This window comes from Babylonia areolata, chromosome 7 (genome assembly GCF_041734735.1).
Source record: "Babylonia areolata isolate BAREFJ2019XMU chromosome 7, ASM4173473v1, whole genome shotgun sequence".
NCBI classification, from domain to species: Eukaryota; Metazoa; Mollusca; class Gastropoda; order Neogastropoda; family Buccinidae; genus Babylonia; species Babylonia areolata.
The window spans coordinates 43,890,327-43,948,618 of NC_134882.1; the positions used below are offsets into that span (position 1 = coordinate 43,890,327).

General features: G+C 39.4%; 5 protein-coding genes across 9 annotated transcripts in view; 3 read left to right on the top strand and 2 right to left on the bottom strand.

The window, feature by feature from the left end:
* The window catches only part of LOC143284059 (medium-chain acyl-CoA ligase ACSF2, mitochondrial-like), a 35,893-nt gene extending 34,636 nt beyond the window's left edge, over positions 1 to 1,257 (bottom strand). Inside the window, exon 1 of one of the 2 annotated variants that reach the window (XM_076590671.1) lies at positions 974 to 1,257. In XM_076590671.1, the coding sequence (XP_076446786.1) occupies positions 974 to 1,056 (83 nt within the window). In that variant the 5' untranslated portion in view covers positions 1,057 to 1,257. The remainder of the gene's footprint in view (positions 1 to 973) is intronic. The other variant, XM_076590670.1, reaches the window with a different exon arrangement.
* A 4,047-nt stretch (positions 1,258 to 5,304) lies between these two features.
* On the top strand, positions 5,305 to 11,047 carry LOC143284060 (small ubiquitin-related modifier 3-like). Its single transcript, XM_076590672.1, has 4 exons — positions 5,305 to 5,396; positions 7,276 to 7,407; positions 9,107 to 9,178; positions 10,182 to 11,047. Exons 1-4 carry the CDS (start codon positions 5,370 to 5,372, stop codon positions 10,248 to 10,250), a joined length of 300 nt encoding a protein of 99 aa, XP_076446787.1. The 5' UTR covers positions 5,305 to 5,369; the 3' UTR covers positions 10,251 to 11,047.
* A 2,890-nt stretch (positions 11,048 to 13,937) lies between these two features.
* On the bottom strand, positions 13,938 to 19,205 carry LOC143284062 (large ribosomal subunit protein eL21-like). 2 transcript variants are annotated; one of them, XM_076590674.1, is made up of 5 exons: positions 19,067 to 19,205; positions 17,092 to 17,228; positions 15,621 to 15,733; positions 14,848 to 14,998; positions 13,938 to 14,057 (listed from the first exon to the last, which is right to left on the bottom strand). In XM_076590674.1, exons 2-5 carry the CDS (start codon positions 17,218 to 17,220, stop codon positions 13,968 to 13,970), a joined length of 483 nt encoding a protein of 160 aa, XP_076446789.1. In that variant the 5' UTR covers positions 17,221 to 17,228; positions 19,067 to 19,205; the 3' UTR covers positions 13,938 to 13,967. The 2 variants fall into 2 exon arrangements, with proteins under 2 accessions (XP_076446789.1, XP_076446790.1); XM_076590675.1 differs by having other exon boundaries at positions 19,002 to 19,105.
* A 62-nt stretch (positions 19,206 to 19,267) lies between these two features.
* On the top strand, positions 19,268 to 40,574 carry LOC143284061 (ubiquitin carboxyl-terminal hydrolase 12-like). Its single transcript, XM_076590673.1, has 9 exons — positions 19,268 to 19,420; positions 21,298 to 21,378; positions 22,553 to 22,772; positions 26,491 to 26,571; positions 27,658 to 27,794; positions 30,683 to 30,843; positions 31,699 to 31,831; positions 32,413 to 32,556; positions 32,958 to 40,574. The coding sequence occupies exons 1-9, from the start codon at positions 19,418 to 19,420 to the stop codon at positions 33,057 to 33,059; spliced, it is 1,062 nt and encodes a 353-aa protein (XP_076446788.1). The 5' UTR covers positions 19,268 to 19,417; the 3' UTR covers positions 33,060 to 40,574.
* A 1,080-nt stretch (positions 40,575 to 41,654) lies between these two features.
* Positions 41,655 to 53,607, top strand: LOC143284277 (lysosomal Pro-X carboxypeptidase-like). 3 transcript variants are annotated; one of them, XM_076590968.1, is made up of 10 exons: positions 41,655 to 41,792; positions 41,938 to 42,133; positions 43,832 to 43,972; positions 45,752 to 45,853; positions 46,490 to 46,671; positions 48,361 to 48,512; positions 49,033 to 49,205; positions 49,857 to 50,018; positions 51,321 to 51,511; positions 52,351 to 53,607. In XM_076590968.1, exons 2-10 carry the CDS (start codon positions 41,945 to 41,947, stop codon positions 52,547 to 52,549), a joined length of 1,491 nt encoding a protein of 496 aa, XP_076447083.1. In that variant the 5' UTR covers positions 41,655 to 41,792; positions 41,938 to 41,944; the 3' UTR covers positions 52,550 to 53,607. The 3 variants fall into 3 exon arrangements, with proteins under 3 accessions (XP_076447083.1, XP_076447084.1, XP_076447085.1); XM_076590969.1 differs by lacking the exon at positions 41,655 to 41,792 and having other exon boundaries at positions 41,945 to 42,133; positions 43,832 to 43,976; XM_076590970.1 differs by lacking the exon at positions 41,655 to 41,792 and having other exon boundaries at positions 42,025 to 42,133; positions 43,761 to 43,976.
* The last annotated feature ends 4,685 nt before the right edge of the window (positions 53,608 to 58,292 follow it).

Below are 58,292 nucleotides of genomic sequence, written 5' to 3' on the forward strand. Positions count from 1 at the left end.
CCAAATGTAGTACTACATTTTACATTTTCAAGTGCCTGTTTTTTATGCATATTCTACTATCATCGTTCATTTGACTGGAGATTGACCCTCGCACTATCATTAAACAATATTATTATCCAAAGTCCTGTCACTCATACACGTTTTTCAATTTTGGAACAGTTACTTTGTTTGGGCTACCCGAGACAGAGAAAGAGAAGGGCTGGGTTTTATTCATCTTTATTTGGTAGTACAAGAACTATCAAAACGAAAACCTTATTAAAACTAGGCCAGGTTAAATTCAGGTATGATACATATTTTAAACAACCATTATCAATCAATCAATTTTATATACAACCCCAACCATGCCCTTTATTCTTTAGCAAATCACTTTTAAGCATGTGTAAGCAATGATTTTACAACTGGGGGTTCTCGGTCATGGTTGCCGGTTGAACTGTGATTAATCAACTGAAGCGACAAACGTAAACAAGGGTGCTCAAACATTGTTTCAGTTTCAGTTTGTTTCTCAAGGAGGCGTCACTATGTTCGGACAAAAACGTAGATCTAGTATCAGTTCCAGAATCAGTTCCTTTACCCAGTTCCTGAGCCCCTAAGCCCCCTACTCCTCCCTTGGAACACCAGATAGACCTCACCCGAACCAACATCCAGAACTCACCCTCTCGAACAACGAAATAGGTAGGAAGGTCAGTATAACCTGTACCGCCACGCATGCAGAAAGTAATTCAAATCCTTACCCTGAACATTAATTGTGCTGCAGATTCATCCACAAGTCTGTGTTGGCTACCCATCCAGAAGAAGAAGAGGCCTCAATTAATGCCTCGAGCACCACTAGTTAAGACACAAAACCAAAACCGAAGCCCTGAACAACTTGACTTTAATGAGGGCGCTTACCAATAGGTTGTTGGGGGAACTGTACCAGAGCACAGTGTAAGTGTGACCTGATAGTAAAAACTGAAAAACGGAGCGCTTCACTTGCCGTGTATGATCCCTCTGGAAACCCGTCCGTGTTCGGCTCCATGAAACAAGACTTGAGAATCGGGAATTCCGGAAACCCCACATTTCGAGTGCAGCTTACGTGTCTTCTTGAACTCTCCGACACAAGTCTGCAGACGACACACAAGTTGCGAATTACACAAGTGCCCAGCACTTGCTGTCCCCTTGCTATGCACTGTTGGCAGTATGTGTCCTTCTGCTCTGTTATGCGTATATGGGTCATGTGTTCTTTCCACTTCCAGTGTGAACGGAGATCTGCCTAAAATAAGACAAGGGAAGGGCGTTAACCAAGTTCGCTATGGCGTTAACCCATTGCCACTGTAGGTGAATAATAATCTGTAACCTTTGCTCTTTGCGCAAGACAAAAATTCATCGAAGTTGTGTGAAAGAGCAGAAGTCAGTTATACACGTGAACATACTGCGGCACGTTTGCTTTGGGCACTTGTGCGCTTTGAAAGCACAATCGATCGCACTCTCTTCTTCCAGTTAAGTAGCCGCAATCTGCTGATTTATATATATATACTTACTTTCGCTTGGAGGGATGTTGTAGTTTACCCTGGTGGTGAAATAAAATAAGATAAAACCTAGCCTACTTATAACTTATTTTCTCTAAGCTGTCAGGGGTAGATGAATGTGGAGCTGCCAGCAAGCTACCAGCAATGGTTGCCTGTTGTCCAGCTAAGCTTACTGCAGGACCAATCAGTGACACAGCATAATCAGTTCTGTCACAGGTTGACAAATCGCCACGCACAAAAAAGAAAAAATTAAGAAAAAAATATATATTATTGTGATATTTATGGGTATGCATGGATTTCGGGAGTCGAGATGTGTGGACTGAGGCCGGGACTGGGAGGTTTGGGATCGAGGGGGCAGAGGGAGGATCTGACAGTTACAGTAATCTCTCAGTACTCAACGCCTCGACTGAGTCACACTGTGACAATTTTTAAGATGCCGCGCTGTCAAGAGTGGTGTAGATGGAGGTTGCTTCATCCACGCTGAGGCCGGGGTAGTATGTCGGTCCCAGATGGTGAGCAGCCGAAAGACTGAGGAAAAGTGCGTCTGTCCTGCACTGGATCAGCCATGTCACCCTCTTCGCGGGCATCCAGATTCAGTTGTCAGTAGCAAGCTACATGATCTCAGTAGTCAGTTCTCAGTGATTTACCTGGATTTGACCATAGTGAATCTTCAGAAGCATCAGTTGTGAACCTAAGTTGCTTTCTTCCTTCGGGTTCTGGTCTGAGCGGTTCACCCAGCATAGCACACACACTCGGTCAGTGGTCAGTGTAAGTTGTGGTTGCGGCAATTTACTAGAGACCGTCGAAGCGCACGGCCGCGCACGTCGCTGTACTGCTTTGATTCAGTTACAGTTGTTGTTTTTTTATGTTTTCCTCTGTGTCATGGGTCCCAGATTAAGTTGATATATACTCAAGCAGAGGCCTGCGGCTGATGAAGACGAGCTATACCCTTTCCCGTTCAGTTCACGGCCGGTAAAGCTGGGACAGTGGATCTTGAGGCTCAACTAGTCAGTTCTGGAAAGACAGGGCCGGGTCTTGCTGGCTTGCAGATTGCGTCATCATGTGACTTCACTGAGTTCCTTTTGGAGCGTTACACCAAGGTACTCTGACGTGGTGAATGATTCCAGTGTGTGACTGTGGAAGTTGGGGAAGTTTTGGCTGGTGTGTCATCTCAGTGGTGATTCAGTGGTAGCACTGACAAGGAACACTTGCCTGGATGGAACCTCAGTCATGTACCCTGCAGCTGGCCTCCCATAGTGCAACAAGACGACTGATCAAGGTCCTGTTGAGCTGAGCTGGTTCCGGTCTTCCCGGCAAGTGGCTGTTTTGGCAGTGCTGTATCATCAGATCGGCATTTTTGACTCTGAGGCGTCAGGGAGGACGTTGATGAAAACCAGAAAATTTAATATGCAGGGCCCTATAACTGATCAGGGGGTCGCCAGATCTGACCGTGATTGCAAAGTGAAACTGGACATCTCAAGTCACGTTCAACAGCTACAGCTTTTGCCTGTCGGCGAAGAACTGAGCCCCTTATCCAGCGGTTGTCACTGAGTGGCCGCGACTCCTCCGGCTGATTTCATACCCCGGCTGGTGATGCTTATGAGAAACGGGTAGCTGGTATATACTCTCAAAGGCCGTTTAGCAAAGTCCCGATGATGAAAATGTCCATCTCAGTGGTGACCCAACTGAGTGCTTCAGTCAACTGATGCTGTCAATCCACAGCCGGCTCGTTAATTAACCAACCGAGAAGTTGTGCTGTCTCACATCAGTGACCGGCTGTGCTTCCCGGCCGAATCCGTACAAGTTGTTACTACTGCTGTTTATCTAGATGTGTTCCATTCATTTGTCGAGGATAATACGACTTATGTTGTCACGCTCCATCGGCAGACACAGGTGCCCAGATGGACTGAGACAGGTCTTTTCTCAAGTCCATGCTACTGAAACTGTATAATTTGCTGAGTACCATGCAGGGGTGACGCCGGTGACAACTGAAGGGCATTTCAATGTCCACTGAGTGGACTGGCTCCGTCTTCCCCTCGGCTGTGTTGACAGATGACTGGTCCTGAGATAGTGGTGAGGATGAAAAGATCACTGAGAAGTGCCACTTCACACACACACACACACACACACACACACACACACACACACACACTCGGGGTAGGCATGACAGGCCGCCGGGGTGTATCTATATAAACATTGCGAATGGCAGAACTCTCCTCAGTCTCTCTTCTCAACTGATCCTCCGTGTAGCGAGATCCCCACCCCCAACCCACCACCCCGAACTTTTCCCCCTACTCTCGGCCAATGACGCACCCTCGATCCGGCCAACATGCCATCGACTGCGCTTCCCGCTGGGCTCTTTTCACTTCCTTGGCTGCACCCTACGATGAATGTCATGAAGCACAATATAAAATGGGTGATCAGGGCAAGTTAGCGTCTAATGATCACGTCACTGACGATAATTTACTATGAGAGAGAGACTTACTAGTAGCCTCGGAGAGAGAGAGAGAGCGAGAGACTAGCCTGGAGAGAGAGAGAGAGAGAGAGAGAGAGAGAGAGAGATAGAGAGAGAGAATCACTGAATCATGATCAGTCCGGCTGTCAATCAACGTTCATGACTGATGCACTGATTTGGCCTCCTTGGGGACAGACACTGACCTAGGCCTATATCGAGAGTTGGGGGAGGGGTCAGTTCAAAAGCGATCAGCGAAAAATTATCCGAGCTGCACTGTTAATTGAGGTAACTAATAGAACTCTCAGGCCAATACAAGCGACATCGGACTGATTCACATGAACAGTATGAAACGCGTCAGTGCCAGTGTTCGGTCCAATATGAAAGCGGGACTTCAACAGTTGATAACCAGCAACTGATCACTGTCACTTTTTCACTGATCATCAGTATCACATGAAGGAACGATTTCAACGCTTCTGGGATTCGCCGTGGCAAACACGGCGGGGACACTGAGAAGAGACAAAGTGTCGAGGTCGCACATGTTTGCTTCTCAGTTTTGTCTATGTCTTCAGGGGTCTACTCTGCGGGTGACAAGCCACGGCAGGTGGCGGGAGTGGTGGTATGACATGGGACTCGTCCTAATACATCGCCTTCGTTGCTCGCAAAAGCGGAGAGCCAATCAACGTCGAGAGTACAGATCATGTGACGTGCCTCTATAAAGTCATGAAGGCACGGAACTCTCCAGAGGTCTATTAACAAACTTGAGAAAAGTACTACAATAGATTGAGATCCCTCACCCCCATCAAAGACTTATTATCATCAGTGTCAGTAATCCTGTCCCTAGCTCCTTCCCTCGGACAAAGTTCGTGCTCCTACCCAAATCAGTACATGCTGCTGCTGCCCCCCACGATCCTTCCCCCAAGTGCCAAAACCCTCAGAAATGAATACGATTCTCCAATCATTTTGGGGTGGTAAGTCCATATGGGCTCACCACGTGAGGTGGGTGTCGGCACCACTGAGCTGAAAAGCTCATAAATTATGCAGTGGTCGGCACCGATGTGAACATGCAACTGTGGTTTGGAAACTGTGCCTTTGTCTTTTTATGACTGATAACAGTTCACAGTTTAAGACTCCATCCAATCGCATAAGACCTAACATATTATACATACAACTGACTATGAGAGAAAAATAACAGCATAATCTAAAATACACAAGTAAATGCAACACACACAAAAACTGGCTCCTATTTTTGATAATTATATTAGCCTGTATGAATGATGCAAAACGACAAAAACAAACGTCACAATCGAAATATTAAGAGGCCAATCAAAATCATTTTATTCATAGACTGACAGCCATCCCATAATGCTCTCTGTTCGCCATTTGCTGCAGCTGATGATAGACACAGCAACATGGACGATTCACAAAGCCAGAAAAAGGTGGGATTTTCACCTCTCTTTGTTGATCTTTAATTTTCTTATATGTTATTGAAAAATATAGTAACTCATAACATAATTGAAATAGGAAGAGTGATTACCATTAAATGAGAAACGCTGAAATTGCATGTGCCTGTCGTATCATCGGTCAATATTTCGTCTGCTCTTCGACAGAATTGTCTGGCACATGTTCGATCTGTGTTTTGTCGTTTCAGACAGATATTCCTCAGATGTGGAATTTGTATTAATAGACAGAACTAGACCGACTGTGTAAGAAACCAGCTTCTGTCTATGTGGCCTATACGATATTTCCCCCGCATCTTAGTTGGTAGGCTTTGAGGCATGAACACAGTGAGATGAAGAGAGACCATAAAACGAAGCCGGATAAGAATGAGAGCATTTTGAACGGAAATGAATCAGTATGAACGGAACTTGTCAAAGCGTTCATTTTGAAACGAGGCTATGTCCGTGATGTTAAAAAAATAAAATGATAAAAAATTTTTAGAAAATAAAAAGAAGCAGCAGCTTATGCACGGTACACAGATCTACAGGTTGATCTGTAACGCAAGGATGGTCAGGCCATAAGGGATAGTCCAGCACACACACACAATTACACACACACACACACACACACACCACACACACACACTATACTTCCCATGACATGGTGAAAAATGAATAATCACTGTACATGAGGTTTGTTCAGACAGAACAGTTTTCTCATTGCTGTTTCTGTAATTTGAGTAAATGCAAAGGTCGAAAGTTAAAAACTTTAATATGATATAGAATATTTTTATATGCATTACATGTGTATAAAAGTGCATTTGTAGAATGAGTGGTTAGTTTGTTTGTCAAGGAGGCTTTACTGCATTTTGACAGATCCATACATAGCGCTACACCACATTGATTCGGTAGACTAGCATAAAAATCCATACATAAGGCTACACCACATTGACTCGGTAGACTAGCATAACATAATGTTCTTTATCAGACCTTGAGTGCATACATATATATATATATATATATATATATATATATATATATTTGTGTACCTATCAGAGAGTGGATATATTCTGCAGAATTTTGCCCTAGGACAACACTTATGATGCCATGGGTTCCTTTTCTGTGCTCAAAGTGTGTGCCGCTAACAGGATCTTGGTTTATTCAGTTTTTGCCTGTTCCAAATGACAAGACATTCAGTCAGTCAGTTTAATTTTCCAGTCAAACTTGGGAGAAAGGGTGAGATTAGAATTCAAACCAAGGTATTGGCATATAACTATAAGCGTATTAGTTTTATTCATAAAGCTATTGTTATGCATAGTTCACTTCATAAATGTTTTTGAGTGATTGCACTGTACACATGTGTTTTGCTTATTTTTCTTTTAGTGTCATTGATTTGGTTTTTCTTACCTTGTCAACATCAATTTTAGTACTTTAGTTAAATTTAACGTGTTGCATATTTTCATGAATTTTCATATTCTATAAGTATAAGTAATTGGGCTTTACATGTTTAATGTTATATTTAATCAAGTCAGCACATACATGTGCTGTGCATTTACAGACAGTAAAGTTGTATCTTATCTTGTCTAATGATTCTGCCACCTTCTTTGTGGGGTAAAACAAGGTCACATTATTGATAATGATAGACCATGCATTAGTTTTATGTTGTATTCAGTACATATGTGTAATTGACGGTTCTGTTGTTAATTGATTTTTTTTTAATTAATTTTTTTGTGCTGTTCATTTTTTGTAATCCTCATTACCCCAGAAGGGATGAGAGGAAATTAAACTTTGAATCTTTTATGTGTTGATTGTGTTAATATTGATCTGGAGTATTCCAGTACATTTATTTCCCTTTGCCTTTACTTTTGAATTGTTTCAGATTGAGGACTGTAAACCAGAGAGTGAACACATCAACTTAAAAGTGACAGGGCAAGATGGGAGCGTGGTACATTTTAAAATAAAGAAAAACACCCCTCTGAGAAAATTGATGGGAGCATACTGTAACAGAGCTGTAAGTAAAAATCATTTTTACAAAGAGTACTTAAATGTTGAAGTTGCAAGAAGTGAAGTTACATGTTGATCTAGTTATTAAAAACGAAAGAACTGAACTTCAGATGTGGATATAGCATATTGTGTTGGTGGATATTTGTGTGTGTGTGTCTGTGTGAATTTGTCAAAAGAGTAGTCTGTACTTAGAACCATTCTGTACACCAAACATCTGTCACTTTGTCACTACAGTGTCAGACTTGAATCAGATCTCATTTAAATGACATCTCATTCATTTGTTGAAGTCATTCAGCTGTATGTCATTGACACTTCAAGCATCTCATTATGAGTATTTTCCCGAGATGTATTCTTGCTGTTGAACCCTGGGGACTTTAAATCTAAAAGATGATGTTGGCAATCTTACATTCCTCGTCTGTGCAATTAACCCTCAAAGTGCTGGATATAATAAAACATACTTACAGAAATCATGCTTAAAACAAAGGGATAGTTTGCCTCCGCTACCTGTGCTCTGATTTGGGGCATTTGTATGCTTATCAGTAAGAATAAATAGGTAAACCTATACATTTTTGGAAAGTAGAGTGAATGAAGAATCAGATAAAAGTAAGAAAAAGGCTGTACCTTGTATGTAGTTGGAGATATTCCATAGGATATAATTAACAAATTTTGCACACTTGTTTTCCAAAAACGTCAACCACAATGTTTATAGGTATTTTCACATCTTTTACAGAGTCAAAATCTCAAAATTGGAATTAAACTGTACAAAAAATGTTCTGGCTGCAGAATCATGATATGAATATAACTGAAACAATAAAATTATAAGCATTGTATTATTTATTTGAGACACACCCACCGACGCCACGCACACGCACATCTACAATACTTTATGCAATCACAGGCAAAAACAGAAATAAATGTTTTCTTTTAGCTCATGTTGCTTTCAAAAGCAGCAAGAATGCTTTAAATCAAAATAATTTCCAGTTTTCTAGCTTGATTTGGTCAAGAAATCGCAATAGATCCATGCCTAACCCACTTTACCACCCCTCCCCCCCCCCCTCACCCCCCCCCCCCCCAGTTTTTGTGGCTGGAGACACAAAACTGAATGAACAACAAGCAAGCCAGCATGCCCAAGTGTCAAAATAACAAAGCCGTTTTCACCAGAATCCCTGTCAGCAAACGAATCATCACTAGTGACAAGGTCACTCATTTCCTGAGCTTTGTCAACTTCAGTGTCACTCATTGTTTACAAAAAATACGAAGATCTGGACTTATAAACTCGGTCAAAGTTTGTGCAAACACAAGCAGGGAGGCAGTAACACCAGAACGAGGCAGTTTTACGAAGGCTGCCGAGTATAGCCGTATGATGTCGGACCTTATGTAAACAGAGCCACGATCGTGGCCCATCGCACTTTACCGGGAAAGCCACGATCGTGGCTCATCGCGCTCTCCGGGTTAACTGCCATGAACTGATGAAGCCTTTTTTTTTCTTCATCATTTTTCCATCATTAATTCTGAATCCATGAACATACTTGGAGCTGTTGCTACTTTGCATACCAGAAAATGTGAATGAATGAATATGATCCATCTCTCTCTTCCGATTATCTTGCTTTTCATCATTTTACCAGTCTGTGACCTTTGTTAGTTGGAGAAATTGATTGATCAGTTGATCATATACACAAAGTTAATGAAACCATGTTGTATTGCAGGGTATCACAACAGGAGCAGTAAGATTTCGTTTTGATGGAAATCCTATCAATGATGAAGACACACCAGCTATGGTAAGTGGACATACCATTTTTAGATTAATCAAGTGGTTATTCTTGTTTGATATTTTATCTTTGCATCATTTTTGTGTAGATCCTGGGAGGCCAAAATAACATAATTTAAATTGTGTACATGTTGTTAACTGTTTGTGCAGTTCATAGACAAGGTATGAATTGGCATGTATGACATTCTTTACATTATTACGATAGTGAAATAAAAAATACTTTGGAGCCAGAATGTTTCTGAGTTTTTACAATATATACCATCTGCTGATCATGTTTAAGTGTTACTCATCTGATGATAAACAGCTTGGAAATGTTTGAACCCATCCATCAGGTGAAAGGGACTTATAAATTATATTAGAGATATAACTACATGTATCTAGGCTGACACAAGATCAGTCATAAAGGTCTAGCTTTGCTGAGTTTGTCCAAATTATTGTTTTAATAAGACCCATTTTCTGTGAATAAGGTCAATCAGAAATACTTTAATGTGAAAGTACTAAATTGGAAGCTTACTGCAATGAAATAAAAAATCAAATCAAATCCTGTTGAGGGACCATTTCAGGGCTATATACTAGTCAGTTCTTAAAACCATCAAAGGTAAACCAAATATGTTAAAAAGTCATTTTACCAGCATCTCCCTCAGTCCATGTAAAATGTATATCAAGTTAAAAGTATCAACAACAAAAAAAGAAATCTCTCACATCTGGTTAAGTCTATTTATCAGATGTGGGTGATTTTTTTTTTAATGATTTTTTAAAATTTAATGTCAGATGTTTGGATCTGAATAGAATGTATTATAAATTGTCTTTTCTTTTGCAGTGAGAGACAGAAAGATCAATGTCACTTGCTGGATCATCCATTTAGAGACAGACAATTTTTTTTTTTTTAATTTTGCAGCTGGACTTTTAAAAGAAAAAAAGGATTAAGTTCTGTACCTTACTTTTCTGGGTTGCCATTTTTGTTCTTTGAGACAGAAAGTAGAGAGATTAAAGATACTGATTGTATTTTGCAGCTGGAGATGGAAGATGGAGACTCAATAGATGTGTTCCAACAACAGACAGGAGGATGCCATCATTCGTGAAGAAGAAACCCCTTCTACTTCCACCGTCTGTATCTGCCCCTCACTCCTTGTACGCAGAATGGAAAATAAAGGTGTGATGCAGAAAAGACAACCAAAATGATCAGCACACTGCCAGTGCAGATTAAAAATGAAGACTTGACATTTGAAGGAATTTGATACAAGGAATTTTTGTCACAGTTTTGTAGGTTCGTCTGTGAAATCTTTTATTGTCTTATATTTATGAACCTGTGGCTTTTGATTAAAATGTTCCCTAACATTTTTTTTTCTTTCACACACATGCATACCATCACATGTGCACATTTTTGTTATCAGGAAAGCCACATAGTAAACATGGCAAGACAAGTGAGCACATTTTGTGCACTGATAGACTGAGCATACCAGTGTTAAATCATAGATAATAATATACACTTGTGGGATGGGCATTTGGGTCAAACTGAACAAAATTTTGTTTGCACTGAGCGGTACTTTTGTGTCTTTTTCTGTTTTTTCTCTTCAGTTTGAGTGTTTTCTTGTGGCTTTGTACAGGAGATTGAATGGTTTCTTTTCCGGTTTTTAGCAGGAAATGTAATCCTTATTGTATGTGTGTTCTTGAACTTTTTCATTGTTATTTTTGGTAAATCCAGTTTTGATGTTTTCAATCCTGTCCACAGAAACAGCTCTCATCAAAACCAGAGGGGAAACGGTATCACCATGTAGTACATGTGTGCAAGTATGTTCTGGCAGTTTTAGTTAATGCTCTTTCATTCCTTGTGATCTGAATGCTTTATTTTTAAATCATAGAGGTTTTAGTAGGATTTTTTTTAACCCCATGTCAACATTTACTTAATTTTCTCCCCTTCCACTTTGTCATCAGTGCTCTGTGGATGTTTGGTTTAATAGAACAAAAAAAAACCCTTTAAATTTCACTTCTGGAGAACATAAGCCTTGGCATAAGCAACTGAAGTCAGTGAAAAATGTATTCATGTTCTTTGCATGTATCATGTTATTTTAAAATTTTATTACAATCTTATTTTATTCATTTCATTTTTTAATTTTTATCTTGAGCCTTTGGACAAGGAACTGAAGCATAGTAGCTGTAATAGGACATTTCCATTTACCATTTTCATGTATCCCCCACCCCTTCCCATCAGTCATTGTCAAAAAGAATATTTAAGTTTCTTTCAGCCTTTGGGTAGGCCACTGACACCCTCACAGGCAGATTCAGGTCATCGTCATTCATCATTTTGTTGTATTGAATTGTCATTAAATAATGCATATGATCCAGCTCCAGTTGTTTTGTTTGCTTGTGTACACACTTAGGAGTGCCACGTGAGAACTGGCCAGGTGTTCAGACTTCTGATCCAGTGATCACAGTTTTGAGGTCCTGCATCGACATGGGTATTTGTGTCCTTGGCTTGGGTACTACAATTTTCTTCTATCCAGCCATGTGTGAATGGGTAGCGGGCTTCAGTCAGGGAAATTCCCGGAAAGGTTAACTGGTAGAAAGAGAGGATTTGGCTATGCTGTCCTCTGCCAAGCCTTTGACGCCGTGAATATGAATTTTTTGCCCCCTGGCTAGTTCCGAGTTGCAGAAGGCTTGCACATTCAAAATTTGATTGGGCCAAAGTGCAGTCACCTGTCCTACTCAGTAAGGAAAAACCAAATGAAACCTGGATCCATTTAATGTCACTCTATTTCTGAGTGACTTCCACCAGACAATAACAGGTGTGTCCATCTGTTCAAGCTCACTGTTCCACCACTTTGTAAACCGCTGCCAACAGACCGTACACATGCAAGTGCATCAAGTGTATGTTTTGCATAGAGCCTAGTTCCCTCTCTTTGGAATTCAATTCCTGAGAACATTAGTAAAACTGTCTTCCCTTCAAAAAAGCGTTAAAAACATATTTCCATTGTTAAAGTCATGCACTCTCTCCACTCCTTTCTAAGTTAGTTATTCCGTGTGTGTGTGTTCTATGCTGTACAGGCATTTATTTCTTGTGTGTCCGAGTGGCAATGTGAGCACACAAATTGGAAATTTATTTGCACCCAATACAAATAAAGTCCAAACATTGTTTTTCCTGGATCATAAGTGGCACAACCTCACAGTGATGTTCAATACTTTGGCTGACTGCACCCAGTTTTCAGCCTCTCCTGAGCTTATCACTGGATTTTGTTTGAACTTTCCATATGCCTTTGTTAATTATCAACTGGAAAGAAAATGGTTTCCATATGCCTGGGTTTGTTAAGACTGATTTTGATCCCATTTCCAGTGTTTGGTGGTGGTGGGTTGGGTTTTTTTAATAGTCATTCTGAATTATTGTATTTTGTTAAAAGTTATTCTACAAACTCTGAATTTGATATCAATTCCAGTGGATTTTTTTTTTTTTTTAAATTATTGTTTCCTTCTTGTCAGTCAATTCTAAATTATTTTATTTTTGTTAAAAATTGTTTTCCTGTTTTCAGCAGGATGGAATCCATGCTATAGACAATGTGTATGCTTACACAGGTCCATGTCCTCACAATAATGCACGCATTTTGGTTCACATTAATGAACACTTAAACGATTGTGACAGTCTGGTGTATTATGAACAATGATAGATTCATGCCTCTCCACCCAAAGAAAGAACACAAGTGTTTATTAGTGTAGAAACAGTAAACAATGTTGTAATATATCATGTTTCTCTTGTCTGAGGAGATTTTTCTGTTTTGAATGCTCTCCCTAGGGAGAGTGCGAAACTACCCCCACCCCTTTTATTTCATTTTCTGCAAGTGTGTTGGTTTTCCTATCAGCAGGTTTTTCTACAGAATTTTGCCAGGGACTGTCTTTCGTTGCCACGAGTTCTATAATGTGCGTAAAGTGCATGCCACACATGGGATCTCGGTAAATCGTCTCATCTGAATGACTTTGGAATGAGTCCAGAGCACCACTCAAAATCAATACAAGGGAATGTGATTCGATCCTCGATTCAGATTCTCTCGCTTTCAAGGTGGATGAAATCTAGCTACTAAGTATGACTCCAACGAATGCAAGGTCTGAAGAAGAATGATCTTGTTCCAGACAAATTCTTTTGGCTCCACCTTACACTGTCATCACAATACCTTCTTAACTTTTTCAAAACCCTGTACCTTTCACTGAATGCAAGATGTATTTTGTAGTGCTGCAAGCTCCTAATGCATCCATTAAAAAAAAAATATATATATATATTTTTTTTTTTTAATTGCACAAACAAATGGAAAAAATCCAAGCTGGCACACCATGCCCCTTGTATATATGGGGCAATTTGCATCCCTTTTCTAAATATTCTATTCAGCATGATCAGGAATTCCACATAGTGGACTACTTCCACTGTGCGGACTGCCCTTCTAATTACAGACTATCACCAGTGCTACATTGTCCAGGTGGCAACAACTATTCTGCAGCATATTAGAACTTTTTGGAAGTATGTGTAGTGAAATAGAACTTATATATATATATATATATATATATATATATATATATATATACTGTAGGCAAGGGGGCAAAAAACTTGTTCATGGAAGTGTAATGCCAGTACAAGTCCTTGCGCACTAGAACCATATAAGGTTTTTTTACCTCCGCAAAAAAAAAAAAAAAAGAAAGACTGATGGCCAGCTTACATCTTTTTTTCAGAATAGTGAACAGTTTCTTCAGCTGACTGACGCAACAATATCACACACACACACATATCAGACGATCAACAGCATTTATTGGCAGAAAACTCAAGCGATGATCTCATAGGGGATAGGCTGGATCCACTGAGGTTTGTTGTATTTTGTGGACACAAAGTGACCTTCTCTGGGCTGCTTGGGCTGAAACACATGAAAAGAAACATACACACACTTTGTCTACCATACCATCTACTGGTACCTTACATCATTACTTTTCCCAAATATTCAGATTCCCAGAGTTAAGTTCTGACCCAAACAAAAAACGAAGCCATTAAGCCCTAGAAGTACACTGTATCTTTAGACTCAGTAGTACTCTCCCACCTCCTCCTTGACCCACATCATAAACCAAATAACCAGAAAAGGAAATTTTTTTCCTGAAATTACGTTTGTCTAACATACTTAATGTGACCCACAAGTGCAGACACCGGCAGGGAGTCCGATTCCTGTCCTGTACAAACTACTACTCGCCTATGCAGAGAAAACTAAAGTAGCTACAGCCAATAACATCCCAGAAGTAGGTTACCTCCCCTCTGTATCCCTGACTAGCTTTCTCTTTTGACAAATGTTTATGCAAAGAACAAAAGAATGCTACTGACCAAGCACTTGTGCATTTGCGTACAGATGACATTTATTTTCACCAACAGTACATGCCAGTTAACCTTTAATATTCAGATTTAACAGAATCTTAAAAGCCATCAAAGCTGTGGCACAGGAATAGTAAGTTGATGGTCGAAAGCTAAATAAAAAGTCAGTGTGCTAGAGGCAAACAAGATAACAGTGTTTGTATTTCGCAATGAGTCTACTTCTTTTTCTTGCATTAATGGATTTTAACTGTTGAAACATAAAAACTTGTGAATAAAAGTGAAAGCAAGATAATGATGGTTCCTAGGTGTACAATTTCTGGAGTACATGAACATGCTTCAATACAAACCTCTCTCTTGCACTGAACTGCAACCCCCTGTTCTTTGGCAGCTCTCTTCTTTTCCTCGTTCAATTTGACACGGTTCAAGAAGTCCAGACGGCAGTTCGAGTGCTTCACATGCTCAATGCGCACGTTAATCTTCTTGGGGATAATCCGGTTGCTGTAAAACAAATGAATAAAAATATCTGCAAATCATCACTCCACCCAAATATATCAACTACAAACATACTGAAGACTTGCTTATGATTTTTAAAGCTAAGGAAGGATTGCGAAGTTTGTGCAGTCACAGATAAAGAAATCTTTAAAAAAAAAACTTTTAAAAATTTACAAAACTGGTGATCTAAGAATGGGGAAGCTTTGAGAAAAACCCATCTAAAATTTGTTTTAACACTTCAACTTCATAACATTCTGATAAGAATATTTATGTCATTCTGATATGAATATTGGAATGCCTGACCTTATCATCCAGACGTGGACATAAACAACATATCACTTAAAGGAATACAGCAACAAAGCTGTAAATGCTAGACCAGCTTGTTCCCTGGTAATCAGTTTTAACAAGACAAGGAAACAAGAATCCTGCACTGAACTGATCTTGTATGAATGGACTGAATCAGTCTGAATGATAAAGAGTATTAGTGAATATTATCAACATATCTGAAAATTAAATTAATAATCATCAATACAACAGAAGTTTACGACTTGTAGAACCGGTATAAAAAAAAAAAACTGGCCAAAAGACAGATTTGACAAGCATCCCCCAATAATCAAACCATACTTACCCCACTCGCTTGTTGACAACCACCCCAACGGCATGCCGTGTAACGTTGAAGATTCTGCCAGTCTTGCCATGGTAAAACTTGAATGGCATACCCTTCTGGATAGCACCATCACCCTGAACACCACACAAAGTTAATCAAATAAAATGGTTAGGATCTGATGAGACGAGCAGTCACCCATCAGCAGTAACCCTTCAACACTTTTATTTTCTCATTTCAGCAGTCAAGCAGCGGCTCAGAACAGCGCAAGATTTGCATGAAATGATGCCTGCTAAATATTCCAGGACAAGTGCGCAGGTACAGTTTCTTCTATTTTCTAACCCCGACAGAACATCATTCATAATGGGTGTGATGGTCAAATGCTGGTTTCTTTCCCCGAGTTCCATTCTGTCACACATGTTAGGTTAAGGGTAGAGGTATTTCCATTTTATTTTTCATTTCTCCCAGGTCAACATATGTGCAGACCTGCTAGTGCTATAACCCCTTTCATATGTACACCCATGCTGAAAACCATATAAGCACATTAAAGATCCTGTAATCCATGTCTCTGTTCAGCGGGTTATCGAAGCAACATACCCAGCATGCACATGCTGTAAACAAAGCTTGGCTGCCAACATGGTGTAGTAAATATGCAAAACAGTCATACATTAAAATATTACATGACTGAATGTGTCTGTGTCTGTGTGACTGAAAACTAATTGAATGATACAGTATAAAAAATAAAATAAAATAAAAGAGCGCCCCATGGCAGCTGTCAGTTGGCTCTACCCAGGTAGACAGCCTGTTGCGTAAATAACTGTAAAGCACTTAAAAACTTGGTCTCTAAGAATAGGTGCTATATTAAGCATCCATATATCATCACATCTGCTTGATTTATCAACAGTAAAAACTAAATGAAAACAAGCAAAAATAAGTACACAGTTAGTCATAATCATATACCGATGGCCCAAAACTAAAACAGGCAACCCACTGAGGCACTGAGGAAAAAATGGAAGGCTCAAAGCAAAGTCTACTGATGACAATCAGCTTTAATAACAATGAACGAAGTATCATCACTCAATATCAGTATGTTACATTAAAAACACTGCTGTACTTTGAAGGAACTTCACTGGATGTAAAGGAAAATAAAAACATGAAAATGAATAATTACTAAGTCTTAAATAATGAACATATAAACAAAGACTTTCTCAGTGTTTTCTTGTCTTCTATCCAAGTTCCCCACCCCCACAACTTCTCTCGGTCTCATTCTGTAATGAACTTACTCAGTGAAGAGGTACTTTCTGACTGGTTCTTTCTGTTGACTAGCATCTTATTCCCATTTAAAAACCTTTCAACAAAGAACTGAAATGTATTATTTACCATTTATCAACACTGGGGTATTGTGTGGAAGGAGAACGTCCATTCAATTTATATATGAAAACAAACACAATGTTCAATATATCTCCTTCAGCCATGTGATGAGGCAGACACCTACCTTGATGTCAACAATGTCACCCCGTTTGTACACTTTCATGTACGTAGACAAGTGGGTCACTCCCTTCTTCCTGAACTGGCGGGAGAACATGTACCGCGTACCGCGGCGGTATCCTTTAGGATTCGTCATTGTGATGGCTGTAACAATCAATGTTCAACAAACTGACATTTTACATGAACTCCAAAGCACTATCAGACTATTTAGAATACTGCATGGAGCATGACTATGCATGCCTGGAACAGTGGAAGTGGAACACCTTCAGTTTAGTTAAATTTTAAGCACAAAAGGTTTTCATTTAAATGCTCTCTTGTCAAGCTTTCCCAAGAAATAATTGTTTTAATTGTTTGATATGAGCACACACAAAAATATTTCAAGCTGTTGACAGCCTAAAGTAATGGAGATGTTCTGATCAATAACTCGTTTAAAAATTTGTCTTCCAAGTTTTCTTGTCAATGGCTGAAGTAACTTCAAGCCTTGACTACTCTATCGTCAAGAGTACGAGGTCTTTTAGTCAACCAGATGCAAATGCAACACCATCAACAAACATTTCTCATAAATATCAGCATGCAACTTTCTTCAAAATTTTAAGAGGAATATACTTTCCAGGCACAAGCCTAGAGATATTCTATCAAATCCCAGGCTTCTCTTCAACTTGCTGATCAGTAATGTTATCTAGAGGAGAGCACAGCAATATACTGGCAGTGAAACAGTTGTAGGAATGGTTACAGAATCAGTACTGACATATATTTGTCTGGGCTCCGCTTCGAATTTCCTGTCTGGGTTTACTCTAACACAGTAACAGCCTTCTTTTTTTTCTATCAGTGACAATCTGCTAATAATAGTTAATACACAAGACTACAATATTTGGAACAACAAAAACCTTCCATTAAGTACAAGAAAAAGTTTCATTCACACTACTTTTGAGTGCTTGACCAAACTTTAAAGCAATTATCAGTAATTCTGCTTTTCAATATTAATAATGTTAGAGAGATTTTTCAATTTAAAAGATGTGTAAGCTTTTTATGCAGCACAATTTTTGTCATTTTCACACTGATTCTAGAGGAGATTTTAGAAATGGAAACTTCAGTTCCTATGTTGTTTTCAATTTTGTAATATTTACAAAGAAAGATTTACAAAGTCATAAAGTATGACAGGCAAATGTATAAGAAGAAATATATAACTCAATAAGAAATACTGCAGTAAACATCTCCAGCCTGAATATATTTGTCTTTCAATGCTCAGTTTTAGCTTGGTCAGGTGTGTCAGATTATGAATGTAAGGCTAAACTTGATATGCTTACACTTGTGCTGCTCTACTACAACAGTACTAGCTCCGTTGTGCTACTGCACAAGTCGTATCACGAACAAAAACCGACTGCTCCAAAATTTTGTCAGTTTTTAACCTATTCTTCATCTTAAAAAAAAAAAAAAAAAAAAAAAAAAAAAAAAAGCTGAAAAAAGATTTTTCAATTTCATTATCCATAAAAATTCAAACAGTCATACTCGTAGATCTCAGCGATTATTCTAACATTACTAGTTGAACCCAATGAAATCTTCACCGACACAGCAAACTGCAAGCTACGGCTTGAGCTGCAGCAATTCATCATTCGAAGACATTCTATAATTAAAATACTTCACCAAAGGGCACTGACTCAGAATTAAACTCTTTATCTAAAGTAAAATATATTTACATTTCTACAAGCTTATTCCATTTGTTGGCTGATTCATGTGTCTAATTGCCGTGCTCTGTGTTCATCGCCAGCCATGACTGGCACGTGTCTGTCATCAGTGTATGTCCGTCATGTCCCTTTTTCATGTTAAATCATTTAAGTGCATTAAAAATAGACGATTGTTGACATTAGATTTTCAATGAAATATTACACTAACTAACAGTGACTTAATACAACTTACTGCAGACAGATAATTGAATATACTGCCTATAAAACGAGAAAGCCCCTTCGTCCACGCTCCCTTACCTTCGTCGAGATGGCCGGAAAGAGAACAACGTAGCTTCCGCAGCGAGACTTGATGAGATTAAAAACAAATTTATAGATACAGCTACAAATGAACAGATAATATATCTTTTAAATATTTACAAGTTTATTTAAGATGAATCACTTCTGTATTCAAGATTTTTAATCTTCTTTTTCAAACTGGTGTTTGATACCAATAGGCGTAGTTCCCATCATCCTTCACTTCAAAACAATATGGCTTACAGCTAGACGCAAACTCAAGCGGAACCGATTGTTTACCTTTGAGTAGCAACACATACTGCAAAAATAGCGACCATTACCCCGAAGTTTGGGGCGTGCTGTGTAGCTGGAGAGATGGTTCGTAAAATTTATGCTTATCGGTCTTATTGTAATAAAAGTATTGATCCAGCGAAATAGAATCGATTAAATTCTGGTCCCAGTTAAAACCTTACTTAATATCTTAGTCATTAGTCTGATTACAACATATATTCATATAAGATTATATAATTTCCATGTAAAAGGTTTCCCAACCCTCCTCTTGGGTAAGCATTGGATAAGCTATCAAGGCCTGACCATTGCGTTGAGTTTATTATGCGCAGATGAGACATCTGCCCTTTTTTTTCTCAGTGGGGAAGGAATTGGTAATAGCGAACGATCAACGTGTGTACTGAAAAGATAATATGTCGTATGACAGTGCAAGTCTAATTGCGAACGATGGCTTTGGGTACATGTAGACAATTAAAACAGAAGCCGGTCTTTAACTCATTAGATATAACATATTATTGGAACATCCCACTCGACTGTTGTTGGTTTTGATCACACATGCCCACAAACACACGAACAGACGTTTAAACACATACAGCCCACATACACACAAACCCACTCTTTTGAGAGTGCTCTGTAACTGTACAGCATCGTTTGCAAATAGACTTGCGTCAAAATATCCTATGGTCTAATTGCAAACGACAGTATTTTGCAGATTCCTGTTAAACTGATGTTCCAATCTGTCACTTGTATGCTTTCTTAAACTCCCTCCCAGCACTGGTAATGTGCATTCAACATATCTGATCAAATAAAACTATTTTATTAACCTGTGTCAAAGTTCAAGTCCTACATCTTGCTTCCCTTGATTTTAGGATTTTGAGAGAACGTTTGTAACCTTGGTTGGCAGTGGTGCGCAAAGAGAAGAAATAGCGTGGAAACAGCCAGAAATAGCTGATGTTTGACTGGTTCTTTGAATTGGATATCCATTAAGGTATTAGGAAAAGGTTGAAGCAGACGTTAAATTGTAAAATGCAACCGTTAAGAACACTTCGAATTGGGGCGGTATACGAATCATTCGCAATTTCACGCTGTTCGCAGTTCCCCATAATTACCCCATATGTATTAGTCCACATGGTTTTGTTTATAAATAGGGTTATTCACTGTTGTCACCAGACTCTATACATGACATCGTCAGTATTCGAATAGTTCTAATATACAAACATGTGTTATGGTGCATGTATACCCATATGAAATGATCGTCTAAAAGGAGAAAAAAATAAAGGAGGAAGAAAACACACACACACACACACACAGGATGAAGAAAACGGCATGCACGCACGCACACACGATCAACGATCTCTTGCACCACACTCGTGAGACTGTACAGTGTTTACTAATGACTGTTTTGCCATCAACAGTACAAGATCTCACAGGCTTATTATCCATCTTTCCTTGTGGTTTCAAGATCTCTGCCATTTTGTTGAATAAGAAAAGACTGGGAATATGGAGTTGCCCTTGGTTAGTCAGTGTCACCAGGTCACAGTCACCAAAACCCTAAGATATATGGATATGTGATTGATAGTGACAGTCATGAGCTGGACTTTTAGTCTCATGGTCTAGTATTCAAATTTTGTAAGATCTGGGTTAAGCTTTAACTAAGACTGACAGTTACTAAGAGTAGTTATTTTTCCAGTTTGTGCTTGAACAGATGTGTAGACTAACTCAGTTACTCACTTACTGGTGCCCAAACCCCCAGTGTTAATTTCATTCTGCAGACCAATTTTTTTTTAATTGCGGAAATCTTGCTTGAAAAACTTCCGTTCTCTTTTGCTGGTTAGTTTTGGAAACACATGAAGCTGCAATGCAACCGACAGTATTAGGTTTTTTGGTGTGTGTGTTTGTTTTTTTTTTAATGAAATAGAATTTAAAGAGTTAATGGAAATTATGTTTGAACTGTTGTTTGCTTCCAGGGAGCTAATGCCTCCCAGCTGGAGAAGGAAATTGGGTCAGAGCAATTTCCAGCTAATGAACACTACTTTGGACTTGTCAATGTAAGTTGCTTAATTGAACAATGTGCAGATATTTTGTGTGCCTGCATAGGTGCTTGTTTTTGTCATCCTGTCATTTCTGTTTGATGATCTGCATGTCTGTGTGCTTAGGGTTTGTTAACAGAACTGGTTGGCTTATACTGTAACAATTTGTATTGCTGCATATATGTATATATTAAGTATGCTATTATTGTATGGCACCATCCACATTCAGCCTGTTCACCATATTAATGATGAATAAAAAGAATTGTGAATGTTGCCCTATGTGCACAAGTATGTGTTTGTAAGTGTGTATATGCATGTGTGGTGTTTTTACTGTCATAGTAAGAATTATTTTGATTGAAGAGTAAATATTTTTGGGTTTGTGTCATATTAGTCTTTTTGACTCACTTGTGTAAACAAAGTGAGTCTATGTTTTAACCCGGTGTTCGGTTGTCTATGTGTGTGTGTGTGTCTGTGTGTCCATGGTAAACTTTAACATTGACATTTTCTCTGCAAATACTTTGTCAGTTGACACCAAATTAGGCGTAAAAATAGGAACAATTCAGTTCTTTCCAGTCATCTTGTTTAAAACAATATTGCACCTCTGGGATGCGCGCAAAAAAATTAAAAATGAAGCCTGATTATATGCAAACTGCATTTACTGTTATATTTTTTGTATTCTCTAAACTTGGCACTTTGATCTGATATTCTGACCCAAGAACAAGAGCAGTCATTATAATCATTTTTTGTTCAAACAGGAACTTCTTTTGCTAAGCATGGAAGTTTTTTTTATTTTGCAAACGTTTTGGTGCAGCTGGTTAAAAAAGGGAAATTACTCTGTAATTAATGCTAGGGGACTTAATTTGATTTAAACTGATCTTTCTCATCTTAAACATTACATTTTGAAATTATACTCAATACATGAAAAGCTTGGATTTTTTTTTTAAAGTGTATCACAAGTGAGTTTTGAAGTAGTTAAGGCCTTGCCTCTCTTGTTTTATTATATATTTTTATGTCATTTGTAATATCATGGTTAAGGATAAAACTCACACAAAGAGTTGCGAATAGATCTTGGTGTCATGCTTCCCAAACCAGCATTGCTATAATTTGCTATCTAATGTTTGAGCATAATGTTGGTTGTTTTTCCCCCGGTCTCTATTCAGTCTTCTTTTTTTTCTTCTTCTTTTGTTACAAGTTTGGCAACACTTGCTACTGCAATTCAGTACTGCAAGCACTGTATTTCTGCCGTGGATTTCGGGAGAAGGTGCTACAGTACAAGCAGCAGCAGAAGAACCAGAAGAAGGAATCCCTGCTCACCTGTCTGGCTGACCTGTTCTACAGCATCGCCACACAGAAAAAGAAAGTGGGCACCATAGCACCAAAGAAGTTTATCACCCGACTGAGGAAAGAAAATGGTTTGTGCATAAGAATTGTGCTTACATTTGGGTATCAGCATTTTACCTACTTTTATTATCAGTTTTTGGCTGTTGGCACTAAACTTTTATTTTAAACAGACATAAAAACTCCAGTGGCCTGGTTTCAGTGAGCACATAACGTGAAAAGGGAGAGTAACAAAATATCTGTACCCTAACTAGTAATAACCTGTTTCACACACGTTGAGTGATAACAACACTGCTGTGTACCTCACTCTGGTACTCAACTCTTGTGTGAATTATATACAAAATAATTGACCACTAAAATTTAAGACATTTCTGTTGTTGATGTCAGACACATGGACTTAAAAGCAAATAAGAAAAACACTTTGTCATTATGCAACACTAAAGAAGTCATTGAACAAATGTGTTTGAACTTGAAAATAAGATGTTTGCTTGTAATATTCTTTTTGTTGCTGGTGTTGTTGGCAGGCATGAGATATTTCCGACTAAAGTTGGATTTCTGACCAAAAATTGGCTCCAGAGGCCATTTTTGAGATTCGCGTAAATCCGTTGAGAAAATCAGGGGGGGGGTTGAGGTTTTTTTTCCCGACCCACAAAGGTTGCACGAACGTTGTCCAGCCGATCAACAAGACAGACCCACAGCGTTTGCTAAAATACCCCATGTTTGGATAAGCGAACCAATTGAGAATAAGTGTTCTGTTGCTCCTCTGTCATCATTCAGCTTATCCGTATTCGGTCGGGATTACGAAACTCGCTCGCGGGCTTCACGACTTGCAAAGATACCCGATTTCGTCGATCATCTTCAGTCATTGACAAAATGAGAAAACTCACAAAGGATTAGAGGATTTTTGCAGCAGAGATGGATAAAGGAGTGAATAATAAGTGGAACTGGGTCTGGCAAGATGAGATTGTGAAAACAGAAGTGAAGAATAAAAAAATAACTTTACAGGTAGGCGATGCCATTCACAAAATTGACAAGGCCAAGTGTGACTGGTGTCAGATTGTATGGGTGCAACTCTTCAGTCCAGGCACGGAAATCTGTTTTCACATTTGCATTAAAAACGGAACGTCCGTTTTCTAGAAGAAAAAAGAAAGAAAAAAAAAGCCGAAGGGCCGTTCTGTATTGTTTACCGATGATCTGTCAAAAATGAAAAAGGAATGCTCTTTCGAAAGCGTTGTTTGTTGACCCCTTGAGAGGCGATCCAGTGACTTGTCAGAGCACCAAAATCGAAGTCTGAAAGTTTCCTAAGGCACTGTGAAAAGCACGCGCTCACGCACATGCACACACATGCGGTCGATCACACACACACACACACACACACACGCACACGGACATGTGAGCGCGCACAATGACACACACACACACACACACACACACAAACTTGCGCGCATGCACAGATACACCAGTGCACGATCTCCGTCAAGCCACAAAATGGCCGTGGGTACATCTGCTTGACCCTCTGTTCATTCAGCAAAAGCTGCCAAGGTTTGCCACTGTATGCACAAGTAACATTGTTGCGATTGAAACAAACTTTGTAGCAACTTCTTGATGTCAGTGCCTTTAATGACACAGCCAGGCTTCTGTAGAAACAGTTCATGGCAAGAGTCAGTGTATTTAGATTTGAGACCTATAGCTGGCCAGATTACCAAAGCCCGTTATACACACACGCACAGACAGAGCTGAATTGAATGCGCGTGCGCGCGCGCGCGCACACACACACACACACACACACACACACACACACACACACACACACCCTCTCTCTCTCTCTCACTATGAAAAAAAAACAACATGAATGCATTCACATATATACATACTCAATTTTTTAAATTTATGTCTCCTTCACACTTGCGCATGTGCACACATAATATGAGCGCTCATACAGTCACACAGAGCTTAATAATGCGCACATGTGCCCGCACACTCACACACATTCTCTCTTTCAAGCACACACACACACCCCGAAAACGGAGTATGGCTGCGTACATGGCGGGGTAAAAATGGTCATACACGTAAAAGCCCACTCATGTGCATACGAGTGAATGTGGGAGTTGCAGCCCACGAATGCAGAAGAAGAAGCACATACACACACAGAGATTGAAAGCACACACACACACACGCGCACACGCACACACACACACACACACACACAGAATTGTATTTAAAGCAGTGCACATATATGCACACATACAAACTTGCACTTTTTCCTCCCACCTTCCCCCCTCTCTCTCTCTGTCTCTTTGTCCCTCTCTCCCTCTTTCTGTCTGTCTCTCTCTTTTCTTGCATATACACACAGAGTTGTATTGAAAACACACACACACACGCGCGCGCGCGAAGAGAGAGAGATCTATTGAATTTGAAAGCAGTGCATACACATGCACAAATACAACTTGCATTCTTTCCTCCTACCATCTCCCCTCTCTTTCTGTCTGCCTCCCTCTTTCTCTCTTGTTTACACACAGTTGAATTGAAACCACACACACACGTGTGTGCGCACTCACGCTCGCTTGCTGTCTCTCTCTCTCTCTTTCTTTTTCCCCTGAACACACACACTCACACACACACACACCACACAGAGTCCATGCTGGGGAACTCTCAGCAGATCTGCTGTTTTCAATGGAAGAGCAGTTGATTTCAGAGAGAAAAAAGTCACTCCCCAAACCCCCGCCCGCCTCCTGCAGACTTCACTTTCATGATTTGCTGAGGTACCCATCCCCTCTCTCTTGAGTCTCCTACCAGTGCTGATGGAAAGGGGGTGGGGTAGGGTATGAAACCACTGTCAATGACTGTGGCAGTTTTGCCACTGAGCCAAGACACTGACCACTAGCTCCAGCTGAGAATCCTTGACTGCTTGAAAGTGATATAACCAGTCACAGACCCACCCCCTTCTCCCTCTAGTCATTCCACTTCCCCCTTTCTTTCCTCAACCAACACGCATGCATGTCAGTGGAGCAGAGACTACAGCTGAAGAGACCAGATGGTTAGTTATATTGGTACATTGCAAACTTGTGTGCTAAGAACATTTTCCTTGAAAACACACACACACACACACACACACACACACACACACACACACACACACACACACACACACACACACACTCACTCACTCACTCACTCACTCACTCACTCGCACAAAGAGTAAGTTTTAACACACAGAGTTGTATTTAAAGTAGTGCACATACATGAACTTAACTCTTTCCTGCCATGTCCAGCCCGACCCCTATTCTCAATCTCTATGTCTGTCTGTCTGTCTCTCTTTCTCATATACACACAGAGAGTTGCATTGAAACCACACACACACACACACACACACACACACACACACACAAGACACGATTTTGAAAATCATGCCTCCAAGGCTGACTTTACAGGTCTGGAAGCAGAAACACTTCAGTTTAGGAAGAAATGGACTGATTTTTTGTCTTCTGTGGGTTGGAATACCTCAGCAGCATTGGTGGCCTGCAAGTGCAGATTTCATGGTTTGAAATTGAGAAAAACCCCATGGACCCCCACTGGGGGCCTTCTGCGGCCCCCATGCCCCCACCTTTCAGACAGTCACAATTTCCCAATCTCATGCCTGGTTGGATATGCATTTTTCCATGCATTGCATCCATTGACACATAAAACTAACAGTGAGAAAGGTATTGTGGCCCTTGTTTATACTTTAGTGTGGTTGTGTGTGACTTTGTGTGTGTGTTCAAATATTTCAGTAATGTTTTTGACTGATTTCAGAGTTGTTTGATAACTACATGCAACAGGATGCCCACGAGTTCCTCAATTACCTGTTAAACACAGTGGCAGACTTGCTACAGGGTAAGTGACAAGTATGACCATGTCTGTCTATTTTTTGTGTTGGGTACATTTCTACATTGGAGAGAAGGGGCATTTGGTTTCCTTTTGTATGGGTCTGTGTGGATGTGCTACTCAGTCCTCCATGCCCCGTGGTTGTCATCATTTTACTTTTTTTGTTCTGTTGTGGTCCCAGCTCAGCAGTCCAAAGGGAACTACCACTATCAGGTCAAATAAATGTCAGCCACAAGAGGAAACTGCATTACTGTTCAGTCAAATAGGTTTGTTCAGTAGATAATGTTTTTTAGACTGAATGTGTGTATCTGTTGAGCCCACTACTGAACACAGTGATTGATTGATTGGGAAACCAGATATAGTTTCCTACCAGAAAGGAATGACATCCTTCCAGCAGATCACAGTGAATTTTTTACACTAAATTGGTGTCAAGAGCTCTGGCAGAAATGGTGCACAACGGACAAACAAGCAACATGGTAAAGATAAACATTTGTAACTTCTGAACCAGTTGATGGATTTGCATGGAATTGGATATGTGGTGCAGTATGTGTTTTGAAACATAATAAAATCAGTGGACAAATGAATTCTTGGGATTTACATGCCTTGTTGAGCTAGATTATTAGGAAAATAAGAAATTTTGGAACTTTCAGATGGTGGCACTAAATATACGGAGGCATTGTAAAATATTCCATGAAATGAATGGCACTGATAGGTTGCATTATTTTTGTCTCTCCATTTCACCCCATAGCAGGTTGGAATGACTTGACTTGGAGTAACCACTGCACAATAGAAGCTGGTTTGCTGATTCACTTTTCTTTAAAAATCTGGTTGATGTATTTGGCCATAGAAATATTTCAGTTTAAGATAATTTATTGTCTTTCTTCGCAATTTATTTTGGCTTATGGTTTAGAATTAGCTTACAGAAGTACTAAAACTAAGTACCATTATGTAATGATACAAGAACCTGTGAAAGTATCTTTCTTCTCATCATGATATTTCAAACATTAGAAAAACAAACTCAAGTGTAGAAAAATACATTCAGTCAAGTAGAAAGACACAGGAATAACTATGCAAGTGTGCTGTTTCTGCTTGCAGCGGAGAAAAAGGCCAACAGCAAGCCAGCAGTGACACAGGGCCAGGACAACACCAACACTAAACCTGACCCCACCTGGGTTCATGAAATCTTCCAGGGTACCCTCACCAATGAGACACGATGCCTCAACTGTGAAACGGTCAGTGGTTCATGATTTGCTCCCACCACATTCTTTTGGTGATGCTTCAGTTTGATCCTCAGAGATCTTGGGTAACAAAAACCAACCCCAAACTAAAAGAAACCGAAAGATGTGAATCAAAATATATTTGTTTGAAGTTGTCTTGTCTATGACTTGTATACATTAAAAAAACAAACAAACAATTATTGATATACTAATGCAAATAAGAATTGCCCATCTGTGAATGGAACTCACTGAAATTTGAATATTAAATGACGTATTGATGATGAATGATTTCAGAAAAACAAACTTTTTTTTAAACCTTTTTCACACATGAGAGTAAAAGGTGGATGAAACAAAACAAACTAAAAATGAATGATGTCAAAACAGAACTCATGTTGACTGGTAATGAAAATAAGCTGAAGCAGATAAATACAATGTCTATCATTTGTTTCTTTCTCTAGTTCTGTCCGCAAAATCTTGGTTTTTACCTGGATTCATTCCTCACAATGGAAACACTTGTGAACCACCTGTGTAAAGTTCTTTACTTTCAGCTTCGTAACATTAGTAAAATCCGCCCCTTCCTGTCTGTTGATGCTGCCAACAAACTTGCTGTTGCCTTCATTTTATCCTGCCTAGATTATTGCAATTTTCTCTTAGCTGGCCTTCCCCATGATAAACTCTACAACCTCCAGAAAATACAGAATAGTGCAGCTTGACTTGTCCTTAAAAAGTTGAGGATAGAGAGTGCTACTGCTCTCCTGCGGACACTTCATTGGTTGCCTGTTCAAGCCAGAATTGAATGTAAAGTTGCCTGTCTATGCTTTCAGTGCCTGAATTGTGATACCACACACTCATATCTTTCTGAACTTGTTAACCTGTACTTGCCAAGCAGAACATTCAGATCTCTTGATTACTCCCAGCTAACTGTTCCCCAATACTTCCTTAACTCCTGTGGAAAGAGGTCATTTTCCGTCTTCAGCCCAACAACTTGGAATTCTCTGCCTATTGCTCTCAAACAACTCATCGATCTACCTTTAAAGCAAATCTTAAAACTTATCTCTGTAAAAAAATACTTGTCAAAACTCAAATAGTGCTGTTGTCCCATGCTCATGGCAATGTGAGTGTCAGAGAATGGGGGTGGGTAGATGGATGGTGGTGGTGTGGTTCAAAAGGGAGAATGACCGCTGATTTTTACCCCTTTTACCATTTCTATCCAAAACTTTATTTTACAATTTTTACGAAATCTATGGCATGCAAATTACAATTATGCTTCTTTTTATATGTATGTATAAGTGAAAATATTGCTGTTATCTCAGCCGTTTAATCATGTGTGTGTCTGTGTGTGTGTGTTTGTGTGAGTGTTGGAGTGTAACGGTTGTAGTAGTATTGAGAGTATGTTACTTTGTGAGTTTTATGCATCATGTTTTTATAATATTAATGATTCTGTTTTATGTTTCTACTACTTTTTATATGCTTTTTTGTTTCACTTTAGGTACTGGATTGTAAAGTGCTTGGAGCTTGCTTATGCTTGTATTTTAGCGCTATGTAAAAATAAAATATTATTATTATTGTTATTAATATTCTTGTTTAAAGTGCAGTAGATATCAGATCCATAAACTTAGTGAAAATGAAATCGAATCCTTCGAAGAATAAGCCAGACTCAGTAGGTTGATAAAAGTGCTCAGATAGAGAGAAGGAGCAGGAAGGTGTATTGCCATTTCCCTTCCATCATCATTATATCTTCCATGAAGATAAATGGCCATCACTCTCCATCTTCATTATAACATCTTCCATGAATATAAATGGCCATCACTCTCTATCTTCATTATAACATCTTCCATGAAGATAAATGGCCATCACTCTCCATCTTCATTATAACATCTTCCATGAAGATAATATGACCATCACTCTCATCTTCATTATAACATCTTCCATGAATATAATATGGCCATAACTCTCCATCTTCATTATAACATCCTCCATGAAGATAATGGCCATCACTCTCCATCTTCATTATAACATCTTCCATGAAGATAATATGGCCATCACTCTCCATTATAACATCTTCCATGAAGATAATATGACCATCACTCTCATCTTCATTATAACATCTTCCATGAATATAATATGGCCATAAATCTCCATCTTCATTATAACATCTCCCATGAAGATAATGGCCATCACTCTCCATCTTCATTATAACATCTTCCATGAAGATAATATGGCCATCACTCTCCATCTTCATTATAACATCTTCCATGAAGATAATATGGCCATCACTCTCCATTATAACATCTTCCATGAAGATAATATGACCATCACTCTCATCTTCATTATAACATCTTCCATGAATATAATATGGCCATAAATCTCCATCTTCATTATAACATCTCCCATGAAGATAATGGCCATCACTCTCCATCTTCATTATAACATCTTCCATGAAGATAATATGGCCATCACTCTCCATCTTCATAATAACATCTCCCATGAATATAATGGCCATCACTCTCCATCTTCATTATAACATCTTCCATGAAGATAATATGGCCATCACTCTCCATCTTCATTATAACATCTTCCATGAAGATAATGGCCATCACGCTCCATCATCATTATAACATCTTCCATGAAGATAATGGCCATCACGCTCCATCATCATTATAACATCTTCCATGAAGATAATATGACCATCACTCTCATCTTCATTATAACATCTTCCATGAAGATAATATGGCCATCACTCTCCATCTTCATTATAACATCTTCCATGAAGATGATATAGCTGTCACCTTCCATCACCAATATAGAATTCCCACAAAGTTAATGCAGCCATCACTCTCCATTGTCATTTCAACGTTTTCCACAAAGGTAACGATTCGTTCCTTTGCCTGCTATCTGTCCAGGTGAGCAGCAAGGATGAAGACTTTCTGGACTTGTCGGTGGATGTGGAGCAGAACACCTCCATCACCAGCTGTTTGCGGGGGTTCAGCAACACAGAGACTTTGTGTGCAGAACACAAGTACTACTGTGAGGTCTGCTGCTCCAAACAGGAGGCACAAAAAAGGTCAGTAGAATGCTACATAGAATTTGATCCTTGAGCCTTGCTTTCTGAAAAACAAAAAGCAGTAAATACGTATGACTTGCAGTGTTAGCCAAGTCATGCACTCCGTCCTCCCCACTCCCACCCCTTCTTTCTGAATCAGTTGCACTTTGTGTGTATGTGTGTGTGGTTGCTGTCTGATGTACAGGCATATGATTGTTTCTTGTTGTTTTTGTCTCTGTGTGTTTGTGTGTGGGTGGCATGTGAACACAACCTGTGTGGAAATTTTTACATGCTCTATACAAATTCATTCATATATACAGGAAATTAGACTGTGGTAACATTTTATTGGGGTCACATAGAACTGCAGAAGAAATAGCTATAGAATGTTAATCAGGTTTTGAGGTGGTAGTGTTGTGCATATTATGGAACCAGAATTGATTTTATAGAACTAGAAGACTCAATTATATTAACTGAATCAGAATAACTGTCATTGTCTGTTAAGTCAGAATTGAGATTATGAGTGGAAAAATATTTTACATCAAGGAAGAAAACCCATTTATTTTAAAAGAAAAAGAGATACAGTAACATATATGATAATTACTTATGGATTGCAATGTAAACCACATTGACTTTAAAAAAATCTTTTGCTTGTACCATTGCTACACTTATCTTACAAACAGAATATACCATTATAAATTTAAGGCAGAAATCTCTTTCCCTTTCTCTCTCACTCACACATGCATAAACATAATTTTACACACACACACACACACACACACACATACATACACATGTGCACACACATGCACACACACACGAGTACACATGCACTCATAGAACCCTATTGCTTATGTCAGTTTATGTGATCTATTGCAGAATGCGAGTGAAGAAGTTACCACAGATCCTGGCACTTCACCTAAAGCGCTTCAAATACATGGAGCATCTGAACCGTTACATCAAAGTCTCTTACCGAGTTGTCTTTCCACTGGAACTAAGGCTTTTCAATACAGTGAGTTGTCATTTTATTGCCTTGTGTTGTCTCTGTACAGTTTGTGTGATGGGTTTTCTTTGTACAGTTTGTTGACAAATTTTCTTTGTACAGTTTGTATAAAGAATTATTTTTGAACAGTAAGTGCGAAGAATTATACGGTATGAAGAGTCAGATTATTAGTATGCTTGTTTTCAATCCCAAGGATCAGTTGCCTGTTTTGATTTGAAAAAATGCTGTTGAATTTGTCAAAAGAGTGGATGGGGAGTGTGGGCCACTGTAAGGAAATTTCCACAGCAGATTAAAGGGTGGAGGTAGTTTGGAAATTTCTGTAAAATTTATGCAGGGACAAATTTTATATGTAGACTTAGCAGATGGACTCTCTCTTGTTGGTGTGTTTTTTTGTTGTTGTTTTTTTCCTTCCTTCTGAAAACTTGTACAATGATCAGAATATCTTGTTGAAGTGAAAGGTAAAAAGGAAACAAGCCTCTGGTTTTGTAGTTGATCACTTACCACTGGCCAAACAAATGGGATGGGTATGCAGTGTTGCAGGCAGTATGTTCTTATGTTCCAGGTTTGAATCTTTCATTTCTTTGTTGCAGTCTGACGATGCATTCAACCCAGAACGACTATATGATTTGGTGGCTGTTGTGGTGCATTGTGGGTCAGGCCCCAATCGAGGTCATTACATCAGCATTGTGAAGAGTCATGGTTTCTGGCTTCTTTTTGATGATGACATAGTTGATGTAAGTATGGTTGCCTGGCTTTTTTCTGTGAACAACATTTACAGTGTGAGGCATAGAAGTCTGTTACATTGTGGCACACATTTCGATTTGTGTGTTTTTTCATGCATTTATATGCCTGTGCACAGGTACATGCACTGCACACACACACACACACACACACACACACACACACACGTGCACACACACACACACACACACACACACGTGCACACACACACACGCATGCACACGCACACACACAGATATGCAAGCTTACTCTTTGAGCCCCATAGTAATAAGCACAATGTTAGATTCTTACTGAAATAATATCTGATTTTATATGCTGTTTGGTTGTTGTTCTTTCTAATGAAAAAATGTTAATTGTCTGCATTTCCTAATAATCAAACATTTATGGTTTTCAGAAAATTGATGCCAGCCAAATAGAAGAGTTCTATGGGATTCCTTCAGATATGCAGAAGAATTCAGAATCAGGCTACATTCTGTTTTACCAGTCCAGGGAGTGATTTGAGTGTTTACACATCTAAGGACAACCAGTGGATGTCTGACAGAGAGTGAATGAGCATGCTTGTGTGCATGTGTACATGTTTGTGAGTGAGTGTGTTGTGGGATGTATGCTCATTAACTCAAAAGGCTTGTACAGTGGTGCCATGGTGCGAAAGAAAGACACACTTGTGACAGATTGTGTCAACTTTCTGTAACCATTGGTACAGTGAATGGTATGATCTGATGTGAATGGTTCAGTGCGTGGAACAACAGAGTGTCAACCTCGTTCAGCGAGCTGTGACAGTGACGGTGTAGCAAAGAGCGACTGGACTGGAGTTATGTTTGCCCACAAGTCAGTTGCTCACAAGGACCCAGTGCAGTCAGTTTGTCATGAAGGGCTCCGTCCTCCTGGACTCTGATGGGGTTGTAGACATGTGTGTGCTTGAACCGAAACATATGTGATAACTTCCCAACTTGGCACTGCCTGCATTGATTGTTTTTTTATTGGGTTTGCTTCCCCCACTTCCCCCCCACTCTTGTAGTAAGGCTTGTGATCTTTGTAGGCTTACAGTTCGCACAACAATGGCCTTAAACAGAAATTGATGTAAACATAGTGTCTGTGGGCATTGTTTTTCTGTATGAACTTAGTAGGGTAGGATTACTAAAGCAGTCTGGAAGGTAAAAGTGAATTATAAGTTCTGAATATTGAAACACCTGTTTTCATCACCTGATCGTTTTCTCCATGGCTTTTGAGCTAATCTCTAGCTGCTTCTGTCTAGTTGTTTTGTTGTTGTTGTTGGGTTTTTTTTTTTTTTTGTTTTTTGTTTTTTTAACTTTGTCTTGTTTAGTGTGTTGTTCGTTTTAGCCTGATACACAGTCAAAGAATGTTGGGGTTATTTATGATGAAAAACGTTTGTCAGCTGAAACTATTGTTCTATGGGCCTTCATTTTATCTATATCAGTATTTGAATGAATGCTAGGGTAACTGTGTATGGAACTTCGCACTTTTGTGACATTAAGAGACTTCTGTGAGCTTGTTGTGTAAAAGAAAAAAAATGTCTTGAGTAGGGAGAACAGAATGGGATATCAGAGAAGATATTGAAAGTGAAACATCAAAAGTGTGGCCATGTACCATGTGTATGTAAACCAGGGAACGGGGAGTGCATTACTCATGTGACTTCTTGTTTAGAATTATAATAGTAGTAATTGAACTGCTCTGAACTTTGAGCATCTGTTATAAGTCATTGTTTAGCAGACTGACAATTTGAGTGAACAGTTTCTTTTGTGCTGTGGTTGTGAAACAAAACATGTCTAAGAAAGAAACAAAGGATACTTGCATCTGACTGATAAGCTGGTAATGTTCATATGATCAGAGAATGATTTTATTTTCCAGATGAGATAAATGTGCTTCCACCCTTCTTGATTGTAGTGTTGGCTTTTGCATCCCATTTTATTATTTAAAAAATATTGTTTTTATCATTGAAAATAGTTTGTGTCTTAACAGTTTCTTGGCCCTCATCATGAATTACGCTATTCTTAAATCTTGTTTGTGTCTGATTTTTTTTTTTTTTTTTTTTTTGGTCAGCTTTTAAGAAAAAGAATGTATTCTAACACCAGTTAACAAAGTCAGGGCCAGCTCAAGATATGCGAGAACAGACAACGCTGCACTGTGTACAGAAAGAGTTACAAAGAAGTTGGTCTTTCAACAGTCCTTGACTGCTGATCTTCATTGAAATTAAATCAGCGTGGCATCAGTTTTAACTGCATTTACAACTGGTTGTGCACATTTTAGTGATGTCATAGATTTTGCTGAACAAAGGTCATATAATCCCAAGAGGAAAAGTCCAGAATAAAGAATATTGGCTGATACACAGACAAATCATCTTTATCTTATTTTAGAGAGGTCACAGCCCTTTTCTGGCAGGCATACTTGTCAGCAACAGCCAAGGGTTTAAAGTGACATATCACAACCACAGTAGTGTGAAGCTGGGGTTGTACTAGGCAGTTTTTAGGCCTTTAAAGTGAAAAAGATGAAAGGTGACAGTATCCATCATTGTCAATAACTAGTTGTGGAACAAAGCCTGTCAAAATGCAGTCTAACTGCAGATAATCCACAACTTTATGTTCTTTTTCGGGTACTTTTTTTTTTATGTACAACTGAAAATTTCCAGCATCAAAATAGATAGACTCAAGGTGAGTTCATTGTATTGTCACAGATGGAAAATGTGAAAGGGGAAGATACTTGATTTTGTGTGTTTTCTGCTGTTATACAAGGCCATGTACTGTGTGAAATTGTACACCGGAAGACACTTGTTGTCCAGTGTAGTTAACTTCAGGAAGATGGTGACCACACTCATTCCTTTCCTCAGTTTGTGGGTTTGCCACTGACAAGGCATTAAACCCATCTGGACTGTCCACCTTCGTTGCATTCTGTCACTATATTTGTTGCCAAGATGTATATTCAGAAGGTTATGAAGGGGACTGTACCTGGTTGTCTCCTGTGTGTAGTCTTTAGTGTATGCTTTACTTCCAGGAATATTAGCTGTTCTGGTTTCAACAGCAAGAAGTTATTCTTATGATATGTTACGTGATTCAGTATTCCCTCACTCCCTGATCCAAGTCTCTCCAGTCCTGTCCCTCCCCCGCTTCCCTCTGTGGCTTGCTGCTCTGTCATTTTTCTCTTAAGTGCGCACATTAGAATTGGTTTTATCAACATAGAGTTTCAGTCTTTCAGTAAAACTGCTTCTGTTAATAATTCATGCAAAAAGATCTCTGTTGTAATGCATCTGAATTAAAAAAAAAATTTTCATTGTAATGTATTAGAATGTTTACAGAACAGTTTGTGCTTGTGTGACGTGGGACAAACAGCGACAAACAGTAAGTGCCTACAACACACACACACACGCACACACACACACACACACACACACACACAGAAGAAAATTATTTCCAGCAGAATTTTTTATGAGACTCGTTAAACAAGTAAAATCATTTATATCTGGAGTATTACAGTAACAGTTTATATGTGGACCCCTTGCAGTACAGTAACGATTTATATCTGGAACAGCATCGATAATGTCTGGCTGTATGTTTGAAGTTCACACTGTATCCTTATGACTTTTTTTTTCCTTGTACAAAGCATGAGACACATGCACATTTGATACAGCAAGTGAGGCTGTTTTTGTATGTGTTCGAGTGTATCTCTGAAGGAGAAGCTCTTTGGCCAGTGTCCTTTCCCCTAGACATGTGGCAGATGTGAAACAGGATGGAATCTAGTCTGAATAACAGTACTAGGCAGGTAATTCAAGTTCTGAGTTACTGTTAATATTCAGTATTGGTGCACAATGACTTTCAAGAGGAGATAGGCAGGATAAAGTTTGACTGTAAATTGTAAGAAGAATTAACATGATGGACTTGGGAGAAGATAAGTCTTAGGGCGTTCATGGGGTATTCATGCCTTGAGGGTTGTGTGGAGTATAAGTGCACAATAAAAGATGGATGATGTTAAAAGATTAGTATGTTCTCATTTTGTCTTTTTTTCTTTTTTAATTCCTCTTAACAGCTTTACATACACAGACCATAGGGCGTGGAGTGACCGAAAAAAAATTCCATTGCATATTAAGTGCAAGAATCTGTTTTGTTCTGCTGTCATTTTGACATACATGTCAGAATACAGGCTTTGATGTGTAGGGATATTGGTATTTCTTTGGTCGGTTGTATACACATGTATATTGCAGTCTCTGGGTGGTGGAGCTTCATGTTGTGCTTTTTTTTCACATTTTTCTTTTTTGGGAGACTGACACTGGTTTATCAGTGTGTGTTGGTTTGTGTAAGTGTGTTTTATGTTGGTACTGCTATTTGATGAATGTCTTCTGTGTGTAAATGCATGTTTTGTGTCATGTCAAGCTTTGCAATGTGTTGAATGTGCTTACGCGTGCACAGATACACACACCAGGTTCTTTCTCAATGCCTCATCTATAAGTTGAGTATCATGGGAAGTTTTAGTCACCTGCTGGCTGGCTGTCTCTCTCTCTCTCTCTCTCTCTCTCTCTCTCTCTCTCTCTCTCTCTCTCCTTACTCCCTTTCTTTTTTCTCATAAAACTTTTGAGAGGCGAATCACATGAGATTGGTGAGGGATATCTCGAGATGCTGTTAATGTTCATTTTTGTTGTGAAATGTACGTCAAAAGTTAGATATTATTTTTGTTGCAAAATGTTCATCAAAGTTGAATGTAAAGATAGTTTGTATGTTTTGTGCAATGGTATTAGTTTACAACGTGAAGCTCTCCAAATGTGCAATCATGACTAATTAGAACTGAACATTCAAATGTGTTGCAGGAAAGTGATTGATGCTGCATTTATGACTATGTGCGGACATGGTTTAGGTAAATTTAAAGGGGGAATGGGCAAGAGAACTATTATTGAGGTGCACACCTCAACTATTGTGCATTAAACATTTCACAGTAAATTGCTCGGAAACAGTACCATAAAAAGTGGTAACAAGTCAGTAGCTTTTCAGAGAGTATTAAACGTATGATGATGAACAACAAAGTGTAAGATTTTGATTCAAATGAAAGCAGTGACAATGACTTACTTCTTTTTTTTTTTTTTCTTTTTTTTATTCATGGTTATAATGTCAGACAAATAGAACCAAAAGTACAGTATTGATGGTATTGATTCAACATAGATATATAGCACATGCACATTATTTTACCGTTTTACCGTACGTCAAAAAAAGCTGTTGAGAAAATGTGTATTGTTGGATATATTTAGAAGTTAAATTTACTTGCTACACATGCGGACAAGATTGCATTATCATGTCTGCTTTTTTTTTTTTTATGTAAGTGACTTGTAAGTAAGAAGACAAGGTGGACAGACCTTTTTCTTTGTGTGTTTTGTTATTTCGCAGTTTTTCAGTGTTTTCAATTCCACTCATGCCAGTTTCTATTATCTTTCCTGTTATTTTGGATATGTGTAGTTTTGTGGTTGTTAATTTAATTGAAATAGATCTGGTTCAGGGGTGTTCTGTTCAGATCTGAACTACTGACAAGAGCATGACCCCAGCATATCTTGATTTTATTCATGTTCCAAAGTGATGTCCATAAATTTTGGAAAGAGATTTCATTTCATATTATTCAAACTGTTTTGGGAGGGTATTCGTTTCAGTCCAGGTCTTATATATTTGTATATTTATATTACATATTGTATGATATTCAGATAACGTTGTCCATAGCCCAGTCAGACATGGTGCCCAGGGACTAGTAATATATGAGAGTACCTGTGTTTTTTGTGTTTTTTAATAGCATTTGTTGTTTGTTGTCCAAATGTTTAAATGGGAAACTGTGATGCTTTTAACAGACGTGCAGAATTACATGTTTATGTGACAGTGTCAATGGAACTGCAGTTTGTAGTTGATGTATTGTATGAGGGAAACCATGTGTGTGTGTGTGAATGTTCTGACAAGGTTAGCTTCGCTCAAAACCACTTTTTTCCCCCTTTCTTTTCCTTTTTTTAAGGGTTTTTTTTTTTTTTTTTTTTTTTTTTTTTTTTTTACATTGTTGATCATGCATGCCTTCAAGATAATTATGTGTGATCGGATTTGAAAAAAACCCAAAAATACAGTGCCTATGGCTGCTTCCCCCTCTCCCCTCCGCCCTCTCAAACAAGATTTGATTTGGTGAGCTTGATCTTTGTTTTGAATATGATAGTAACAACAGAATTTATTTCAGACCGTGAGACACACATGAACATGCATGTGTACACAGACATACACACATGCACTAATACACAAACACACTCCGTTTTCAGTATAGACAATAGAGTATCCACTCTAAAACCATTGATCCCACACACTTACCTCCGTCTCAATCTCTCTCTCTCTCTCCACATAAAAACCACAATCAGCCTTGGGTATCACTTCCACACTTTCCTAAGGCCTGCTCTGATAGGCCTTATTGCAGAAAATCAAATGAATGGCTCAGATATCTGTTCTTAAAATAACTTACAAGAGTTCTGCCTGCTCTTTGGTTTTGCAGTATTTAAAATAAAATTTTAAGAATCAAAATGTTTGTCCCAACCCATACTTATTGGCAGCCTTGACATTTTTTTTTCACCCATTTTTCAGCAGATTTACTGGGTTTTACTGGTGACTAGGCCTGATCAGCATGTTCGGTTTTTGAGGTGATCAGGCTTACTTTTGGGTTATTTTTTTCAACAGCATATTCACTTCAATTCATTTCATTTGAGTATAAAACGCTTTATTTTCTTCTTCAATCAATTTAAACAGAAAATGGTGGTGTAGCGGATATGGATCAGTCCACATGCTTTGACATCTCCTTCTTCTTCTTCTTCTTCTTCTTCTGCGTTCGTGGGCTGCAACTCCCATGTTCACTCATATGCGCACGAGTGGGCTTTTACGTGTATGACCGTTTTTACCCCGCCATGTAGGCAGCCATACTCCGTTTTCGGGGGTGACATCTCCATCAAATTTAAACTGAACTGAAAGCTAGTGGCAAACGTATGTTAAGAAATGATAATAATAAAAAGGGGTTTTCTGCAGAAAATGCAGTCGGAACAGGTGTTCATGTATGTGTGGAAATAAGGCTGTGAGTTTCATTTCCTGTCCACACACACACACACACACACACACACACACACAGAGAAATTGTGTAAACAGATACAAACAAAATCGATTTTTCTTGTAGCCAACAACCAGGAAGGCCAACTAAGGGGAATATTATTTTAATATGAATTATTTTTTTATTATGAATGTCTTGAACATGGCTCAGTCTTCATTGAAAAAATAAGAAATGGGGGAAGGAAAAAAAAACATCCAACATTGCTTGACACTTTGCCCTAAAATCAGGTTCATTGGAGACTTTGTATTGATCTGGGTGTTTGGTTTGAGTGATATTCAGCTGTGCTGGATAACAATTATATAGTCTGGATAGTTCAACAGAAGTCTTGCAAGGGTCAGCCTTGGTAATCATTGATCAAATAAAATTGGAAATGTGATTTTGAATGTTTGTGAATGTGTGGGCACCTTTCTCTCTCTCAGCCAATGCATGTGTCTATGCATTGCTTTTGCATGCATGTGTACACACACACACACACACACACACACACACACACACACATTGTGTAAAGTGGTTTTAGTCCATTGAACTATATGTCCTATTCTTCCAATCCATTGTGAAAGCTTCTAAGACTTTTTTTTTCAGAAACATGTGTCAGGCAACATTGGTTTGACCTGCATGTGCTACTTGCAAAACTCATTTGAAAGCTCCATTAACACACACACACACACACACATACACACGTGCGCGCATTTGCACAGCAATTGAAGTATCCAGGTACACACACGTATGACATACACAGTATACAGGTATCTATTTGACACAAATGGTAAAATCTGAAAGACCCAACATGTATGAATTACATGTAGTGAAATGGAAAGTCAGATATAGTCATCGCTGTCATTTTACATAGAAGGAATGTGATTTGTGTGTTGTGAAACAGAATGTCAAACACAATTTCAGTCACCAAAATAAATCATCAGCGGACTGACCATAATGCAGAAATGGCTGCTCTGTGTGTGCATGTGTGTGTTTCTCCATGTTTGTGTGTGTGTGACCAAGCTTGTTCATGGGTATACACACATGCATCTGCACAGAGGTACACGTGCTAATATGGGTGTGTTCACATGCCTTTCTTCCCCAGGCAGATGATAATCCATATTGTTTTGTTGAAATAGCTTTAATTTTCCATATTCCAGTCTTGAGAATTACATGTCCCCCCTTCAGGATCACCAGAAAATAATTCTGTAATAGTTGTGCAGCAGGTGTATGATGGCCTACTTTGCTGTTTATCAGTTCAAGTTTCATGTGATGAAAATGATGGCCTTCATTTGGAGTGAAGCAGCTGCCTTGACCTGCTTGCTCTTTACAGGTAGATAACAGGTGTAAATGGTTTAGTGACAGGCTTTTACGCTGCAGTGGAATGAATGGGCACTTTGTGCTGATTAGATAATGCAGTTGATAATGATGGCATTTCAATTAAAATTAATTTCACCTGGTTTTTTGTTGTTGGACGGTTGTACGTATATATCAATGCAGTCAGTTTCTGATAATCCAAAACAGAGAAAGAAAAAAATATGTTGCAATAACAAGCAGGCCATCAACCATGAGAACTGCATCAGAGAATGAACTGTGTGTGAAGGGTGTTTGCCTTGAGGATGACAGTCCTACAGGTGGGTGACAAAGTATAATGTTGATCAACAAACGTTTGTTGTCAGGCAACACAAGAAGTTTGTCATCTGAATGACTGGTGTACAAGCACTTTGGTTTGTCTCTGCACAAGATTCAGTGCTGTATGAGTACATTTATCATTATTATTATTATCAGCATTATCATCTGATAATACAGTTCCTGCTCTGTGTGTCGGTGGGTGTGTGGGTGTATGTAAACATGTCAATAATAGATGTGCACGTATGTGTGCATGTGAATGCAACCCAATATTCAGTTGTTATCTAACAAGAAATGGGCTTTTCGTTTATATAAATGCAAAGAATGCAATGGAGAGAGAAAAGCAAAGAGAGAGAGAGAATGAGAGAAATAACCAAGACACAGTCGACCTTGACCACAAAGTGAGATAACATTCCTGCACACCTGACCGAGACACTGATATATATATATTATACAGACAGTTCACACTCTCTTCGTGTCCTGGGCTCCGCTCCTTGCAGAAAGCACTGAGGTAAATACCAAGACCGGTAAAATATAAAAATATCAACAACAGTAGGCTCTTCGTTTCTTTAAAACGTATTATAAAAAAGCAGCAAATTGTCGCTATATATATATATATATATATATATCTGACCTGTACAAATCACTCCACACAGCGTCAACATGGTGGAAGGTGCAGCAACAATGTTGGCCGTGGTGACGGTACTGGTGCCAGTGTGTCTCCATTCTGCTGCTGCTGCTGCTGCTGCTGCTGCCTCAGTGCCCAGGAGGTTCCCTCCTTTGTACAACCCTGCTGTTCCCCATGCTCTGCCCGGCCAGTACAGCTACAAAACCATGTACATTACACAAAATGTGAGTCTCTTTCTACCTCTCCACGTGTGTGTGTGTGTGTGTTGGTCTGCCCGGCCAGTACAGCTTCAAAACCATGTACATCACACATAATGTGAGTCCTCATCTCCCTGTGTGTGTGTGTGTGTGTGTGTGTGTGTGTGTGTGTGTTGGTCTGCCCATCCAGTACAGCTACAAAACCATGTACATCACACATAATGTGAGTCCTCATCTCCCTGTGTGTGTGTGTGTGTGAGTGTGTGTGTGAGTGTGTGCGTGTGTGTGTTGGTCTGCCCGGCCAGTACAGCTTCAAAACCATGTACATCACACAAAATGTGAGTCCTCATCTCCCTCTGTGTGTGTGTGTCAGTGTGTGTGTGTGTGTGTGTGTGTGTGTGTGTGTGTTGGTCTGCCCATCCAGTACAGCTACAAAACATGTGCGAGCGTGTGTGTGTGTGCGTGCTTGCACGCGCGCGTATGTGTGTGTTTCTCATTAAAACTTGGATTGAAGGCCCACATTGTGATGTGATATTTTACAAAGAGTCATTATTTATTATAAATCACTCCTCCCCCTCCCTCCCTGCCCCCCAGCAACTCCCCCCCCCCCCCTCCCCCAACTTATATTATTGTCACAAAGCAAAGTCTTTGCGTTTGTGTGTGTATATCAACGCATGGCAGTTGCACACAATATGCATCAAACAGACATGTTGATCGTCTGCTATGATTGTGACATGACCACTGGCGTGAACAGAAAGAGCATCTCTCTGATGTTGTCATAGTCAGAGTGAACACACCATTGAGATGATATGTAAAAATAGCAGTATTTGGTTGACCCACACTTTTTCATCACGTCACCAGTAGGGCCAGGCAACACATGTAAAATGTAGTAGGCAATCAAATGATTTTGTTGCTGGCATTGTATTGCATTGTATTGTATCGCATTGTATTGCATTGTATTGTTTCGCATTGCATTGTATGGTATTATATTGCATTACATTTTTCCACTACCGATTTCTCCGTGCCACACCCGGCCTCCTTTCATTTGTATCTGCAAATGTAAGTGCTTTCCTATCCAAGTAGATTTTACAACAGAATTTTGCTCCGGACAATCCCCTCTTTTTTTTTTTGCCATGGGTTCTTCTACGAGTGCTAAGTGCATGCTCCACACTGGACCTCAGTTTATGGTCTTTTCTGAATGACTAGCATCCAGACCAGCACTCAAGGTCACGGTCTAGTGAAGGAGGAGAACATACTGGCGCGTGTAGGGTTCGATCCCCGTGCGGTCAGATTCTCTCGCTACCTAGGCAGACGCCTTTCTGCAAGGCCACCACTCCACTGTCCGTTGTTGTTATTATTATTATTTTTTATTTTATTATTATTATTATTACTACTACCTTTTTTTATAATTATTATTTATTTATTTATTTGTGTAAGCTTATCTATTATCTATTCACCTTTTTTTTTTACATTATAATTATTATTTCTTTATTTATTTGTGTAAGCTTATCTATTATTTATTCACCTTTTTTTTTCTTCTGTTTTCTTTTTTTTTTTTCCCCTCAAGGCCTCACTAAGCGCGTTGGGTTACGCTGCTGGTCAGGCATCTGCTTGGCAGATGTGGTGTAGCGTATATGCATTTGTCCGAACGCAGTGACGCCTCCTTGAGCTACTGAAACTGAAACTGAAACTGTCCGTAGACCTCAGCCAGCCTGGTTGTGGCAGGTGGACCATTTCGGTTTTGAGAATGAACGGACGTTCCAGCAACGCTACTTGGTGGCTGACCAGTTCTGGAATGACGATGGCGGTCCCGTCCTCTTCTTCACTGGGGGAGAAGGGGACATCACCTGGTTCTGCAACAACACTGTCGGTGCTTCTTCTTCTTCTTCTTTTTTTTTTTTATTTCATTTTTTGTTGGCCAGTATTTCACCTGTTCAGGTGTACTTGGTTTGGGTTTTTGTTTTGTTTATTTTTCATCTACTTTTTCAAAAGATCATGACATCACAGACGGAAAGCAAGATAGATAGATTGGTATATATAATAACCATAGGTATATAAGATAGATAGAATAGAATAGAATATGTCTTTATTACCAAGTGTACCGGGGTCACAAGGAATATGGGGGGGGGGGGGGGAGGATAGTACATAACAAGGTACGAACATAAATCGAAAATCATACATAAACACAGATACAGTAGAAATTAGGACACATACAAGTGCATATCAATCTAAAAACGTGTACATACTCACACATGCACGCACTGCACACACACACACACACACACACACACACTCTCTCTCTCTCTCTCTCTGTATCTATGAATGAATCTCAATCCTCTTTACAGTCTATCTATTACGGAGTTCCTCAAGGTTCAATTCTTGGTCCAATATTGTTTTCTGTTTATATAAATGATTTGCCTCTATTTATTAATGCATTATGTGAGATGTTTGCAGACGATACAACAATACATACAAATCACACTACAATAGACAAAGTGCACTATGCTCTGCAACAAAGCATTAATGATATAGTTAGATGGTCCAATTTAAATCACATGCGTCTCCATCCAAAAAAAACGAAATGTCTCATACTCACCACCAGACAGAAACGCCAAAATTTTTCACACAACCTTCCACCCTTTTCCATTAATGGTCATCCAATAGAAGAAGTTGATAATCATAAAATTATTGGAGTCACCATTGATAACAACTTATCTTGGTCCAGTCATATTATGTCATTATGCAAAACCCTATCCAAAAAGATTTATCAGCTTTCCAGAATTAAACATTTTCTTGATTTGCATTGTAGAAAATTATTCTTTTTTGCTTATATTGAATCACATATTAACTATGTGTCAACACTCTGGGATTCAGCTAGCGATAATATACTAAAACCTTTACTAAGTCTGCATAGACGAGCTCTTAAATTAATCCTTCTGAAATCTTCATCACTGACTGCTGACGACTACAGACATTTAGATATTCTTCCCCTAAAGCTTAAACTTGAATACAACAAAGCAGTTTTTATTTTTAAAATCATGTCTAATTATGCTCCATCTTTGATATATAGATTTCCCACCACGCTAGTCCGCCAGACCAACACGATTAAGATCCCCATTCCAAGAGTAGATCTGTTTAAATCCAGTCTCATTTATTCAGGAGGCTGTTTATGGAACAATATTTCATCCAATCTTAATGTTCAGAAAAGCATTCAAGAATTCAAAAAACATTACCATACACACCTTATGGACAATTATGTCAACAATCCTATACTTTGTGGATGTTTTGATTCATTTTCATTTTCCATTTGCCCTGAGGGCTGGATGAAAAAAAGCACATGTATGCTTATTCCACTTCCCTCAATAAAAAAAAACTTCGTTCGTTCGTTCGTTCTCTCTCTCTCTCACACACACACACACACACACACACGTTTGAACAGAAGCCGCATATTACATGTGGATGGGGTTGATGACTAGATCTTCAGGCAGATGGTAGTTGATATATAGACAGGTATATAATAATCATAGTTATAATTTTTATAATAATCACTCGTAGAATACTGGGGTAATACAGGTATTTTGATGTATTTTTCACTTGCTGTAAATGTTTCTTACATCGCAGTGAATGGTTCATATGTTTGTTCAGGGTTTTCTGTGGGAGAGCGCCCCTGAGTTCAAAGCTCTGCTGGTGTTTGCTGAACATCGGTACTATGGAGAGTCTTTGCCGTATGGTCCTGAATCCTTTGCTGTATGATTGATTTGCCACATGATATCACTGTTCTGTCCGTCTGTGAATCTGTCTTGCTGTCTTGTTACATGATACATATGTCAGTGTGCATGAGAGAGAGAGAGAGAGAGAGAGAGAGAGAGAGAGATGTATATACTATATATTGGTATATTTGCTTATTGCACTGTGTCAGTTATGCGTAGTATTTTCGTTTCCTCACATGGATGTTCATTTTTTTTTTTTTTCAGTGTTTTCTGTTCCATCTTCCCCTCTTCCTACATCTCTGTCTGTCTGTATTTCTACCTGTCTTAGTGTCTATTATCTTTCGTCGCACACTGGCCATACATTAGGCTTTGGGGACATATGTGTCTTTTCTTTTTGTAGACTTTTTTTGTGCTTAGGCTTCACGTGGAGCATGTGGATTGCCGCGTGTGGAGAACTCCTACTGAGCTCAGTTTATACCATTATAGCTATGGACGTTTGTTGTTGCTGTTGTTTAAACTGTTGTGTTGTCTTCCCAGCTCAGTCTCCAAACTCCACGTGTTTTTCCCACTGCAGAATTCTCCAGTGCTCAAAACTACCAGACGGTTGAATTTTACTTGTTTCGTCTTCTCTCTTTCCATCTGACCCCCCCCCCCCCCTCCCCCCCCCAACCAGAATTCTTCAATGCTCAACTATCTGACGGCGGAGCAGGCCATGGGGGACTTTGCCAGTCTGATACAGTCTGTCCGGCAGACCATTCCAGGTGCTGTCCACAGTCAGGTGATCACCGTTGGGGGATCCTATGGGGGCGTGCTGGCTGCCTGGATGAGGCTGAAGTACCCCAACCTGGTTCTCGGGTAGGCTATGGGCACGAACTCACACACACACACACACACACACACACACACACACACACACACACAGATTATATATATATATATATATATATATATATATATATATATACAATATATACACACACACACACACAGAGATTATATATATATATAATCTGTGTGTGTGTGTGTGTGTGTGTGTGTGTGTGTGTGTGTGTGTGTGTGCATCAGTCACGGACATAAATAGAATATTGATAAGTTCGTGGACTGCATGCATGATGTGTACTTGTGTGGAGACAAATGTTCAGTCAGGAAGTTAAAAGTCCGTTGCATGACATTGCACTGCACACCCAGCATTGCATCGTGTGTTACGATATGTGTGGCATTGTTTTGCAGTGATTCACTGTTGTGCTCACACCTATTCCATTGTGTTAAACTGGTTTGCATTATAGTTTCAGCGGTTTCAAAGAAATCACTGTCAAAGCGGTGTGCTACGCCACATCTGCTGTTGAAGAAAAAGGAAGAAAAAGAAGAAGACAAGACAAGACAAGACAAATTCTTTATTTTCGAGGATAATAGATAAGCACTGGCGCACTTTTTTTTCATCCAGTCCCCGCCCTGAAACAGGGTCAACACTACACTGGTAATACTACATTATATATGTCATTGTATGCACTACACAATGCTACTTAAAGTCATAGAATGAGAATGCTATACTACATAAAGGCATAAGCATGGTAAAAATAAAACACACACACACACACACACGCACACAGGCACACACATACACACACGCACACGCACACACACACACACACACACACACACAGGCACAAGCATGGTATTAATAATCAACAAAGGAAAAAAAAAAAAGAAGAAGAAGGAGAAGAAGCAGAAGTAACAAAGGAAGCAGAAGCCTTACCTTCACATAAAACCCACTGTGCCGATCAGGCCTTGAGAGCCTTTTCCCTTGCATTGCGTTGCATCGTGTCACATTGCTTTGCCCTGAGCTGTTCGCACTGCTCTCATCTGCGAGTGAGACTGATGCACTGCTGCAGTGCACACCAGTGCAAGTCACTGCACTACGCTTTGAGAAACTGTAGGCTTACACAGCAAACTCCTGCCCTCAGTTTCAGTTTCAATTGAACTACTGCGTGGCATGGCAAATCCATATACGCTATGCCACATCTGCAAGGCAGATGCCTGACCAGCAGCATAACCCCAGCAACGCGCATAGCCTTGAGTGCATGTATAATTATGTATTTGTGTACAGATCAGAGTATACTGATTTCTCTTACAGCATTTTGCCAGAGGAAAACATTGTCGTTGCCATGGGTTATTCAGTGTGCCAAGAGCGTGTTGCGCACGGGATCTCGGTTTATCGTCTCATCCGAATAACTACACAATCAGTTTTTTTTTTCTTCTTCTCCTTCTTCGTTCGTGGGCTGCAACTCCCACATTCATTCGTATATACACGAGTGGGCTTTTACGTGCATGACCGTTTTTACCCCGCCATGTAGGCAGCCATACTACGTTTTCGGGGGTAGATACTCAGGTTTGATTTTCCAGTCAAACTTGGGAGAAAAGGTGAGAGCGGGATTCGAACCCAGACTGACCCTCAGGGACTCTGTGTATTGGCAGACGAGTGTCTTAACCACTCTGCCACCTTGGTTCCTTCTATCCTCAAAGTCAATGCACGCACGGTTTCAGAGCGCTGGCGTCCTCAGCCCCACTGTGGCAGTTTACGGGGCTGGGTGACTGCGGCACGTTCTATGCCACAGTGGACACTGCCTTCCTCTCCGCCTCACAGTACTGTGTCGACAATCTCGCTGACATTTGGTACACCCTGGATACTTACTGGCGTAAGATCTTCACTTGTTTGGCTCTATGTGTGTGTGTGTGTGTGTGTGTGTGTGTGTGTGTGTGAGGGTGGGGGAGGGTGTGTGTGTGTGTGTTGTGTGTTTGTTATGTACGCATGTGGTTGTGTATGTATGTATCTGTGTGTGTGTGTGTGTGGTGTGTTTGTTGTGTACGTATGTGTGTGTGTGTGTGTGTGTGTGTGTGTGTGCATTTGGATTATTCTTATGATCACTGTTGAAATTATATTGTTTGTGTGTGTTTATGCATGTATGTGAGTGTGTATGCATTTGATTATTCTTACGATTAGTAACGACACTGTATTGTTTAAGCAATGCGAGATACGACAACAAATGCCCTATGATTCAGGTATCATGTATCATTGTGATCAGAATAACTCTCTTTATTTTTGGTATAAAATTTCATGCCACTACAAATATGCCACATCACGGCACTTGCAACCATCAGTAATACCTCTATTCCATCTACAGGTGTCTGTCTGTTTTTGTTGTTTGTTTTCTTCAGCAGGGAATTTGGATTTTCTGACGGAAGCGTTCGGCCTGTGTAAGCCTGTGGAGAACAAGTATGACCTGTCTGACATGTTGGACTGGGTGTCTGTGGTCCTTGGGAACCTGGCCATGGTGGATTACCCCTACCCCGCCAGCTTTCTGCAGCCGCTACCTGCATGGCCCGTACAGGTAGATTGCAGGTGTTACAGGTTGTTACCCCTACCTTTCTGCAGCCGCTACCTGCATGGCCCGTACAGGTAGATTGCAGGTGTTACAGGTTGTTACCCCTACCTTTCTGCAGCCGCTACCTGCATGGCCCGTACAGGTAGATTGCAGGTGTTACAGGTTGTTACCCCTACCCAGCTACCTTTTTTGCAGACACTACCTGCATGGCCTGTACTGGTAGATTGCAGGTGTTACAGGTTGTTCTGTTGACCACATAGCATTTCTCTCTATCTCAAACACGTGCCCATACACAAAGAAGTACTTGCACACAAACACAACATATATGCTCTCTCTATCTCTGTGTGTGTGTGTGTGTGTGTGTGTGTGTGTGTGTGTGTGTAAACACAATTGAGGGTCAGGAGAAACCAGGAAAGTTAGTTTTAAAAAAATACTATTAATCTCAACTGGTTTGGACTGTTCCACCCCAGGCAATAAACTGATAAAAAATGAAATAAAGCAAGAAAGAATATATCTTATGTTACGCGTCAAGCTGTGATGACATTGATTACACTGATGAACTAGCTAGATTTTTAAACGACAACATCAAAGAGTATTGCGCTCACATAATGCCTCTTCAAGATCTCAAATCCGCTGTGTCTGTCTCTCTTGTCTCAGGAATTCTGCAAGCCCCTTTCTGTACCCCTGCAAGGTGACAACCTGACCTTAGCCGTAGCGAAAGGCATCAAGATGTACTTCAACTACACAGGGCAGGCAGACTGCATCGACATGAGCCAGACAGCCACACACTTTCGAGGAGCTGAAGGCTGGCACTATCAGGTCAGTGGACAGTCTGATACGTCCCCTTCAGTGCCGGGGGGAGAAACAGTAGAAAGTGGTGTTTCAAGTCATGAAACAATATTCAAAATAATCAGCCTAAAACTGAGAAAATGGTCTGGAGATATACCACTCTAGATAAACTGTGTGAATTCTCAGCCTTCCAGAGTTATTTTCCTTTTGATAACGTCATCAGTGACATCACAATGCATGCACGTGACACGTGCTATAACACTCAAGGGATTTTAAGTGTGCGGAGTCATATTCATTGTGGCATGGAATAGCAAACCAACATTCACATGTGTATATGAGAAGAATATAGATGCCAGCTTGAGAACAACTGATACATCAATATCAAACCAACATTCTTGTGTGTATAATTATGTGTGTGTATCAATTCAATCAACAGTCCTAAGTGTGTGGTCATATTTATTGTGGCATGGAATAGCAAACCAACATTCACATGTGTATTATGGGAAGACAATAGATGCCAGCTTGAGAACAACTGATACATCAATATCAAACCAGAACTCTTGTGTGAGAGAGAAGTGGTCCTTTGACATTTGGCTGTTTGCAATGCTATACATAAAAAAATATTTTGATTGATACACAGCTTATTTCTGGGTACTTCAAAATAATATTTTGATTGATACACAGCTTATTTCTAGGTACTTCACTCAAGCTTGTATAGTGGCAATGTCCAACTATGACCTTCAGAACAGCAGAGGAGGCTACTGCTGTATTGACTTTCTGGGCTAGAATTTGATCATAGCAAGAGTGCCTTGCCCAAGTTACATCCTCACTATCTCGGCCAATAGGGCTTGAGGACAGTCAACACTGGGATGGTTCCCAAAGGCCAACAAGCCCCCAAAGGCTTCAGAAAAAAAATCCAATCATGCATCGTAGTTTGAGAGTCATGGTACTTTACAAAAGAGTAAGCTGTAAATGAGTTCCCATTGGAGTTGAGAAACCGTTGATAATGCAGTTCTCACTGCTGATGTTAATTATACAGTTCTCACTGCTGATGTTAATCATACAGTTCTCACTGCTGATGTTAATCATACAGTTCTCACTGCTGATGTTAATCATACAGTTCTCACTGCTGATGCTAATCATACAGTTCTCACAGCTGATGTTAATCATACAGTTCTCACTGCTGATGCTAATCATACAGTTCTCACTGCTGATGTTAATCATACAGTTCTCACAGCTGCTGGCCCAGTGAAGCTTTTGCCAGTCTCTAATAATAAGCCACCACAGTCAAGCTTTATACAGCCACAAAAGCAGGCAAATCATTCTTTGCAGACATGCACAGAGATGGTGATGCCAGTGTGCTCCAACAATTCCAAGATCATCTTCAACATTGACTGGGACTTCCAGCGCCAGAAGCTGGCAGCAGACTGCAAGTACAAGTGGGGCGTCACGCCCAGAGATGACTGGGTGCCACTCCACTTCTGGGGCAAGGACATCCTGTCTGCTTCCAACATCATCTTCAGGTGATTCACTGTTTGTTTACTGATGGATGGCAAAACCAGGAAACATTCTTTGTCTTTCTGTTTATAACTGTTGTTGTTGTTATATTGGTGTTATTGTCACTGCTGTTGAAAATAGATTTCTTAAAAAATATAATCTGGAGCACGATGTATCCAGACTGTTCCACACACACTATTCAGGTGATTCATTGTTCGTTCACTGATGGATGTCAAATCCGGGAAACATTCTTTGTCCTTCTGTTTATAATTGTTGTTGTTGTTATATTGGTGCTGTTATTACTGCTGTTGAAAATAGATTTCTTAAAAAACACAATCTGGAGCACGTTGTAGCCTATCCAGACTGTTCCACACACACTTTTTTATTTATTTTTTTTCATACAGAATATGTGATGCCATGGACACTGCAAGAATTTTGTTCTGTGCAATCGTAGGCAACCAAAAAATTCATCTTCATCTCCTTCCGTTCCGTTAACTCTGCAAAGAAGAGTCCTCAGGGTGGCTGCATGTTCACCAGACAGTCCCTCCACGTCTTTCAGTTGTGTTATTACATATATTTTCCATTAACTCACTCAGTACGGCCAGTCCTCTCTTCTCCTCTACACAGACCCCTCGGATGTCCAGTGGGTGTCTGAATGACCCAACCTTTAGCTTCCGTCGTCAGAATTGTGGTATTCTTTGTCAACATTCACCTCTTCAGTATAAGAGCCTTCCGCTTGCAATATTTTGATGATGGTAATTGGGGTGAAACGCTGTTAACGTCGCCTCTTTCGTCGTTCGTATGGAGAGAGTTAAAACAAAAAAAGACATTGATAACAATACGATTTTGTTGTGATGACTGACAGTAACGGCATGCTGGACCCCTGGTCAGGTGGAGGGGTGCTGGAGTCCCTCTCTCCCTCCCTCATCGCCATCAACATTCCCCGTGCTGCTCAACACCTGGACCTGAGAGCCCAACACCCTGCTGACCCTCCCGAGGTGCAAGCTGCTCGTCAGCGAGAGAAAAACATCATGAAAAACTGGCTCTACGGAATCGGGCATTAATCGGGGCTTGTGTGTGTGTATGTGGGTTTTTTTGTTTTTTGTTGTTGTTTTTTTTTGGGGGGGGTGTTTATGTGTAGTGTTGGGTTTGTGAATATTTTGTTTGTGCTTTCATAACTGTCAGATTGTATATTTGTCGCATATCTGTTGTTAATGCGTGTGTGTGTGTGTTTACACTATTTTGTTCACTCATTTATTTATTTATTTTATCATTGTTGCGATTCATATCATTTATATCCTTTTTTGTGTCATGTATTTTTTATTTCAATTTTTATTTTATATTTATTATTTTAATTTATCAAATCATTATATAAATGACTGATCTATTCATTTACTTTTTGTATCTTACTTTACTTCACTTCTGTTTATTTTCCCTCAAGGCCTAAGTGCGTTGCGTTATGCTGATGGTCCGTCTTTTAGCAGATGTGGTGTAGCGGACTTGCTTGAATGCAGTGACGCTTCCTTGAGTAACTGCACTGGACTGAACTGAGCTCAGAATAAAGATTGGCTGAACCAAACCAGGTACTAACCAATCAAGAAGCTCAAAAGAAAGATTGGTTTGCCATGCATGAACCAATCAGTGAGCTAAAAAGATAGACTGGCTGAACCAGACCAGGACTCATTGACCAATCAATGAGCTCGAAAGTGCTGAGCAGAATTGGTGGATAATCACGAAGAGTATCACTTTTCTTAAGTAAAAATATGTTCCGTACAATAATTTGTTATTTATGAAGACGATATCTTTTCTTACATTTACTCTGTAGTATATACAAATGAAAGAGTTGCGGAGTCTTGCATTTGTATTTCATTTTGGAGAAAGACAAGCTATTTGGCTACTTCATTCTGTGTGTGTGTGTTGTTTTGTGTTTTTTGTTGTTGTTGTCGTTTGGTTTTTTTTGTTTTGTTTTTTTTGGATAGGCATCATGTAACATTTATGGAGAGTGGTAGCATCTCTTATTGAAAAAAAATCATAGTGGTGACTGTTTATTTGTTCATTCTTGTCCATTATGTTTCTCCATTGACACAATACAATACAATACAATACAACCGTGGGGCTCATTGTGTTCATTACTGTGCAGCTCCATGTTTTCTCTCTGAGTCAGACTTCTTTGCGTATGTCACAAATGATGCAGACATCTGTCAGTTTCTTGAAGTTAGTGCTTTCAACAACAGCAGATAGTCAAGACCTGTACACATTATCAACAGTTCACACGATACAAAATAAACACACGCTGACCGAAAGATATGTCCATGTGACTTTGACCTTCATGCAAACTGACATGAAAGTGTCGAGGGTGAGACGCTGCCTGGGACATTCCCCGCGGTGAATCATACCACTGACCACTTTAAAATCTTCAGCCTACATGTGATGTAAGGCAGTGATCATCATTGGTGAGGTTTTCATTGATCAGCTCCCAGTCTATCCCAGTTCTTCATCCTTCCCTGCTATCTAACCCTCACACCACTCCTGCCCCTCCACCGCCCCCCCAACCCCCTCCCCCCAAAAAAAAAACACAACATAAACCTGCAACATTCTATCTCACACCCCACCATCACCCATTACACACCACACACACTTACTTTGCCCCTCATGCCCGCCTACATCCTACCCGTTCCCCTTCCCTCCCATGCCCACATCACCCCCCCCCCTCCCCCATCACACACATGTGCTTACTTTGCCACCCCTGCCACCACCCCCACACCTCTATGCACCCTGATTCCCCTTTCATCCCATCCCCACACCCCTATCCTCCACCATCCTACAACACACACACACACACACACACACACACACTTCCTACATGTTGTGACTCAGGATCCTATTTTTATTGTAAGTAAAATTCAATTCACTACTTCACATTAGCACTTTGTTATTCTCTCTCATGAAGATTTATAAAAACAACCACCACAGACAGAAAGAAAACTGCACATCCAAATTAAGTCTTTTGCTGTCTTTTTAAAATTATTAATCACATTATGCTGCTGATGTAAATGCTTTTACTGAATTCATATACCTGATATATTAAAAAAGAAACATTCAGTTTTTGAAACAAACAAACAAAAACTAATCCCCCTTGGAAAGTTAAAAAACAACTACAACAACCACCAAACAAAAATTAATCCGTTTAAAAAAAACTGCCAACCAAATAAAACCAAAACACCCACATACAGCAAAACCTCTCAATGACGATACCTTTGATAAAGCACCATATAAACAGCCAGACAGATCACTCTTTGCATTTTTCATTCTTTATTTCATTATTAAAACCGACACAAAATACACAATGCTATATTCAGTCACAGCAAATCTGTATTTTGCACCGTGACCCTCACAAATACCTGGTACACAAATAAAATATTTCAAAAAGTGTAATTACCACCATTATTTATCACTGCATCTAACAGTGTTTTGAAAGCATCAATTTTCACACACACACACACACACACTTGCCACCAAATAAAAAATCATAACAAAACAAGCAACATAGCAGTAATACTCATGTAAAAAGTACATAATGTTATACATCCACTCAACGCAAATTCAACAATTCACAGTTTACCTTTCGGTTCCCAAGGATTCTGTTTTGAAATATGTTAATGAGGTCTAGGTCCACCAAGCTGAAAAGTGCTGATAAACAGCTGATTCAGCAATTGTACACAAACAATGTAAAGGAGAAAGCAAAAACAGAGGTAATGGAGAGACATGGCAAAAAAAGGCAATTTCCATTTTTCTTTTGCAGGAAGAGCATCAACACTTATGTGCCTACGTGTGTGTAAACATAATGGTAAAAAAAAAAACAACAACATTTTTTCATGGAATCAGGAAAAACAGCCATATCTGTGCTACTGAAACTGTCAAACAAAAAATGTATTTACTTCATGATAAAAATGGAATTCATTTTACAGAGCCAATGGATAATCTCATACTTGGATTCCAATCACCAAAAATTAGCCTTTTTTTTCCCATTCTGTGAATACAAACAGTGCATCAAAGTGTCAAAGTAGTGTAGATCAGAACAAAATCATTTTAACGTTATTTTCCATGAAAAAGAAAACGCCTCATCACCTGGACTGCTCCAGTTCTTACCACCAGTCACCATCACAGCATCTTCAGCCAGCTCACACCATGGGGCCAAAGTGAAAAGCCACCAGTGGAAGAGAAAGGTGTTTTCTGGAAAGACAACTAAGTTTAACAGTGAGCTGACACCATAGGGTATAAGCAAAAAGCTACTTGTGGAAGAGAAAGGTATTATCTTAAGACAACTAAGTTTCAAATCAAATCAAATGATGTTGCTTAGAGCCTCACCAACCACTAAAGCCATCTCAAGGCTATTGCCACGCTAATACTTACTATAAGTCAAGAGTAAAAAAAAAAAAACACAATAAAAACTAGTCACCACTTTAAGCTTTCCACTCGAAGTTTATAAACCTTCCATAGTTTAAAACCTTCAAATCTGATTAAAAATGTTCACTTCTTTCAAGAAGTCCATCAGCATCCACGGAGGGACATCATGGAACAAAGTCTTCAGAGAAACCACCATGTAATGTCTGTGTCTAACATCATGCAGATCCCAACAGTCAAGAAGCACGTGTTTCACGGTGAGAGGCTCATCACAGGGAATACATTGAGGGGCCTCTTCCCCTTTCAACAAGTAAGAATGAGTTAAAAAAAAAAGAAGAAAAAAAAGTGTGCCCCGCGCACAGTCTGCACAGCACAGACTCCTCCTTTCTATACTTCACCACTGATGGGAGGCTCTCTTTTAGGTCTGGATGGATTTGGAACAGCTTGTTGTCTGTCTGGGTGTTCCACTCCTCTTGCCAAAGATCCTTGACGTAAGTGTTCACCTTCTGCTTCGTGTCTGTGTATCTGAAGGATCAGGTAATTCTTCCTTTACAGCATTCTTGGCCAGCTGGTCTGCCCTTTCGTTACCACAAATGCCAACATTGCCAGGAACCCAGGCCAGCACAACATCATATCCTTTCTTTGTTATGAGAATAAAAGCATTGTAGAATTCCATCAGTTTGGGATGAGTCAGATTCCTGCAGGCAATTGCCTCCAGGGCTGACAAAGAGTTGGAAAAGATCATGAAGCTCTTGTTTCGAAAAGATAACCATTTTTACCGCCAGATCCAGTGTGGTCAGTTCCGTAGTGTACACTGGGCTGTCAGACAGGATGTGTTCCGTTGAGGGCTGGTCAGGAAATTATATATGTCACTTAGATTGAAGTATGTAGATTTTAGCCAGCGTGATGTGAGATAGTCTGAAGTATGTATTTTAACAAATATGATATGAGACTATGTCTATCTATTTCATTCTGTTTTATTTCATTTCATTTTTATTCTATTTCATCTTTTATTCATATTTTTATGTCACTTTGTCTTAAATTTGTGTATCTTATTGTAAAGCATGGTGAGCCCCATTTGAGATGGGGGAATGGCGCTATATAAGCCTGCATATTATTATTATTATTATTATTATTATCATTATTCAACACTGCAATTTGTGCATTCTTGTGACAATACGTGACCATCTGTCAATAAATGTACAAGGTGTGATTTTTTATGTTAAGTAAGGATATTGCTTGTTTCAATTTCATACACTGACATATGTTTGTATTGTGGGTATTAGCTTAAGGATACAATGACTGAAAATGATTATCATTCCACGGGGCAAGACAAAGCCATCACCACAATTAATCTTTTACAGAGTGCTGGTTACATTATAACTTAGCAAAGCCATCTGTTATCTGCTAAGAAAAATCCATGCTCATTTTCTACGCATGACGCTTTGCTGTGCTAAAAAAGTGCAATGGAGATAAAACACAACCATGAACTGAAGAAATAACAACTGTTTGGGGATTGTCAGCTGTAAAAATTGTCCTAAAAAAACAACCAGCAAACAAAAAAACAAAACAAAAAAACTATGACTGTCGGAAACTGTCACAAAATATTCCTACCATAAAGAGAAGCTGGATACTAGTACACGAGAGAAAATGGAATCACCTTTCCCCCTCTCCACCCAATCTAAATTTTTCTGTTTAAGTTCTTATGCCTGAAAAACAAACAAACAAAACAACAACAAAACAAACAACAACAAAAAAACAAAACAATCTTGTAAATTCATGTCATGATTATTCAGCTGAAACACACAGTTATCATCACTTCATACTGTCTACCCATGCAGTATATATATATATATATATATATATATATATATATATATATATATATATATATAAAGATGTAAGATATAAAAATTCAATAAAATCAAATCAGAATCTTAAACATTAATGCCTTGTACCTACCCCCAACCTCTTTCCCTCTCTGCCCAAGATCCACATGCACACACACACACACACACACACACACACACACACACACACATGTACACACACACAAACACAGGCATGCACACACACACACATGTACACACACACACACACACACACACACACACACACAGATATGTACACATGAAAATTTCAGGCAGTGTGATCACACTGTGTAACCAGACCAAACCATCTGATCTCTCTTTCTGTTCAAATCAATCAATCTGGAATCGAAAACCCACTGATGTTGCAAAAAAAAACAAAAAAAACCATTACATTTTGCATCATTTACCTCTCTGAAGAGATCAAGCATTTCAACACACTAATCCAGCCTTTCTGTACCATCATGGGTAAGGCAAAACTGAGATCATCCCCTTTTCCATCACACACATTGTCATGCAACTGTTCAACACAAAC

Coding starts and splice junctions, on each gene's coding strand:
- LOC143284062 (XM_076590674.1), bottom strand. CDS start 17,220: ATGACGAATCCTAAAGGATACCGCCGCGGTACGCGGTACATGTTCTCC. Junction 15,734..17,091: donor GTGACATTGTTGACATCAAG/GTAGGTGTCTGC, acceptor TGTGGTGTTCAG/GGTGATGGTGCTATCCAGAA. Junction 14,999..15,620: donor GTTGTCAACAAGCGAGTGGG/GTAAGTATGGTT, acceptor TTTGTTTTACAG/CAACCGGATTATCCCCAAGA.
- LOC143284060 (XM_076590672.1), top strand. CDS start 5,370: ATGGACGATTCACAAAGCCAGAAAAAG. Junction 7,408..9,106: donor GAGCATACTGTAACAGAGCT/GTAAGTAAAAAT, acceptor GTTGTATTGCAG/GGTATCACAACAGGAGCAGT. Junction 9,179..10,181: donor ATGAAGACACACCAGCTATG/GTAAGTGGACAT, acceptor TGTATTTTGCAG/CTGGAGATGGAAGATGGAGA.
- LOC143284061 (XM_076590673.1), top strand. Junction 21,379..22,552: donor ACTACTTTGGACTTGTCAAT/GTAAGTTGCTTA, acceptor TTTTGTTACAAG/TTTGGCAACACTTGCTACTG. Junction 30,844..31,698: donor AAACAGGAGGCACAAAAAAG/GTCAGTAGAATG, acceptor GATCTATTGCAG/AATGCGAGTGAAGAAGTTAC.
- LOC143284277 (XM_076590968.1), top strand. CDS start 41,945: ATGGTGGAAGGTGCAGCAACAATGTTGGCCGTGGTGACGGTACTGGTG. Junction 48,513..49,032: donor CACCCTGGATACTTACTGGC/GTAAGATCTTCA, acceptor TGTTTTCTTCAG/CAGGGAATTTGGATTTTCTG. Junction 49,206..49,856: donor TACCTGCATGGCCCGTACAG/GTAGATTGCAGG, acceptor CTCTTGTCTCAG/GAATTCTGCAAGCCCCTTTC.